Source organism: Zalophus californianus, chromosome 1, assembly GCF_009762305.2.
Source record: "Zalophus californianus isolate mZalCal1 chromosome 1, mZalCal1.pri.v2, whole genome shotgun sequence".
Classification (NCBI taxonomy): domain Eukaryota; kingdom Metazoa; phylum Chordata; class Mammalia; order Carnivora; family Otariidae; genus Zalophus; species Zalophus californianus.
Window position 1 is genome coordinate 159851531 of NC_045595.1, and position 72089 is coordinate 159923619.

The 72089-nt window shown below is 38.1% G+C and overlaps 1 long non-coding RNA gene across 1 annotated transcript; it reads left to right on the forward strand.

Moving 5' to 3' along the window:
* The first annotated feature begins 26152 nt into the window (after positions 1-26152).
* On the forward strand, positions 26153-58514 carry LOC113918177. The gene is made up of 3 exons (XR_003518462.1): positions 26153-26252; positions 28562-28691; positions 58201-58514. It is a non-coding gene; the product is annotated as an uncharacterized LOC113918177 (long non-coding RNA).
* Positions 58515-72089: the final 13575 nt, after the last annotated feature.

Sequence of the window (72089 nt, forward strand, 5' to 3'; positions counted from 1 at the left end):
CATTTGTCAAAACTCATCAAGTTATACACTTAAGAGTTATGCATTTCATTATACATAGATTTTACCTACCCCCCCATAAAAATACTGAACTCTAATTGGTAGGTTTCCTTTTTGTAGTGCTATGGTTTAACAATTCTGAAACTACTTTCTGTGAATTCTAGGATTAAACAAATGAGTAAGGACAGTGACAGTAATTATGGCAGTCAGTTAATGACAGATTTACAAATATTTAAGGGGATAAGATTTGAATTATACTATAGTTCTGGATTGGAACTGATGATATAGTCGGAATCCATAATTTTGAATAAATCCTTACTTATAATATTTATAAATTATATATATATTTTTTCTAGCACTGTCTGCTGCTGAAAGAACCTAGAAACAATGACACAACAGTAACAGTGAACACAACTAGTGTCCAAATATTGGTTGCTCCATACAATTCTGCATAAACAAGAACCAGGACTTTTCGGGAGAATGACTAACTCTGGGGCTGGGACATGAAGAGTACAAGAAGGACCTGGAACGTCTGTGTGCCAGGTAGTAAGGGAAGGCTTAAAGAATTGTGCAGCTATAATAAAAGAACACATGGCCCATCTTGAGAAGACCCACTAGTCAAACCTAGAGCAGTCTAAGTATTAGCATCAATAATGATAGCAATAGATTAAGCCCATTAAATAAGAGTACATGAGTTCATATTTACACCAATAAGTAATTAAATAAATAAAAGGGGAAGAAGAGAAAGCTCTTTCAAACTGGAGAATGGCAGTTAAAGAAGTTAGCAGTCATCCATGGATGTTAAGAGTAGCGAGGGAAAGTTTGATGAGGATTGGAATAATTATTTCCCCGCAAGTATTTTTTTGGTTGCAAAGAAAAAAATAATAACTTTTTGAGGAAGAAATCTGGCAGATATCATTTTATTTAAATCATCAAAATTGGGTGTTCAGTATTGCAATGAATTTCATGTGCCTCCTGACATGATATGCTAAGAAGAAATAATACCACTTCTCTTATTCCTGTGCAAGACACCCAACCTAAACTGAATTATGGAGAAACAACAAATAAATCAAATTGATTTGACAAAATTTGACAAAAATGACATATTTGACAAAAATAACTATTTTCAAAGTAGAAAGTTTGAAGAGCTTTCCCAGATTGAAGGAGACCAATAAGACGATAAATGCAGTGTGTGATCCTGAACTGGATTCTGGACTAGGAAAAATAAAGTAGTAAGGGATATTATTGAAACAATTGTTGAAAATTGAATGTGGATTATGGATTAGATGATAGTTATGTATGAATGTTAAATTTCTTGATTTTGATCATGGTACTGCGGCTGTGCAAGAGAATGTCCTAGTTCTTAGGAAATACGAACTGAAGTGTAGAGGGGCAGAGGGACATTATATCTCCAACCTACTCTGGAATGGTCCAGAATGATAGAGCAAATGGGGCAAAATACAAACCATTGGTGAAAACAGGCAAAGGGTGCACAGGAGTTCCTTATAACTTTTTTTGTATGTTTGATATCTAACCAAAATAAAAAAGGAACAAAAAGATTTGAAACAGCTGAATGCCCCCACGTCCATCTTGAACCCCCATGTAGGTTCAGGATTCCTGATTGGGAATCACTGGTCTGGCTCAAGTACGTACTCAGAGCCTCTTAACTTCCAACCATATCATGTTTCCTAATGGAAATTGGCAATATTCTTTTCTCAGGGAGATGTTGACATCAGTCATTTTTAAGACTCCCCTGGAATGTTGAGTAGAGTGTGGAGATTGTTCTTTCTGAGATGATGGAAACACTATGCATATATTAATAGGGACAGGTCCTCTTTCAAGTGCTTTACATGTTTCACCTCATCCTCACAACAATTTAGGAGTTGAGTTTTGCCATCACTATTTTAAACATGAGACAACTGTACCTTGTTCAAAGGGTAGGAAGCAGCCGAGGCATAATTTGAAATCTGATTTATTTAAAGACAAAAGCCAAGGCCTCCATCCAAAGGACACATTTGTCCCCTGACCTCAGGTTCCACCTTCTACACTGAGTTGTAATCAGTCATTTCTTTTCCCCTGGGGAGGGTGCCAGGGAGATGAGGATGGCTCTCACTTCCTAAATTTCTCTTTCCTTTGTCTCCAGAACCCAGGACATTGCTTTGCCCGGGACTGCTTAGTCAGTACATGTAGTGTAAATAATGTTTTTGAGCCCCTCAAAGGCAAAGATGCTGTGATATTTATATTTTTTGTATCACTCCTTCTACCCAGTTTTATGCTAGAAATAGAGTATCCTTAATCATGTCAATGGTAAGTAAGAGAGGTACTTTGGTGAAATGGATTTCACAGAGCAGGTGTAAAAGGAACCTTTCTATTATTTGTAGGTTCATTTTGCCTATTAAGGAAAATGCGGTGTTTACTTCACGTGTACTTATACATTCATTTTGAAGAAGGTTAACAGGCTTCTACTGAGGAGACACCATTGGGTCTGCTTTATTTCCATCACTTTGGCTGTATGTTTTATTTAGACCTCTTAGATGATTCTTCATCTGACTTCCTGTCATTCCTTCCTGCAGGCCTTAGTGTGGTGGACAGGGTACAGTGGACATTTCCACTCGTCTACACAGCACACACTGCTATGTTTATCACACAGTGGTGTCCTGCTGTTAAGACTCAGTGTTGATATTCTCCCTGCGAGTCAAGACCCTTAGCACATCTGTACACAATGTGCAGAAATGCAGAGATGTCAAAACCCAGGACACATGCAGCCCAACACTTGACAAGCTGAGTGTTATTAGCATTGGTAATAAGACTACCTGGGTCTGTCTACCGAGGTCCCTCAGCTTGGGATCATTTACATTCGCTGCACACCACATTCAAACCTGGCTCTTAAATGAGCCAGCTTCAGTGAATACAATGGAAACCCTGACAGTAAGCTGAAAAATTTGGGTAGAAACCATTCATCCTAATTAAGAGAACCTCTCAGACCTGCCTTCTGGCAATTAACACACTTCTGTGTGGTCCTATTATTTGAACTGACAACAGCAATCTTAGGTTCTACAGGCTCAGAGAGCCCTCTTTTCCTCTGAGCTCCACATTCCAGCTATCCTTTCTGTAAATAGATTCTCTTTGACTTGCAACAGCAAATACTTCGAACATTTGCATTTCACTTATTACTTGTGCTGCTACAGGCTGAGCATGACCCTGTCATAGAAACAAATCCAGCTGAAAACCGCCTAATGGCATTGGTTACATAACTATTAGACTTCCTTGAAATATACTTCTTAGGACCAAAAGAAAGAAATGGGATATTTGCACCAGGGGATTAGCTTGGTCTGGTCTCATTTTTCATTTATCTTAGCAAAACGGCTTTCTCTTTAAACCCAAATTATAAGAACCCAGCTCTTGTCCAGAGTAAGAAGTCAGTGGAAACAATGTCAAACTTTGTATTAGAAAGCATGGTGGGAATTTACAACAGTTTCTTATGGACTTTTTTTCCCTTGATAATTATCATTTTGACAGATGCAGATTGGGGTTTTTAGGAATGGCTGGCAACTAGATTTTTTTATGTGTGGGTGAAAAAAATCTCAAATTGAGTTTCAAGATCTCAACTGGTGCCCTTCCTTTGATCTGTCACATTGTGTTACCTTCCATCACATTTTTGCACAATTCCTCAAATTTAAAGGAGCAGGCTTTTCTTTTTCCAGGTCAGATACTAATTTAGAAATTTGGTGTGAAGTAATGATGAATAATGGATGAACCAGCTTTCTGAATTGGAGACCCAGATTCTGAGGATCTTGGGAAATCTTCAAAGCCAGCTGAAATGTGTGAACTTGATGTCAGGAAGGGACCCACCTGAAGGAACCATTAGCTTCTTCTCCACCTGCCTGGTCCTCTACTTGCTGCCAGCTGGAGTTTGTTTCTCTTGGTTTTGAGAACAAATTGTCACATGTGAAAATGGTGAAATACTTGGTTCTAAATTCTATTTTTATCTAGAAATCTTGCTTTCATTACCCGCTAATGCACAGAGCTCCTGGCATAGGTTTGGAAGGCTCAACATATTGCTTTCAGGAGTCTTTGGTTTGCTAATAATATCAACTGCAATCCATTTCTGCTTTCCATGCTTGCTGTTTAAGAAGTTTTCACTTTTTTTTTAAGAAAAATTTATCTACTTCTTTGATGAACAAGTGACACTGCATTGAGATTTTTTTTCCTTCAGAAGACTTGCAGTAGTAAAAGGGAGTTGAATAAATACTAAATATGCATCTGCAGAATAGGATTATTAAAGTTTGAGTTTTTAAAAAGATTGCCTGAAAAGATATTGGGTGTTTTAGAAATTCCCACCCAATCATAATGTCTTTCTGGTTTTCTGGTTTTCTAAATTTTCTGTAGCTATATTTCTTCTGGAAAAGGCATTCCATGGTAGCCTCTTGGATGTGATGGAGAAATAGAGATGAATGATGTACAATTAGAAGATTTGTAACTGGTTATATTACCCACAAAGGATAATGATCCGTGGCTCCAAGTCGTCCTTCCGTGGGGCTTCTAGTAGTTTTCTTAAGCCCTGTCCACTCCAGATTGTTATGTAGCAGGTTTAATAAACAAGGGAACTTACATACAAAGATTGTCTTGAGCAGCCACAAGATTAGTAGGTCTCCATATGTGCCTGCCAGAATCTTAAAAATTTACACAGAGGTCTTAGGAGATTCAGTCCAGATGGTGCCAACAACACATTGCTTTCTCGAGACTATGTCCTTGAAAACGGTGTATCTGTGGGAACGGTAGGCAGAACGTACATTCCAAGGACAGGGAAACTGGTGAAGAGCCCTCAGCTGCCTGGGTCCTGCTAGCGCACCGACCAGTGGTCATGTCCTCTCAATGACCTCCCCTCAACAGCTCTCTTGGGATATTATTGGGTTTTCACAATTGGTAGGACAAAAACAAACTAGGGTGCGATAAGCAGCAAGCAACATCATATAAAGGAAAGAGGGCAAGCTGCTATAGAAATTTAACCAGGAGATTAGAAGCTTCAAATTGAGCTGATGGGTGTATTTGTAGGAAATGGCAAATGGAAGAAGAATCAGGCTTTGTGAGGATAACTTCGGGGAGTTGAACTAGGAACAACAGGTAAAAATTATAGGGAGACAGACTTGTTCAGCTTTGAGCAAGAAAGGCGAAAGTGGCAAAAGATGCACAGGCTGCCTTGTTGAAAACATCCAAGCCAGAGGTAAATGATTGCTTTGAAGAAACCTTGTAGGGAGAATTCAGATGCACAGTTAGATTTGATAGCTGGTTGTAGCCCGTTTGTCCCTGAAATTCCTCATTGTCAAATTTATAATGAAGAGTGTGTCCAAGTGAACAAACCTAATTAATTTTGCACTTTGGTAAGAGATTACGTATCCATTATACATAAGAAAAAGTTATGACATAGAGGTGGTAGGATAGTAATCCCAGGGAGTCCTTGGCCTCAGAGACAATTACTGTTTTGGCTTAGAGACTTTCATGGGTACAGACTGGCATCTGAAGCAGGTAGTTTCTTGAGCTGTCTATGGTTATTTGTGTCCCAGGAATCTGTATTCTCTCCTTAAAATTATTGTTGGTCAGACTTTTTGTACAAAACATTAAGCTCAATTGACTGTGCATAATTTCACTTTATAACATGGAATGGACTTTTATGACCTTCTGATTCATGCTAAGAAGAGAGAAAAACATGATCTGTAATTGTTTGTCTTCTCCCCGTGGGTTGCTTCTCATTCCCTCTTATCTTGAATGGTTTGAAGGATGAGAGTTAAAACATACTATTTGATATTTAATAATATTATACATTATATCCATCAGAAAAAGGCCCTCATAACTCTAATATTAAGATTCTTTGACCTTATACCATGAGAGGAAAATAGTGATACAATTATTCCTACAGCATAGATAAACAATTTAAGTTAAAGTGATATACTTTTGGCTCCCTCACCTTGGTATGTACATATTAGAAGGTACAGCAGGATACAGCGTCAAGGTCAAAAAGGTCACAGAAATGTTTGTGGCAGTTAGTTCAAATTTACTGATCAACAAAATTACTTGGAAATGAAAAATTCTCTGGGAAAGTTTCTGATTGAGTAGCTTCGTAATGGGGCTGAGGAAGCTATTCTGGGGGTTCTTATCAGATGAAGAGAATGCTGTTCTAGATAATTTCAAATCACAGTTCAAGCTAAGTGAAAACTATAGATGGGCAGGAGCTGTAATAGGCAAACCTAGTATAAGAGTTAAAAAAGGTGTTGTTGTTTTTCAACAAAGATGTCACAGAACTGATATGATCATCTGTGCAAATGGTGCTACATAAAAACATTATGTTTAAGTCTGTATGTTTTTAAAGATTCATTTATTTATTTTAGAGGTGCGGGGGAGAGAGGGGCAGAGGGAGAGGGAGAGAGAATCCTAAGCAGGATCCATGCTCAGCTCAGAGCCTGACTCGGGGCTCAATCCCATGACCCTGAGATCATGACCTGAGCTGAAATCAAGAGTCAGACACTTAACCCACGGAGCCACCCAGGTGCTCCTATGTTTAAGTCTTTAAATCATGAATTAATGAATTGACTCTTGTGTTCTACCTCTGCCAGAATATTGCTTTCCATGTGCATTTTGGAAAGTCTTAGGCAAACTATTTGCCTTGCATGAATCCATCTTGTTACTTCAACACAAAACAAATTTTCTTTTTCTGAAGGAACAACCAGGCCACCAGTAGATGATGTAATGAGCAAAATGTGCCTTTTCCTTGCAGAAGAAAACAGAGCATCATCAGCTGCTCAACTGTGATGTGTGGGAAGAGAGTCAGTCAATACTTTCTCTGCTCTTACCAACTACTCCTCATATCCTTGTTCCTCTCTTTCCCCTAATTTTCATAGACTGGCCATTTGGTGCTACTCCATTGACTCAGCTCTATCCATATGGGCACAGTGATAACGTTCAAGTGTGCTTGAGGTGGCTGCTAGTCCTTTTCCCCTTTAGATAAAATTTGAAAAAAAAATCTGAAATTTGGAAGGATACATTACAAAACTACATTTTAATTAATGCAAATTATCTACCTGTCATTATTTTTCTCACCAAAATGTCCGTGAGCTTTATTAAGCAGACTTTGCCTTAAGTATCTTTTTATGCATAGGTGGGATTTCCAGGGCAAGTAGAAATGTTATAAACTCTGGATGACTGTGAACTTGCCATCAACAATTTTTAATTCTCATTGAGTCTCTGCTCTTCAGTCAATGAAGGAACTCAAGGATTACTGTAATTTCAAGGGTTGATAGTAGATGAGGGATCTAGACATGAATACTAAATTCCTCCTTTTCCCCTACTTTTAAGGAGGAAATATTCCAAAGAATAGGCTGAAGAAATTATGAGATTAAATAGGGTGGTTCCTATTGAGAAACGATACAAAGATGAACCACGGGGAATATTTCAGTTAACTTCCCTAGTATTTGAATTGAAGTTCATATCACTTAAGGAGGCATGCAGGGTCTAGGGGACTTCTCTGTGCTTTTCCTGGCTGTGACATTGCATGTATAAGGCTTTTATTATTTTTCTCTTATTATCTACATAGGTATTCCTTGTATTTGAGGACACAATCTGGCAATGTCCTTTAAGATTATTTGAAGGTCAAAAAGAGCTTGAATCCAGTTCTATGGTTCACAGTATTTTATGGAATTCTTCCACTTTTACTTTTATTTCTCACCATATAAAGATGTCTCTTGAATGGCTTTCAAGCTATGTAGTGTTCAGTCATATCAAACTGAATATTTCCCTGCAAAAATTTGGTAGCATTTTTTCAAGAAGTCTTGCTTAAAACATACAACAATCCCTCAAGTAATTTCATTACTTTCTAATAATGTCTGTGAAAAATTCTTTGTATTTGACTGTATTGTTTTTTAAAACATCTCATTGATATAGAAAGCTTTTGTATTATCCTCTTCCAGAAACTCTAATCTTTCAATTAATATTTATATTAACATTTAATATTAGTGTTTAATATTTAACATCCCTTTATACTTTACAAATCAAATAGATGGGATGCATGGAATATTATTAATATATTTTATGTGGAGGCAAGTTGAGTAAACAGTAGACACATATATGTACACATGCAATTTGGGTAACAAATCTTATAGATGGCAGACTGGAGAGGAGATGAAGTGATTGCCCAGTGTCATAGAGTCTGGAAACAGCTCGGCTGGCTGGCACGTCCAACACTGTCTCTGCTTTCATCGTTCTGTCTAGTGGAAACTCCTGCTATTGTTTTTCTTTTTAATATATTGTGTAGCTTATCTGCATTTCTCTTTTGTAACTTTCTGGCATTTGTTTCTCTTCTCACCTGCTTTCCAAGATACCTGTGGCTTATAGAGTGAAGCAAGCAATTTCTTCAAAACCTGCACTTAACTGTATTTAGTCAGTAATCACTAAATTGGTAATTTGCCCATGGGTTGTTGCAGGTTTGCAACGCAAAGATCAGCTTATTTAACTGATAGCTGCTGTCCTAATTAATGATGCCTAGTAAATCAGATGCAGATGTTTAAGAAAATTAGCTTAGGATACAAAAGAGCGTAAGTCAACAAACATTTTTTAGCTTATTAAGCCCACTGCACATTTACCAATTTGGATAATACTGGAAATTATGAATAAATTGTTAAATTTTCTGAAAAAAAATCCCCAAAACATTATAGAACATATAGTCTGGCATGCTAAAACATGCATATATTAAAATAAATGGGACTCATTTTCACGTGTGTGCAGTAAACTGAACTGTCAGAACTGTTTACTGAGTGGCTACCATGAGGGAGATAATGAGGGGTAATGAAAAGAAATGGGTTTTTCCTTCCAAATGTTCCAGATTGAATCTGAGCAAGCTCTGGAACTCTCCAAGGAAATCCACCCTTTTCTAGTTTTGTATGTATTTCTGAATGTAAACGCTCTCTTTATAAAATGATGTTAATAATACCTGCTTCACAGGGGATGAAATGAGATATAAGTAAACTTCCCATCACAAAGTCACTGATCAATCCCTTTTCTGCCACTACTCATTTGCTTTTCTCAGCACTGTTCTCAGATACAGCAGAGAGAAAAAACAGGCTACAGATCTGAATTATTAGTTGAAACGTACCTTTTTGACAAGCTACCCTTCCATTCTTCCTTTTTGTTTTTCTTCATTCATTCATTTATCCATCATATTATTATTAAGGTGTTTATCATGTGCCAGGTACTTTGATGAATGGAAGCAATGAGAAACCCAGGGCTTGAATCACTGGCTGAGATCCTAGAATTAGTTTGTCTGACTCAAGCCCATGCTGTATAGCAAGAAAGGCAAGAACCATACAAAGGAAACAACCATAAAATAATATGTCATTAAAATCCAAACTGTTACCCATAAATACTTGAGGAATCGCAGCAAACATTGACCAATCAGGCTGAAGATGCTGTATTGGGGGTAGGATAAGAGCCAGTGGGCTTTGAGGGATGGGAAACACAGATATTCCTGGGAGGAAAGACATGGAGGCAGGAAATCAGATGTTCTGATTTCTAATCTAATGGTGAAGTGGCCCAGGCTAATGCATGGAAGCTCATATCATAAAGCCTCCTGAAATAACTATAGGTTGAGGTGAAGTTCACTTAAGGGACCTTGGAAGTTAAGCAGGAAAGTTTTGTCACAATAATAATACCTAATATTTAGTGAAGACTAGTTAATATATTGTACACTGTGCACCAGGCATTGTTCTAAATGCTTTTACTATATTAACCCATTTAATCCTTGTCACAACACTATCCTATAAATATCATTATTATCACTGTTTTACAGAGGAAGAAAATGAAGCACAGATGGTTTGAATCATTTGCCAAAGGCCTTAAAGCTAAGATGTTGCAGAACTGGGGTTTGAATGCAGGCGGTCTGGCTCTAGAATCCCTGCTCTTACCACCTCTGTTAACTGTTTGATAAGGTGTGGCAGATTTCCATCAGGAGACTGACACAATCAAAGCTATAGATAGAAAAGTGTGTACTGGGGAAGAGCAGGAGTCAGGGACCCCAGGTGGCATTCCAGTATACGTTAATGGATCTATAGCCTAGGGCGGAGTCATTGGCATGGAGAAATTGAGAACTTAGTACATGTGAGCTATAAGGAAGAATATAATTCTAAGTTGCCTCAGGATACTACGGCTGACTGGTTCCAAGGAAGATGGTGCCATTGACAAAACAAGGAAAGTTAGGGCAGGGGGCAGTTTTCAGGAAAAAACACAATGCATTTGGCTTCATGCACACAGAATTTGATTTGTTTTTTTGAAATTCTGAGTCTAGCACTTGGAAAGAATAGAGAGATGGCTACGTGAGTTTGAGCGTCATCAGCAAAGAGGTGATAGTGAAAGTCACAAGAATAGATGCACTCTCCTAGGGAGAGACTGTGAAGAAGGAAGAGCAGATGGCAGAAGGAGTAGGTTAATTAGTAACACCGATTAATGGCTAACCAAGGGTTGCCAAGCAAACTACCTGCCAGATTTGTTTAAACAATATTTTTAAATTGCATTTACACCAGTGATTTGCTTAGCAAACCCCTGTCCTCCACATAGTTTGTAGGGAACGGGACAACTGTGAATCAGTTTCAACAATCAAGAGTTTTCAGAGGGCAAAATAAATGAAATTTGTACTAAGCACACCCCCTAAGCCCCCTTCCTGGCCATCACCTTTCTCTCCTAATTGAGTATGTTCTCCTAATCTTCCCAAAGGGACTATATCATTCTCATTAGCACTTTACCTCTCCTGAAGGCCTCTTTTGCTTTTTTTACCGAAAGGACGATTAGATGAGTTCAATGGCTCAGGATTTTACCTATCATGGATTTAATAGTCCTCGTTTATTGAAGAGCTCACATGTACTCTTTTTTTTTTCTTTCCCCCCTTAAAATATTTATAACAGTCTCTTATTCGTTCTGAATTTTAAAGCTCTGAGCTCTCCCTGGCAATATCAATCCACTTCCTGAATCACTTTGTTTACCACTATTTCTTCTTCATCCTCCAGTTTTATGATGAAAAAAATGTTTTTTGTATTGCCTTTGGAAATAGGAGATGTTTACACTCAGCACAAACTTTCCTTGTATGTTTTATATGTTATTTCATCCCAAGGTATAATTCTTTAAACTGTGCCTTGTTTCAACTGACATTTCTGAAGTAAGTGTATTCTACTAATCAAAGCTTAATCTGCTAAATGCCACCCAAAACTGTTGCCCTCAGATTACTTAAATGTTTTTTAAACTTTTTTTAGATATTTTTTAGATTACTTATATCTTGATTTGCTTCTCCTCCTCCTCCTCCTCCTTCTTCTTCTTTTTTTTTTTTTTTGTTGAATACTAAGTTCTTCCAAATGACCCTTTTTTGGTGACCCTCCACAAATCTTTGATGATGCTCAGTTAATATAACATGTGGCTCAGTAATTTTATTAATAAATAATAAAATAACCTAACACATTGCTATGGTTTTGAACCTAATTACTGAGCAGTAAACTCTATATTCTCATTCTTCTTTTCTACCTCACAGACTGACTTTTAAAATCCTTTTGGTAGAGCTTTAGCCAAACATCTGCCTCTTCATAATCTAATTGCTTATAGGTTCCATGGCATTCATTTCCCTTTTCATCAATTCCAGATGGCGAGTGTTCCATTTTGCCAACTTTTCATGAAGAGCTGCCTTAATTTCCCTTCGGACCTCAGATCACAGGGCTGGAAGCGCTGACAAGGCCATTCTAAAGGAACGGTACTGTCATTAGCACTCCTTTGCCTGCTGCAAATCTCTGCAGACCATGAAAAGACAGATTAGGACTGAGCTTGGATATCTAGCACATTAGGCTTTGAAATTTCATGGTGGATTGCAGTTAATGGTTAGAGTACCGTGTTTTATGGCCACATTTCCCAACACATATTCCTAAATGCTATAATATATTAAAAGGTTACAAATTTAAAAAGGTATTCCATAGTCAAATATGTAAAACTCTGGGTTAATCAGTGTTGAGAAGGAGTCTTTTCTCTCTGACTTCTCTGAGCCCTCAAATATATGTGTTGTGAACGTCCAAGGAGATATTGTATCTTTTGCATTCCCAACTTCTTCCCCTTTCTTGCATATAATAAGACCATTTCATCAAACTACATTTTAGGAAATGCAAGTCTAGTTAAAGATTCCAATATAAACATTTTGATGGGTTTTTTTTTATTAGCTTTTCTTGATCCCAATATCATACTTAAACTTTGAATATTTTGTTCCATACCTATTTTAATTTCCACATTTCCCAGTGAAACTGTAGACAACCAGTTTAAATTTTATCTTTGTAAACTATTTTTAAATTTATTTAATATTTAGAGCAACATGGGACTTTCTTAAAGTTATATAGTTTTTTTCCCATTATAAGAAATTACTGTGCTCAGTATTCAAAAATTATTTTTACTGAGATTGTCACTAAATGCATTTATTTTGGAAACATTTATGAAGTGCATATACTCAGTCATAGGATGAACAACCTTTCCAGTCTACTGGGGTCTGAGGCAGTTCCTAAAACATACGACTTTTGTTACTAAAACTGGGGAACTTCCAGACGAACTGGCACTAACATGTCACCCTTAAGAGGGATTTAGCAAGAGACAAGTTTCTTGCTTTATGGAGCTCAGTGGAGATTGGGAGTGACAGACAATAAACAATTAAACAGATTAGAAAGTAGCATATTACGTGAAAAAAAAACCTAGATGGATATTATTATAGAGTCAGTGGGGCTAGGACGAAGGCTGACCTTGAACCTACCTTTAGAAAGGTGAAATGAAGGAAAGGGTCTCTGGGAAGGTGACAAGTTTACTGAGACCAAAATGGATGAGATGAAAGCAGCCATTAAAAAACCAAAGAAAACAGAAAAATCAAACATACAAACCACATAGGGAGGACATTCTCAGTAAAGGAATCTGAATGTATCAATATCCTGAGGCAGGAACAAGCTTATTGTAGCCAAGAATAGAAGGGTTAAAGGAAGTTCTGTCAGAGAGATAGGCGGAGGCCAGGTCAAGTAAGCTTAAGTTGTGGTATGAGATTATGATTTTATTTTAGGACAAAGGAAGCAACTGGAGGATTTTAATAATGACATATGTTTTAAATTTAAAGAAGATCAGTGGGGTGCCTGGGTGGCTCATTCGGTGAAGTGTCTGACTTCGGCTCAGGTCATGGTCTAGGGGTCCTGGGATTAAACCCCGTGTCTGGTTCCCCATCCAGCAGAGAGTCTGCCTATCCCTCTGCCACTCCACTTCTCCCCTCTCCCTGCTTGAGCTCTCTGTCTCTCAATTAAATAAATAAAATCTTAAAAAAAAAAATCATTCTGGTGAATGAGTGGAAAATAGACTATAAAGGAAGAAGAGGCTATTATAGAAGTCCAGGTGATAGATGGTGTCATAGAGAAAGGTAGTAACTATGGAGGAAACTATATTTTGGAAATATAATTGACAGGAATTGTTTATGGATGTTATCTGGGTTTTAGGTAAAATGGAAGGCTGGAGGTATCATTTATTGACATGGAGAATATCAGAATAAGTACAGCTTTAGTAAGCAGAGTATTTGTGGACCCAGTTTTCTGATTTGGAAATGAGAAGTTGAATTGCAGGGCAGCAATCAAATGAAAATGGGAGAATGATACAGAAGTCTGACTTTATTGGAGAGGTTGGACATAGTGCAATATAATTGTAATCCATCAGCATATAGATCGTATTTACTGTGATGGGACTACCTATGTAGAGAGCTTAAAAAGAGAAGAAAAGTGAAAAAAGGACCCAGGACTGAGCCTCTTGGTTTTCCAACATTTAGATGTTATCTTAATTCTTACGAAAAAATGACTCCCTCAGTCTGGGCTGAAAATAAGGATTAGCCAAGGTCTATTTGGGACCAGCCTGGAGAGAATACATTCAAATCCCTGGTGACCAGCTTTGGTTTTTAAACAGAATAATCTGAAGAATGGAAGCGGTGACCCATCAAGCTAGAGTAGCTAGATGAAAATCCCACCCCACCCCCACCCCCAAGATCATCCTATTTCCTCTGCCCACATTTGATGGTTACATTTTGGAAAAATAGAACTGGTCCCAAGAATATAATGGATCCAAAAGAGCACCTATGGAGTCATAAAGCACAACATAACTAAGTGTGGAGAAGTCTACTCTAATTATTGATGTGTATATGTTTGACATGTTCCAAATATGATGCATTAAAAATAAGTACAATTAAAAATATCTGTATTATTTCTTGAAGTATATATGAAACAGGGAAAGAGACATGCTTTAAAAAGGCACAGGTTCTGTATCCAATATTGGCAAGTAGGAGTCGGGGGAGGGCTTTCATGGAAGGGACCTTCGGGGTCTATCACAACTATTACTGTTCTCTTGGCAGAGAGAGGTAATTCATCAGAATGTTATAGGCTGATGAAAAATTCCTTAAAGCCATGTAATTTCCTGTGTTTTAGTTTTGTATTCACTAATAGCTTTGGAAATTTATTTCGTTTTCTCAAGTAGTTTTTCCCAGTGGGAAGAGAAAGCATCATTTTGCAGTATATCTCTCATAGAAAATTAATAAGGAAATGGAAATTCTTGTAGAAATGAGTCTTTGGGGCTCAGGAAACATGAGAAAATTTTCTCGGGACTGTGTAATCCTATGAGCCAAAGGTCCAGGTTGTGAATCTGAGTGAAGCGAAGGAGCCATCGGTGAATGCGGAACTCAGCCAATGAGGCTGTCTGAAAGGGCTCAGGTGCCCCACAGCTGCCTTCACCTGGCAGGCTCAGGTGAAGTCTCTTCCTTACCGGCATCTGCTTCAAAGAATGTTTGGAGGATTTGCCTCCTAAACCTCTTTTCTCTTTCTGCGATGTGTTATGCATTTTTTATTCTGGCCATTTCCCTTTTCTTGAATTTTAGACCTGCCCTTGCTACTACAGACACACTCTCCCCTACCTTCTCATAGGCACTGAAACTGTGGCTACCCAGAGCAGCTCAGCTGCACTCTAGAGCTGGCTCTGTCTTCCCGCTTGTCTTCCTCAGATGTCTTGAAGCTGAGCATAGGACTCCAGAAGTGTAGCCCCAAGAGAGGTCCTGAGACAGTCTCGGATTGTGTAGGCAATATTTCTTGTAAATCTGGGAAGGGTGCAAACAGTAGCTGAGGGGGCAAACTGGTCGACTTGATGAGGTTTCGAGGGAAGGATGACTGTGCAGGTGTCTATCGGATGGAAAAGTGGGTGATCCTGCAGCTGCTGGTGTAAGGGCATAGCAATGGCAGAGGAGACAATGTGATGATAAATCTTCCAGAGAATTCCAGAGTGGAGAGATGGCTGCCAGGGGCCAGACAACTCTCCTGCCCAGAGAGCTTAATGCTATGAAGTCCAGGGAAGGAGATGAAACTCCATGGAAGAGAGTAAAGAAGGAAACCACGAGATGATGGGGACTTCACTCCAAACTAACCAAGATTACCTTTTACTACCTAACAGAGTGAGGTCTCAAGATAGAAGCTAAATTCATTTGTAGAAAAATAATGTTACCTCCTTTTGGTCCCTCCTGAATTTATGGTCTGAAATATACATACCCACTCAACATCTTTGCAATAAACAACTGAGTAAGTAAACATCTTCTCATCTTTCCTGGGAAAAAGTAAACATCTTTTCCCAGTAAACAGCTGAGCTCCAAGGTACTCTGCAAACAGGACATACCTGTACATTAGACAGCAATCCCTGAGGAGGACAAGGCCAGAATTTCTGCCATGGTTATACATCTCAAGTGTGTGGCATGGAATGCCCCCATAGAGGGTGTATTTGCTGAATAATGAAGGAGTGATCGAATGTTCTTTAGCTCCAAAGGAATCCTCTGGCATGGTAAAATGAAACTTATAACCACATAAAGGAGAACATTTGAGACAATGATAAATGAAACTAGTTATCACCATTTTCCTTCTGGCCAAAGTAGCCAAGACTCTGGAGTATTGTAAGCACCAGCTCAAGAAGTAATAAAATGCCCTTCAACATTTCTGAGTCCTAATTGTCTCACATACATCTCAGTGATAGTTTTACATCTCTTTCACTCCTCTCTAGCTACCCAGTTGTGAATGATAATGTAATAATAATAACTAACACTTATGATAAGTACAAATTTGCTCAGCTCAGTTCTTTATGTATTTTATCTCATTTAAGAGGCACAACATTTCTATGAGGTAGTAATTACTCTTATTCCCATTTCTCAGATGAGGAAAATGAGGCTGAGAGAGGGTAAGTCACTCAGACACAAAACCCGGGCTTGCTTTTAGCCATTATGTTGTATTGTCTCCAGATTGTGGAACTATATTTGGAAGCCATTTTTTTTTTTAGATTTTATTTATTTATTTGAGAGAGAGAGAGAATGAGAGATAGAGAGCATGAGAGGGAAGAGGGTCAGAGGGAGAAGCAGACTCCCTGCTGAGCAGGGAGCCCGATGTGGGACTCGATCCCGGGACTCCAGGATCATGACCTGAGCTGAAGGCAGTCGCTTAACCAACTGAGCCACCCAGGCCCCCGGAAGCCATTTGTTTTTAATTTGTGATTTTTGATATGAAGTACTTAATATTCTAAAAATACTTGTGATATCCACCTGCTTCAGCAGTTGCTACCACCCTCTCTTTTCCAACCTACCAATATGGTGGAGAGGAGAAGAGTAGTTCCACCAAGGAACTAACTTTAAACCAGAGAACTGATTGAAGCCATTGGGGGCACAAAGAAAAGCTGATGCCAAGAGAGGTCACTGAAATCCATCTCTGATTGTCCTCTTCCAGTGATTGCCAAGCTGGGTCTCTCTGACCATATCTGGGCCGCAAAGTGCTAAAGAAAGCATTCCATTCCTGTAGAACCCCTTGGGTCACACTAGTTGCTTAGGGAAAGTATTGAACAAACATGTCTCTTATTTCTTGCCTTTAGCTTTTGGTACAGTTGGGGTGGCTGCTCCAGTGGGGGCACCTGTCTCCCTTTCATACTTACCACACCTGGTTTCAGTGCTATTAGACACTGAGTTTCTGGTTTGCAGAAATGGACACAATATCATTTCAGCATACTACTTCATGTAATATTTATATCATATTTTCCTCCCTAGCTCAAAATAGGACTTTAAAATTGCCTACTGCATTGTTTTCCAACTTTACCTTGTGAAATTATCTACCACTTTCCCTACAGTATATAACCTCTAGCATAGCTAGATGCACTGTAGCTAGATATGAGTTTGTTGGGCTTACATTTCTGAAAACCTGCCCCTTCTAAAATAGTATGTTTTTTCTCTATTCCAGGTCCAGTATGCTGAAATGGCCACTTTCCTTCTGAATCATCTCTTCCCTAACTATTCTGAGGGGATACTGGCATGTTCTCAGGGTGGGGACTTTATTGCTAGAATGAAAGCCCTTTTCTGAATATGAGGCTGATGCTTTATAACTTAGTGGTTGACAGTTGCAGCTAGGCTTCAGGTTACCCCATCTATTATAGGACTCTGCTTCCAATGCTCAGTGCTTGGTGTGTATATTAGGGATGATTATCCTTTCCAACCTGCCCCAGCCCCTTCTTAAAAACATCTCCTGCTTACTCTATAGCTGCAGACTGACCAGGAGTTAGCAAATTATAGCCTGTGAAAGACGTCTGGCTCAAAACTTATTTTTGTAAATAAAGTTTTATTGGAACACAGCCATACCTCCTCATTTATGCATTGCCTATGGCTGCTTTCGTGTTATAACATCAGAGGTGAGTTGTTTTGATAGAGAACACTTGGTTCCCAAAGCCTAAAATATTTACTATATGGCCCTTCACAGAAAAAAACTTTGCCAACTCTTAATGTAACTATTGCCATGACCCTCATCATGCACTACTATCATAATCCAGTGGCCAATACTCACTGGACCACCAGAACCAATCTGGAAGCTTGTCTCCTCTAATCGGATTCTCTCCCCAGGAATTTATGATGACATTAGTCAGGTGGTTAATTTGTAAGCAGAGTTAAGAAGCAGGTCCTTGTCAGGATTGAAGAATGAAGCCAATCTGTAGAGAGAAAGAGAGATGTTAGATCTTGTTTCCCTAAGAAAACAAGCATGTTGGGAATAACAGCTGTGTTGGCTCCTTCTGACTTTCCTGTTCTTGGTCCTACTCTCTCAAAGGCCCAGCTACATATTTTGACCTTGGATTTCAGGAGAATAACATTGTATGTTTCTAATAAATTTCCCTTTTCCCTTAAGCTCATTTTGTGACCAAGTCAGTGAGTTTAGGCTTTAGGTATGCTTAGGATTTTCATTCAACATCCTTTCTTTTATAAAGTTTGCTTCATCTTCCCTTGGCTGTACAATTCTCCTCTCGAATGGTTAAGCCCAGGGATAGCCTATGTGACAACAACATGAATTAGACTGGCCGTTGATTCCTGTCCGGGGGAAGGGAGAGTACTGGTGGAAGAATAGGGTTAAGAGATGACTGCCTTGTGATCATTTGAGCATTTAACAATGAAAAACATTTCACTCTCTTTACTCTATGCTGTTATGACAGTACAGTTGGAAAAACATTTTTTATTCATTTTACAATAACATGGACTTGCTTTTCCAACCTAATGTTTTTGGCCTTGCTAATCATGTGATGATTTTTTAGTAGTATTTGATTTTTTCAAATATATTCCCAAAAACACAGAGAAGAGGAAAAATCTCTGAACTTTGGAGGACTCCTCCAAAGGTCTAATCAGCATGGGAAACAGCTGAGAGTTGACAATGATACTTTGGTTAAAGCAGGTAGACATGGAGTCCTGTTGCCAGGCTTTTCTTTTCTTTTAGCATTGATTTGATTCATAATTTACTTTGAAATTTGGGCCTCATTCACTATTTCAAAAATAAGCAACTTGCAAACAACCAACCAATAAGGTCATTGAGAGGCACAGTCATCAAAATTTCTCTATTAGGTTTATTTATTCTTTAAAAACCAAGGGCTAAAACTATGGAAAGAGCCAAGATGTCCATCAACAGATGAATTGATAAAGAAGATGTGGTATATATATACAACAGAATATTATGCAGCCATCAAAATGCATGAAATCTTGCCATTTGCAATGACATGGATGAAACTGGAGGGTATTATGATGAGCGAAATAAGTCAATCAGAGAAAGACATGTATCATATGATCTCACTGATATGAGGAATTCTTAATCTCAGGAAACAAACTGAGGGTTGCTGGAGTGGTGGGGGGCGGGAGGGATGGGGTGGCTGGGTGATAGACATTGGGGAGGCTATGTGCTATGGTGAGCGCTGTGAATTGTTTTTTTTTTTTTTTAAAGATTTTATTTATTTATTTAAGAGAGAGAATGAGAGATAGAGAGCACGAGAGGGAAGAGGGTCAGAGGGAGAAGCAGACTCCCTGCCGAGCAGGGAGCCCGATGTGGGACTCGATCCCGGGACTCCAGGATCATGACCTGAGCCGAAGGCAGTCGCTCAACCAACTGAGCCACCCAGGCGCCCGAGCGCTGTGAATTGTATACGACTGTTGAATCACAGAGCTGTACCTCTGAAACAAATAATACATTGTGTGTTAAAAAAAAAAAAAAGAAGAAGAAGATAGTAGGAAGGGAAAAATGAAGGGGGGGAAATTGGAGGGGGAGATGAACCACGAGAGACTATGGACTCTGAGAAACAAACTGAGGGTTCTAGAGGGGAGAGGGGTGGGGGAATGGGTTAGCCTGGTGATGGGTATTAAAGAGGGCACGTGTTGAATGGAGGACTGGGTGTTATACGCAAACAATGAATCATGGAACACTACATCAAAAACTAATGATGTAATGTATGGTGATTAGCATAACATAATAAAATAAAAATAAATATATAAATAATAAAAAATAAAAACCAAGGGCTATAATCTTTTGTTCTTAGATAGAGGTGACATCTGATGAAGATATGGCTTGAGAAGAAAATGATAGAGTTTAAGGGACATAGCACTTACTGATCTCTGGGCACTTTCACACTTTTGTAGAATTTATAGAACTTAAAATTTTTCTTCTCTCTGATAGTATGTGGAACTGTCCTCCTAGAATGCTTTGAATACAATTAATGGTTTACTTAAAAGGTTTTAAGCAATATCTCATGGGTTGTTGGAAACATTAAACTTAACTTCAGGGAAGAAACTCTGGCTATACCAAGAATCATGACGGTTTTTGAACTTTAGGCCAATGGAATACTTTATAATGCAATAGTCTATTGACTAAAAACAAAACAAAACAAAACAAAAAACCATACAATTCTTGTGTCCACATTATTTAAATTTTTCAAGAACCCTGAAATTTATTCCCTGTTACTTCATATATACCTGATAGATTGTAAGATGTATTTGTTGTTGTTGTTGTTTGGATTTGTCTTTACTCAGTAACTTTAGGTAATATTTCCAAAGGTATTTATATACCTTGTATTTATCTGCTGAATTTATTTTATTTCTTTAACAAACACGTAGTGCCTTCTGTGTGCTAGGCACAGTACTTAAAATAAAAAAAAACGGCGCATTTAATCCTCACAGCCATATGAGGTAAGTGCTATTATCTCTGTGTATAGTTGAAGAAACTGAGGCATAGACTGATTAGAATAGCTTGCCCAAGGTCACATAGTCAGTGAAATGGAGAATTCAGGATTTGAACCCAAATCATCTCTTATGTGTTAACTACTTGCATTAACTTCATTTTAGAAAAAGATACAGATATTACTCCTAGGAAATTACCTCTCACAGTACTTGTCCTGTAGAGTCAGAATCAGTCTCTCTTGAAACATGTGTCAAGGAATATACACATGTGAGTCAGTGAGCTCTCTTGGTCAGAGGTACAGCCATCAGCTACTTTTAACCACACCACTCTGTCCAGGGCAGAGCAAAAGAAGAAACTGGGCAACAGAATCAGGGACTTGCCAAGGTCAATGCCAATTTTGAACACTGTGTAATGTCAGCCCTCTTCTCTTTGGAGGCTAGATTTAGGTTAGGACAAAATGATCACATGAGCAGTCCTCTATTCTAGACTACTTTTCTGGGCCTGATAAGGAGATTTACTTCAATCAGTCTTGCATTACCACACTAGCTTCAAATTGTCATATGAGTTAAAGGCAAATGTTCCCAATGTCTTGAGGGAAAAGTTCGTTTTGGAGGATTTTCTTTCCTGGCCAATTTCCTCTCATTTCATTTATTTATTTGATTTTTACCATTATAAATTTAAGAGGAGGTTATTTGACTTAAGTCTGAGTTGAGCAGACTTATTTCCTATTTTCCTTTTCCCAAGGAAAAAAAATGCAGACATCAGAATAATCTCAATGTTCTTTTTTTCTCTTTTTCTCCCTCCTTCTTTCATCCCTCTTTCCCTTTCTTTCTCCTTTCCTCTTTCTCTCTGTTTCTTCATCTCAGGAAATAGACCCACTCAGTCCCCACTGTGGCAGGAACTCCTTTCAACATCAGGGATAACAAGGAGGTTTAGGTCATAATTCCCACTCTAAGGAGCTCAAAGTCTCATGGGAGCGACAGATGTCAAAACACAGACCTGGAAATCAATGAAATGAGCACCATAAAGGGGATAGGCCCAGAGCCTGGTATGTCAGAGACAAGTTCCTTAAAACTATGCCAGGGGTCCTCACTAAAGAAATGAGTTAGGTATAGAAAACACTGGTAGGCCAAGAGGAGGGTTGAGAGGAAAGCCATCACCAATGCTGAATTCCAAAGAAAAACACACAAGTGGAGGGGAACAGTAATCGTCTCAAGATCCTAAAATGATCAAAAGAAACAAGTATGAGTAAGTGAAAAAAAAATGTGTGGGAGATCCATTTTAATCTTACTTGACTGAGTCTTGCTACCACAGAATCCTTTCAAAAGGAGTGAGAGTGACAAGGCTTCCACAGAGAACTTCTGTCTGCCCTGCTGATGCTGGGCTGCCTGGGACACCAAAGGAACTCAGAGAAGATAGTGATTTATTCTGCCTGTGGAGACTGAAGAAATGCTGCTAAAAAGATAGGGTTTTTGTGAGGATCCACTCACTGAATATATATAAAACCTGTAGCAAAGGGACGCCTGGGTGGCTCAGTCGGTTAAGCGACTGCCTTCGGCTCAGGTCATGATCCCAGGGTCGTGGGATCGAGCCCCACATCGGGCTCCCTGCTCGGCGGGAAGCCTGCTTCTCCCTCTCATGCTCCCCCTGCTTGTGTTCCCTCTCTCGCTGTCTCTCTCTCTCTGTCAAATAAATAAATAAAATCTTTAAAAAAACAAAAACAAAAACACGTAGCATGGTGGCTGGAACGTGGTACACACTCTCCATGTGGTAGCATTCATTTGTTTATTTAGGGAGGGGGAGGGGGAGGTGCTTCGTATTTTTGGTCAAGAGGTTAAAAGAAAGTGAGGTAGGGGTTGATGGTGGACGTTCATTCTGCCTCATAAAGCAAGTCTGTCTGCAGCAGGAATGAATGAGACCAGCACCAGGGAGCAACAGAATGGAAATAGCTGTTCACCCATATATTAATGAGTCTATTTCTCTATTGATATTTGCCTATTGTTGGACCAACAAATTCCCTGACTAGTTTGGGTTGGAGCCTGTCACTCGCTGACAGAGGCTTGAATGAATCAGTGTTTATTGGAGGGCACTTACGGCTAAATGGGATTAGTTAGGGATGGCTAATTGAATTTGGGTTTCATCCTCTAAGTAATGCTATATTGTTAAAGTTTTCCAACATGGAATGACACAGACATGTGATCAAAAGACAACTCTGGTCACTGGATGTAGAATACAGTGATATTCAGGCTTTTTCATATCCGTAGTTCCATCTGTGCTTATTTCAAAATTATGTTATGAAGCTGTATTTGGTGGACTGTTACTATAATAAAGAGAGTTCCTTCCCACATGACTCTCTACAGAGATAACTACACTGATTCTGAGTTTGATCCTCTTTAAAAGTAACAATGATGAACTTGTGAGCATCGAGGGGTAAGATTTGACTCAAGAAGGAATTGCCTTTTACTTGCAAGCGTTGAGCATTCTCATGAGAAACACTGAACATTTACACGATGTCATGCCACTGAGCTGAGCTGCTTTGGAAGGATTTGAGGGGCTTCGGGTTCTACTTTATTATGGCAATATACTTCTAACCTAACTTTAGTTTCTCCTCTGTTTTAATTACTCTTCCAGATGGAGCCTCCGAAAATAGTACTCTGAGTATATCACTTCCCCAACTGAGAAGTTTCAGTGGTTCTCTTATCTGTTGAATAAAATACAAAATTTTCAGCATGACTTTGAGGTTACAGTCTGGTTCCTATTACAGTTGGTTAGCAAGTATTTTATTGAGTGCCTACTGCGTGCCAGGAACAGGCTAGAACATTTCCAACAGAAATGTAATGAGTCAATACATAATTTAAAATTCTTTAGTAGCAGCATTAAAAAAAGTAAAAATAAATAGGTAGACTTAATTTAAATAATACATTGCTTTAATCAAACATATATAAAATGTCAAAATGTAATTAATATTAAGTGTTAATAAGATATTTTACCTTTTTTTAATACATTTCAGGAATCCAGTATCTATTTTATACTTACATCACATCTTCATTCAGATAGTAAATTTTCATTGAAAATCCTAAACTGGTATTTAGATTTCATAAGATATATGGTTGGAAAAGTAGACCCACACATCTAAGTTTCTCTAAACATACTTAGACTTTTTCCATAACTGAATTGAGTATCAGTCTTTAGATTTAAATTTTCATTAATTGAAATGAAATAAGATTTAATATGCAGTTGCTTAGTCTTTCTAGCCACATTTCAGGAGCCACCTGTGTCTCATAGCTGCTGTATTAAATAGCACAGTTCTAGAAACATAGGCCCTATGTTCGCGGGGTTTACATCAACTCACCTTTCCAGCTCTTTCTTCTGCTTCTTCCCTACATGTCAAGCGGATTATACCCTCTCTCCCGACTTTTGTTCATACTGTTCCAGGTAAACTTGTTTCATCCTTCAAAAGGTGCACTTCTCACCTGTTGAAGTTCTGGCTACCTTCACAGCTTAGCTCCAAAGTCAACCAGGGAAATCCTTCTTGGTCATCTAAACAAGAAGTGTTCTGCCTTCTCCGAACATTTTCAGCGCTTGGTTACACCTTTGTTTGACACTGATCACATGCTACCCTGTGGACTTGGGAGTCAATAAACCCAGGTTTGGTACCTGGTCTACCACTCACTTCCTTACCTTTTTGAAACCTCCATTTTATCCTTTGTAAAATGAGGTTGTTAGGATGAGATAATGCTGAAAGAGTGCTTACTTAGCTCAGCACTCAATCTATAGTAGTAGTGGTCGTATATGGTCCTTATTTCCTTAAGTATAATGATTTACAAATAATATTATTAGTAGTAATAATGATAATCATAACAATGATAATAGGTTTGTGTTAGGTGCTATTCAATTGCATTACCTGTCATATTCAACTCCCCCCCCAATTATTGTTGGCATGAAGTATTGTTATACTTGTTTTATAGATGAAGGAACTAAAGCAGACAGGAATTAACTGACTCACCTAATGTCACACAGTCAGGAAGAAATGCAGTTAGATTTAAATAATAGAAATAATGGAATATAGTTTGAATTGATTTCATTAATGTTTTATCTCGTAGTTTGGGAGGTGATATAGAAGAGTTGGCAAAGGATCTGGAATCAGACAGATCTGAGTCTGAATGCTATCATTGATCAGGGGTTAGGGAACCCCCTTAACCCCCTGAACCTCCAGTTCCTGCTCTGTAGAATGGGCACCTCCACCAAGAAGTACATAATGTAGACACTAAGTACAAAGTATTTGGCTGTTAAATTCAAGTTTCACCTTTGAAATTCCTAGCTTTGCAACAGTTAGCAAGTTACTTAGTTGCTATGCATCAATTTCCTCATCTGAAAAATGGGAAAAATAATAATACTAAACTCATAGATTTGTTCTAAAGATTAAATGATGCAATCCATATGAACACTCACAATTACATCTAGACATAACAAGCACTCAGTATGTATCAGTTATTACTGTTACTTTTCCAAGGCAGGGCCTAGCGTAGATAGAGCACTAAACAAATTTAGTTAATTCTCTGTTTCTTTTCCCCTATCTTTCCTCCTTGTATTTATATCCTTATATTTGTATCCTTTTAAGAATAGAGTACTAAATCTTGTATATGCTGTGTACTCAATAGATATTTAACTGAATGAATGGGATGTCTTAACCAGCATTTTTTATTTGTATTTTACACAAGTATGTCAATATTATTTTCAGAAAGTGTAAAATAATTGCATGTGAACTAGAGATCGTAAACTGTTACTAGTACATAATATTTTATATTTCCCTTGGGCCTGCAGTGATTTTAGTTATGTTTGAGGCATTTGGAATTTCATGTGCATAAAACTTCCTGTTATTCAGTCAATATAGTCCTCTGTCCAATTCTGATAATCTCAAATTAGAATATCTTTCAAATTCAACCACAGTACAAGACTGTATTGAAAATGAATTCATAAGGGAGGCAAATATTGTCATAAGCAGCGATAAAAGGACTTGAATAATGTAAAATGTTACAGCAGAAACTGTAGAGTTATAATGAATATTATATACATTGTGTTTTATTTCTAGGTCTTAGGTATGACCTTCCTCCTGTCCTGAATCTTTTTTATTGTGCTCCCAATTTCACTTAGCAATTGTTATGGTCTATTCAATCTCTGAGCAAAATCATTCACCTCATTTTTAAGAACCTAGATTTCTCCCTCTGTTTCTCTTCAGACTTTTATTTTGACTCAGCCTTTCCTAAATTAAAATTATGTACATTATGGTGTGTGTCTTGTTCTTATATACTGGTATGACAGAAGTTGTAAAAAACTCAGTAATCACTTTTTGACCATAAACTAAGTGTATATAGCCCTCTCCAAGGCACTGTGGATCAAGAAGAGGACAGTCCTTGACATTTTGGAACCCAGAGCCTAGTAGTGATGGTGATCTCAGTGCATATACAAATCTAAAACAAAGCAGGTGACAGTATGTTCATCATAATAGAATCAACAAGTCATTTGGAATGTGGGGAGGGCAAGAACGGTTCCATTGGCAATGAGTAAGTAAGAAGGCAGACTTCACAGTGGAATTGAGCCGTGTCTTGCTTCGCTGGTAAGACTTCCACCTGAGAGGCAGGCTGAGGGAGTGTCTTTAACAAAGACACATAAAAAGGGAAGAAAACAGTAAGTAGACAATCAGATGAGGTCAATGGGTGAGGTCAGGTCACAGGTTGGGAAGAAAATCAGAATCCAGTTGTGGAGAACTGTCAGGCTCTACACCATGGTTTATTTTGATAATTTGAGATGTTTTGAAATAAAAGTCAATGTTTTAGAAACATTGAAAGTTTTTAGTTTATTTCATCATGATTTACCAATTCTTAATCAAACCTATTATTTGGTCCTGCATGTCACTTAATGAAGATATTCATACATATTTTTAAAACTGAAAATAATTTGAAACCTGTGCAGCTTTAAGGCTTTTCTTTTCTTTTCTTTTGTTCTCTTCTCTTCTCTTCTCTTCTCTTCTCTTCTCTTCTCTTCTCTTCTCTTCTCTTCTTTCCTTCCTTCCTTTTGGTTGATATGTGAATTAAAGCTCTGCTCAGGAATGTATTTTAATAACATGATTCCACATAGTAAATCAAGTGATTATTTTGAAAATCTATCTTTCCCACTATTTAGTATGTTACAGGGTTTCTTTTTTCATTGAGAATGCACAAATGTTTCTGTACTATGCTAAGTGATTGTATTTGTCTTCTACTGCTGTGTAACAAGTTATTACAAACTGAGCAGCTAAAAACACCATTTAATACTTCACAGATATGTAGGTTAGAAGTCCAGGTACAGGACAGCTGGGGGCTCTGCTCAAGGTCCTTCTGTGCCAGGCAGAAGTCAAGGTGTCAGCCTGACTGCATTCTCATCTGGATCTCAGAATCCTCTCAAATCTTTTCAGGTTATTAGCTGAATACAATTCCTTGTGGTTGTAAGAATGATGTTCCCATTTTCTTGCTGATTGTCTGCAATGGGCCACTCTCATCTTCCAGAGGTCACCCTCAGTTCCTAGCCACATGGCAGGAACAGTCTCTTCTCACAATGACAGCACACTTCTTCCTACTCCCCAGGGAAAACCATCGAGTTTACAAACTTTTAGATTTTTACCTGTGCATATGCATGTCTAAAAATATGTATAAAAATAAAATCATACAATTCATTAGGAACATTTTGCATGCCAATAAACACGGGTTGAATTATTTTAATGACTATATAGTATCCCCATGATATAGCTGCACTGATTTATTTAATTCATTACTTTGCTTTAATTTTCATCATTACAAATAAAGCTGGAATCCCCATATATATTGTAAACATCCTTGTGCATTCTGGCAGGATAGAGTTTAAGCTCCTTAAATACCAAACCAGCCACTGCCGGTAGGCACCACTGACAGTTATGGTAACCGTCACATTTAAGACAATCTCTATGTTAGTGTTGAGACAGGTTGCAATAAAACCCATAATACTTCTATACGGTTGTTCACATTATTAGTAAAATCCACCGTTTGGAACAGTGCCTGAAAGGATACAGTGTAATGTTAATGGTCCCACACCTCTAGCATGTGTGTGATTCTAATTTTTTAATTTTATGTGTCAACTTGACTAGATTATAGAGAACCCAGATATTTGGGCAAATGTTTTTTCTAGGTATGTTTGTGAGGGTGTTTCTGGATGCAATTAACGTTTGAATCAGTAGACTGAATAAAGCAGAATTTTCTCCCTAATGTGGGTGGACCTCATGCAATCCGTTGAAGGCCTAAATAGAACAAAAAGGCTGAGTGAAAGGGAATTCCTCCTGTGGGCTTGCCTGCCTGCCTGCCTTTGAGCTGAGACATTAGCTTTTTCCGACCTTCAAACTTGAACTGAAACATAGTCTCTTTCTGGGTCTAGAGGCTGCTGGCCTTCAGACTGCAACTACATTAGGTCTCCAACTTGTGACTACAGACCTTGGAACTTGTCTGCTTCCACAATCATGTGAGTCAATTCCCTATTCTCTTTGTCTCTCTCTCTCTCTCTCTCTCTCTGTCTCTCTCTTTCTCTGTCTTTCGCTGTCTCTCTCTCTCTCTCCTTTTCTCCTTCTTTCTCTCTCTCACCCTGTATTCCTCGCCCCACCCCCGGCCTCTCTCCACCCTTTTGGTCTCTGCAGGACCTTAGTACTATGCGCTTTACTTGTGGGTGGAGTAAGTTCATGTGTTGGAGTGTTCACACCTGCCAACGTTTAGTTTCACAGGCAGACAGAAACACAGTATACCACAACCAGGGGACCTTCGGTTTTCTCATTTAAAGAGGGGGTGGAGATCTCTTGTTGTAGTATCTGAAGAGCATGGAGTCTCAGTTTCCTCATCTGTACAAAAAGGGTTTAGTCGTAAGGTTTAAATGAGATACTTTCATTGACCATGGTGCAGGTTAAGTGCTTCATAAAATGTTTGTTTTTCTTTTCTTAGAATCTTAAAAAGTGGGCAGATGGATTATTTCATATGTCCTCAGAAGCTGGGCATCAAGATTCCTTCATTAGAGGCCATGTCCGCTGTATGCCAACAATTCTTGAGAGTGAGTTTACACTGCCTACTGTTGGTGAGTAATTTTGTAACAATATCCCATTCTCAAACACATGGGGTGGTCCTGACTAACTGCCATGGAAATAAAGAATGACTAGGTCTTCAATAAAAAGAGAGTTTTATTGCTGTAAATATGATCTGGCTTAACCCCACCCTGAATCCCTGCAGCGCATAAGTACAGGAATACCAAAGATACATGAAAGCTAACCCTAAAGTGGGGAGTCCCCGGCACTTAGGTATGATGTAGGAGCATAGGTCAGATCATTCATGCATTTCTATTTAAATGCATGTGTATTATCAGACTCTCTTCCCCCCAAATAAATTGAATGGTGAAAGTCTTTACCACCCGTTCAGTGCAGAAAAGAAAATGACTCTCTATTTGATTGAATTAAAAATTAATTAGCTATATCTTAAAAAATGGAATACAGAATTCTTGTTAAGAGATTTAAAAACATTTGAGTATATTTAGAATTCTATTTGTTAACTTAAAATCCTGCAAAAATCTCATCTCCAGATGCTCTGCATCTCTAGAATTTTAATTTGATTTTGATTTTAATATTGTTTCACTTACATTGGTCCTTACCTTTTAACTATTAACACTTGTTAGAAATGTCAAGTATACTTGCTGCAGTTATAATGCTTTTCTTTAGAATGATCCATTTTAATTGTGTAATTGCCAGATAAATGATTTTGTGTTTGTTGACATGTATTCAGTGATTGGTTGTTCATGAAATGTTGATATTTGCTTCACTTGTTTACTCCTTCAATCATAAACCAGGCATTTCTTCCTTTCTTTGGAAGCTGGAAATATGATACGAACATTGAGTAGTACATTAAAAAGGCCTTCATTCTTTTTCATCCCTCTTTGGGTTGTTGGAGTCTAAATTTGTCTTGCTTTTGTCCTGCACAGACTCCTAATAATAAAGTGTCTTCACTTATCTGTTGTAGCCGCCAAGGTCTGCTAACAAGAAGAAAGCATTGGTTAACTAAAAGAACATGGCTTTGATTTAAAGAAAATTCTGGATTCAAAATCCAAACTCTACTTCTTCGTGGCTATATTACTTTGGGCAATCATTTACCCTGTTAAACCATGTGTTCCTTCAACTATAAAATGGACTGTAATTGCTACTGTGCAGATTTTTGATGAGTATAAAAATAGTTATCTATCTATCTTTCTATCTCTTTCATCTATCAAAGCATGGCACCTGATTGTGTATAAATACTTTATCAAACTATGAACAAGTTGCCAAAGGCTTTGACTAATATCAGTGATTTTTTAGTATCTAAGAAGAGTCCGATCTAAAGGAGGATCTATTGCCCAAATGTTGTTTGAGAAGTAAGACTAAGAGATACAGAAGTAGCTAAAGTCCTCAGTGTTCCATTTTTGCCAAGAATGACTTCCATGTCCAGCCGAGGCATGGTCTCTTCCAGGTAGTCCCCTGCCTCATCTTCTCTCTACCACAGACAACCATCTTGAATACTTAAGGCTGTTCTTGACCTCCATGCTCTCAGCAACATCCTAAATTAAATTTTAAGGAGCTGCCGGCAGGATGTTCTTTGCTAATCTCTAGTCCTATCAAGTAACATAGGTAAAAGCCTATTTTCTTTAAAGTAGCTATTGATATGATTGTATTTAGGTCTGCTATCTTGCTATTTATATTTTGACATTTCTTTTTTGCTTCTTCTGTTTCTCCTTTCTTGTATTCTTTTATGTTAAAAAATTATTTTAGTATACTATTTTAATTCCTCTCCAGGTTTGTTCCTATGTATATTTTCATTATCTGTTAGTGGTTTCTGTAGGGATTATAATCTGCATTTTTAACTCATTATAATCTTCCAAGATTTAACACTGAAGGTTCTGTTTCTGGGTAAGATGGCATAAATATGTTAAAATTCTTCTTCCACTGAAAGCAGCTATGAAAACCTGAGGGAAAAGATGGGTAGCTTTCCTTGAACAGAACTCTGAAAAGTAAATATTAGCATGTCAATCGGGAAAGAATACCAGATTCTGAAGTACTACTGAGCTGGCAGAGAGTCTGCCATTTTTCCTCTCCAGTATCTCCCAGCCTGAACTCAGCAGCAGTCTGAAACCCTGACATGAGCACTGTGGGACATAAAGGGAAGGATCTTGGAGAAATTCTCCGGTTCTGGCTTGAGGAATAGAAAATGGAAATGTTAAAGCTCTAGAAAGAGATGGGGGAAATTGCCAGGTCTTGTCCATTTGGGCTTCTATAACAAAAATACCAAAGACTGGGCAGCTTATAAACAGAAGAAATTTATTTCTCACAGTACTGGAGGCTGGGAAGTCCAAGGTCAAAGCACCAGCACATTCGGTGTCTGGTGAAGGCCCTCTTCCAGGTTGCAGACCACTGACTTCTCTCTGTGTCCTCAGTGGAGGAAGAGGTAAGGGAGCTCTCTGGTGTCTCTTTTATAAGGGCACTGATCCCATTCATGAGGCTCTGCCCTCATGACCTACTCACTTCTCCAAGGTTCCTATACCATTCTCGAAATCTTCTAATACCTCGTCTTTAAAGTTAGGATTTCAACATATGAATTTTGAGGTGATACAAACATTTGGGTCATAGTGCCCATTTTTCCCCCTCTCCCTTTACTCTGTTCTCGAATTCCCAGAACCAGACTCTTGGGCAGTGAGGGCAGGGACATGCTAGGAGAAGCAACCTTCTTCTCCTTTTGGTAGAACTCTGGCTCCATGAGGACATGGCTGAAGCCTGTTGGTTTTTTACCTTCCTGTTTCTGTGGCCTCCCTCCACGTGGGACAGGATGTATGTTCCCAATTATGGATGTGGGAAGTCTCTGGTCAGGGGATGGAAAAGAGGAGCCATAGGAAATCAGAAACCACTGGAGAATGAGCAGAAAAGGAGAAGCATGAGAAGATGTACCCCTGGGCTTCTCCTTGACCTGCATTTGTAGGAGCCTGATCATTATAAGCACACCAATGGCTTTGAGAACAAAGCTATAGACATACAGTTATTTCTCAAATATAGTGCTCTTATTTGAGAAATAAGATACAGAGCACCACTGGGTAGCTAACATGTAGGGCAAATACCAATAGTAATACAAATGGGGTTGCTAGATTTAGCAAATACAAATACAGTTGAATTTGAATTTCAGATAAACCAAAAATATATGTTTTTTTAGTACATGTATATCTCATGCAATATTTGGCAGTCTGTACTTCATCTGGCAGCCCTAACTGCACAGACATTGATAATTGAACTGACTTTGGAACTATAGGCCATGAGGAACTTGTAGAATGAAACTAACCAAGTCAAGTGTCTGCTAAAACAAAAATACCAGTATTTCCCACAGGGTTTAAACAAGATTTGGATTTTCATAAGGGAATATTCAAAACATCCAAAATACAATAAAAAAAAAATCATTCTGCATGCAAAGACCACAAAAAACATCTCAACTTTCACGGGGAAAGATGACTAACAGAGGCCAATGGCAAGACAGGAATTACCTGACAAAGACTTTAAAGCAGCTATCATGAAATTTTGGAAGAGTAACTACAAATATTCTTGAAGAAATAAGTTAAAATTAAAAGAATTGACAAGGAAATACACAATATAAAGAAGAACCAAATGGAAATTTTGACTGAAAAATACAAAAACATAAAAATTTTGGAACATCAGGAACAAAGGAAGAGAAACAATTACCAAATATAGTGGGGAAATCTTCTCTTGAGTTCTTTAAAATACATTTGGCAGTTGAGAGCAAAAAGAATAATATTGTCTGATGGGGTTTTCAATGTATATGAATACAATATACATGACAACTATAACACAAAGAAGGGAGAATAATAGGACCTGTATAATGGTAAGATTTCTATATTACAATTGAAATGGCAAAATAGGACACTAAATAAAGTCAAAAGTTAAGTATGTGTTTTTCAGTTACTAGAACAATTGCTAAAAAAATACAAAGACAGTCAAAATTATAATAGACAAGTTAAAATGGAATACTAAAAGCATTAAATTACTTGCAGTGAAGTATTATATATATCTATAACATAGGTATAGTTTTATGCCAACAATACAGCGTTATAATTTTTACTTTTAAGTATCATATGTCTTTTAAAGAAATTTGGAGAAGAAAAGAAATACATACATATGTATAGACATATGTATGTGTAGTCTTTTGTATTTACCCACGGAAGAGGCTAAGATCCTATGGTTTGCACCAAACCAGAAAAGTGAAATCGAGGAGCTTCTTAGAGGAGGTGATAAACTAAAGAAAGAATGATGATGTACTTGGTGAAGCTCCCATTAGTTTAGTATGAATGGGGCAAATGTATTGAGTCAGGAGTGATGAGAGGTAAGGCAAGAGAGGTGGACAGAAGCCAGAAAATGAAAGAACTTGGTGGGATTTTCCTTTCTCTTTCCTCTGGTAAGCTTTTCATCCAAGGTTGCCATGAAGAGTTTCCCTCATGTTATAACCTGTGCAATTAACATAGTGCGTGGCATATGAGCAAATACTGATTGAATGAATAACTGAAATGAGTGTTCTGAATGAGGGTACTTCTCCCATTCTGACTTTGTACTCATCTCCTCACCATGATGCTTTATAACTTTTTTCCTTTTTTCACAATCCCTTCTTCCCTATATCCTTAGTCAATGACCTGTAAGGTATATAGTCTTGGCTTCTACGCCAGTGGGGAGAGGTCTCCCTGTGTGGCAAGGCATGCATGCTCTTGGGAACAATGTATGGGGTTACCATTTTTTAGAGATCCTGTTAAGACTTGATAACTTTCTTTTGGGGATAAGGTTGATAATGGTTGATACTCCTATTTTCCTTATAAAGGAGCTAAGCTCAAATGCTCCTCCTGCCTGCCCCCAACTACACACACACACACACACACACACACACACACACACACACACACACACACACTTTATTAAACCAGCTTTCTTTAAACTTCAGAGTAGCTGATCTGGAAGAGAGAAAGACAGAAAAAGAGAATCTAGGAAAACAGGAGTCAGAGAGAGAACAGTTTTAAACAAAGTTATAAAACAATGTTTTCCCAAACCTTTCTCCTAGCATGGTTGACTGCTACATACAAGTTCTACAAAACTCCTTCAAATCTTGGCTGGTACTTATCAGGCTGCAGTACTTTTCAGGAATGCTAATTGTGCAGAGCAGAAGGCATTGTACTCTGCCGGGGTCTAGTTAATTATCAGTGACTAGCATTAAAAGTATTAATTTGATTTGAAAAGTCTCAAATTAGTTTGGGATACGATTTCCTCCAACACTGAGAATATCTTGTTTGAATAGTTCCTGAATTTTTAAATTAATTAATTAATTTATCATTAAAATTTCATTTGTAAAGTCATCTTCTTTTCTTTTGTTTTTTTTAAAGATTTTATGTATTTATTTGAGAGAGAGAGAGAGAGCATGCAAGTGGGGAGAGGAGCAGAGGGTTAGAGGGAGAGGGAGGGAGGCAGAGGGAGAGAAATCTCAAGTAGACTTCACACTGAGCACAGAGCCTGACGCGGGGCTTGATCTCACAACCCTGAGCTGAAACCTAGAGTTGGATGCTTAACCGACTGAGCCACCCAGGTGCCCCCCTAAAGTCATTTTATTTTCTAAGGTAAGATCTTGATTTTAGACTTTTCTCCTGTCTTTAGTCTCAAGAACCCTAAATAAGTAAATCTTATACAATAAAAAACCCAGTTTTGAAGACTGTTATAAAGTCTAGTTATAGAGTAATGTGGTCCAGGTCATTTAGAAATTGGGTATCTTCAACTGGGAATGCATGGCTCATTTTTACTTCTACCACCTGTTATAGAGTAGCAAAACCAAAGAAACAGAAAAACACCAAGGCAATTTCCTTTAAATTGTAAGATTAAAAAATAATTGAGGAAACTTACCCAAAAATCAGTTCCCTTAAATGTGGTTTATTGCAATTTTAATTTTTTATGGTTACATTTTAACTTTTATCTCATAAATTAAATATTAACAGTTATGCCTAAGCTGGAATATATTTTATCCACTTATGAAAATGCATTGACTAACACTAATTAAATTTGCTTAATCAAGCTTAACAATGCTGCATGCTGTTACCCAAAAGTGAGTACCACACACATTTCCCAAAGTGCTCAAGCTAGAACACCACAGACTTTTTCTATTGGGGTATCCAAGGGTACAGCCATCTGTTATTTACTCTAATTTTTAATAAAAGTTATTATTCATCTTTATTTCTAATCATTTATGTTGCAAACAAAACACACTTTATGATTATTATTATCATTTTAACTCCACTATAGCCAAGGAGACACAAAGGAAAATGGTTTGCATTCAACAGTGCAGCATTAATGTTTGCAAATGGTTTAGCTTCAGAGGCAGGAAGACATAGGTATTATGCAGGTAATACCTAACATCAAATTATACACAGTAACATTTAATCACATTGCCCTAATACCTTCAGCACAATGAGCTTTTCCCCAGTGAAATAGGAAAATGTGATCACCCTTAATGCCCTGAAGTACAAGACAGTGGCTGTATCATTCTTTATCATGTATTGCTTTTGTTTATAGCTAATCACATTTAGACTATTTTAACCCGGGCCCTAAAGATATACAATAAATCATACCTGATAGAGCAAGACTAAAACCTGTTGATGGGATTGCCTTCAAGCCGCACTGAGCACAGAAAAAAAAAAAAAAAAAAAGCCCATGGATTGAGATAGGTGGGGTCCACTTCAGAATGAAAAGAAGTGAAGAAAGTTCTGTGAAGAGAAATTGTACGTTAGGGACACTTAGTGGGATATCGTGGTGCCTCCAATGATTCTCTCTAATACCTTGGTAATGGGGCAACTGACTCCAGGGTCACATTTTGAGATGGTACCCAGGAAGGTTCACAATGCCAGCAAAGAGGGATATGATATATGCCGGTCGAGTAGTAAGGGGTCAGAAGGAAAGATAATAATAAAGCCTAACATTTACTGACTGTTCACCGTGTGTAAGATGCTGGGTTAGGCACCTGATGTGTGTCATCTTATCTTCCCATTGACCCTCTGAGGTAACCGCTTTCATACAAATGTTTTAGATAAAGGCACAGGCTAAGAGGAGTTACAACATCTCCACAGTCCCACGGAAGTGAGATTCACAGCCTGCAAGTCTGAGGCTGTGTTCTTACTCACTTTGGTATTCAAGTGAGCTAACTAGGAGAATAAGTGATCAACCAACGTTTTCCAAACTTAGTGTAGGGAAGTGGCACGTTTCACAGAAGGTACTTAATGACTGCCCTTCTGGAAGGTACTAAAGGTTGAGCTTGGTAATAAGAGTCCACAGCAGGTGTGATACAGAGATCATGGCAAAGTTAGGGAATGACGCAGATTTCCAAAAATGAAGAAATGTCGCAATAACTTCAATCGGTCTCGCCAAGGCCGTGGGACCAGGGACACCCCAGTTTCAGGGGCAGCATTTATTCTGGAAGGAATGGGTGTCCCAAATGTTCATGGGAAGAAGTTGTTGGTTGAGGTAGTGCCTTCTCTTGCAAGTGCTGGGGGTTAGCGGGGCTGATGCTCTAAATCTCCTGAGGCCTGAGATGTAAAACATTCCCCAGAGGCACCCTAGCATGGAGAGCATGAGACAAGCCAGAGTGACACACAGTCCAGTAGCCCAGGCGCTCCAAAGGAAAAAAGTGTCGGGTGGACCACAGCCATTTCCTCGTTTCTTAGTCAATAGGAACGCTCTGGGCCTTTTTTATAGGGATTCATCTATGCAGAGAATTTGGAACACGTGTCAGAACATGTAATCCCACTCGATATCATCTGCAGCCATCTCAGGAGAGACTTGAATTAAAGATACCTTCTGGGGCCCCTGGGTGGCTCAGATGGTTAAGCGTCTGCCTTCGGCTCAGGTCATGATCTCCAGGTCCTGGGATGGAGCCCCATGTCTGGCTCCCTCTCCCTCTGTCTCTCACCCTGCTTGTGTTCTCTCTCTCTCTGTCTCTCTCTCAAATGAATAAATTAAAAAAAAAAAAAAGAATTATCTTCAAGATAGTTAAAAAAAAAAAGGTACCTTCTAAGCTTGTTCCATATCGAAACTGAAACTAGAGAAACTTCTCTGACTGGTGGAGTCAGATTTTGATACCTCAAATGATAAAGGCCGTATAAGTTGCTCTCCTTTATACATGCTGTTTTACTGAATCTCATTTCTGTTGGAATATGCTCAAGCAATGACTGAGCAGAGTAAGGTCGGGGGAGGAAGATGGCGAGAGGAGGGACCACCTCCTGTGCTTTTCCTTTAGCGTGCTGGCATTGGATAAGAGATACCAAAATGTGTATAACTGTTTCCCTGCCCTTGAGGAGCTGATAATTAGCCAGGCGATAGGAGGTGAATAGGTTGTAAAATAAAACAAGTGTAGCATAAAGATATCAATTATTCCCAGAACTTACTAACAGAAACTTTTAGGTCTTGCTTTTCAAAAAATCACTTCCCTGGTGTTTGAGCTTTCTGGAAAACAGAGAGCTGCCAAGTAGGCCATTCTTAGCACAGCTGTGCCCATGTTTAGAAACATTCATTATTGTTTCCCTTGTTCTGCACTGAACCCAAAACAAAATAATCCTCTTAAGAAAAAGGGAGCCTCTGGGTTCTCGGTTTCCCTCTCAAAGGGTGGAGCATATAGAGGGATCTGGCGTTGGAGAATAGTCCCCACCCTCTGCCTTCTTCTAGCGGACCTGCTGGAAGCTTCCCCTCTGCTATCCGTTTCGTTGAAGTCCTAGAATGGAGTTTGGGAAAACGCTTTCCTCCTTTCAGCTCAACAGAGCGTGATGGCTGAGGGCTCTTGGGCTCAGAGCCAGCCTCTTTGTACTTGAATTCAGGCTCCATCATTTCTTACCTGTGTCATGCTGGGAAGTAAGCTCTCTGGGCTTCAGTGCATTGGACCACCAAATAAGAACGTTTGTTTCTCCTCCTAGGCTTGCTGTAAGCACGAAATGAGATAATGTATACAAACCAACTAGCAAAATTCATGTAAATATTCCATAAAGATTATCTGCCAGAGTTTTCATTATGATTGCAGGATATATGGCTAATTAATATGAGAACTGATAAGCCAAAATGTACATAGGCCTGAAGCTGCAATTCTGAGGATTTTCTAGGATTCTTCCTGGCATCAGCATAGTACCCTGTGGATCTAATCCCAGACAAGTTTTTTCCCCAATGAACTCAATATTAAATGATGCTGGTTTGTAGGTGGGACATATTAATTTTGTCCTGTATTTACTTACACGGTTCACAGGACATTAATAGTAAAAAAAAAGTCTTGACTTTTCATGCACAGCAGATACAGACCAAACCCAGTTAAAATAAGAAAAAAGAGACTTCAATATTTTCTCTTTAAAAGGTAGCTGCTAGAATTTAAAAAGCTCGTTCTTACTAACTATGCATACCTAAAACCATAAGGACATGTAAAAATACAAACTTTTTTTCCACAATCCCAGCCCTCAGTTCTTTAAAAAAATAATTTGTGCCCAGAGAATCAGCATTACCAGAAGGCAATATTTATAGAAGTGGCGAGTCAGCCAGCCCAGCTGTCATTAACACTTATCATATCATCTGAGCATAACTCTCCTTAGAGCACCTGGCAGCGAGGAGAATTATAATCACATAAATACAATGAACTATATATTTTAAAGTGTGTGTATGCCTGCATGTATTTGAGCCCTTTGATGTTGTTTGACACAAACTGTAGTTCAAAACTCCGACTTCTGAGGACCCATGCAACTAAGCTTGGTGTGGGTTAAAACTAAGTTACATAGGATGAACAATCGTGCAAATGGCATTTTACCAGAGTCCACTTTTTATCAGATGGTGCCTTTTATCAGGTTATGGCTGAAGGCAGGATGGAAGCCATTACAAACAGCGAGCTGTGGCCAAAGCAAGGACTGCCCAGCTTTGCCTCAATGTTGTGCTCTGGAAACTTCCAATCCAGCTTTCTCTCTGATTCCAGGAGGCCCCTGACGCTATTACCACAAAATTCACATCCGTATTCTAGCTTATTCCTTTGTTCTTGCCTTTTCTGACCCCGTGATTGACATTATCTTGATCACACTCCATTGGTGTTGGAGGCCTTTCACTCTTGACCTATTGGCATTTGCTCTTTTTACAACCATGGGCCCCTCTGAGTCGCCTACCAGAAATGTGCAAAGTCTCTGCTGGAGCCTGAGGCCTACAACATTTTTCTTGGTTTCCTACTCATCCACCTCCATTCGGATTGGTTCTGAGCTACATATACTTTTTGGTAGTTGCCCTGTCCTGAGAAGAAATAGGGATATAAAACTGGAGTAGCACAGAAGGATTATTTGAGTGAGACTGGACAAGCTAATTCACATAAAATCCCTAACCCAGAGCCAGGCAGCAGGAAAGATTTTGGCCAAGAGGACATAGTAGGTTTTAGAACAGTGTATTTGGTTGTTTTCTGCTGTAATGGCAGAGTAGGTTTGCAAAATGGCAAATGTGTATGACGGCTCCTGACTTAGGTTTGGTCCAATGCAAAAACTGTTGCTTAATTGTTGTTGAAGAACATTAAGCCACACCATGTAGTTTGCTTTCACTTCATTTTCCTGTGAAACCAGTTCTCATTTGTCCTTACAGACTTTCACATATTTGCTTTTCTCTCACTGAAGCCTAGCCGGAAAGAGTGGGATTTATTTGCCTCCTTTTGTGGACTGAATGTTTGTGTCCCCATGAGCCCCAAATTCATATGTTGAAGTCCTACTAACCCCCAATGTGATGGCATTAGGACTTGGGGCCTTTGAGGATGGAACCAAAGACAGCCATCTGCCAACCAGGAAGCCAGCCCTCACCAGACACTGGATCTGCCGGTATCTTCATCTTGGACCTTCCAGCTTCTAGAACCTTGAGAAATAAATGTTTGTTCTTCAAGCCACCCAGGTTTCTGGTATTCTGTTATAGCAGCCCGAAATGATTAAAATACTCATTTTGATTCTAAAGCATGTTTCTCAAATTTGAATATGCATATGAGCACCTTGGGTCTTGTTAAAATGCAGATTCTGATTCAGCAGGTCATGGGGGTGAGGCCTGCATCTCTAACAAGCCCTCCTCCCCTATCTACAAGGCACTGCTGATGTGTGGATTGCACTTTGAGTAGCAAAGTTCTCGAAGATTCTAAACCATTCTGGTATATGGCAAGTGGGGCAAATGATATATACAATATCCCTGCTATGTTGGGAAATTGAACAAATAGGCAAATGTCTTTGAGCATTACTTTAGGAAGGGGGACTAGTAGGGTTCAAAGAGTACTTTGTAATTGAAAAAACAGAGTGAATATTCTGTCTTATTTCTTTGGAGTCAAGCCTTAAATATTTTTGAGAAATGGCTCTACAGTATATTCTAACTTCAGATGAAGCCAGATGTCATTTCTTTAAGCATCATTTTAGGATTTAGATGATGGCCCAGATTAATATTATTCATATTGACTTTGGGGAAAGAAACAGGATGAGCCCATTGACAGTGAGACCCTCCTGGTGTCACAGGATTAAATTATGTATACAATTCAGAAATTCTAACTTATTAACTGAAATGGAGACTGGTAAACGGCTTTTTACAGGTAGTTCTGAACAGAAGAATAACCAGGTTGCACATGGGCCCTGCAAAACAACTAAAGATGATTTCCAGCGGGTTCGATATGGTGTAATATGCTTTGCCAAGCATTTCCTTCACTGACTCAAAGCACAAAGATTTCCAGAGAATGCTTAATTCTGTTCCTCTGGTCCCTTCCGACTTATCCCATCAAAAATATCTGTTTGCAGTAGCTGTATCCTGGAATATTAAGATTTGAACCGACATCCACTTTTTGCTAAATATAAACCCACATTCAAATACAATGATTGTTAGTATTTTCTTCATATGAAGAATGAGATGTTTAAAAAAGGCCAGGCGTTTCTTTTAAGTATGTTTGCTCTAGTCATCCTTGAAAATGGAGTCTGTCAGTCCCTCCAAATGTTTGAAATTTCCTCTCTGGGGATGGAGGTGTGGGGTAGAGGAGCTAATCCTTCCTGAGTAATCCTTCCTGAGTGCTGAAGTACCTTCGCTTGTCCGATTTGCCTCTTCTGCTTTTGCCATTCGGCCCCTCTGTCTCTCCAGGGTCAGCAAACAGGCTGTCCAAATCTGCAGGTATTTGGAGATCTGACAGCCCAGACATGGAAATCTATGACAAGCACTTAGCATAGGGGATGATTTTGGGCTTCTGCTGACCATAGCAAGTTTCCTTGTGTGATTCTGATGCAAATGCATGCTCTGTACATATAGAAAGAGACAGGAGTATGCTAGGAAATCTGCTAGTGATGCAGAAAAATGGAGAGAGATTAAGAGGCCAACTATATCATCCCTTTCCTTATCTCAAGATAAGGCGGGGATGCCTCTGTCAGGCAGAGGAGATCACAGAGATGGATATATTTGTCTTTTGATCTCAGAGAACAAAACCCATGTTTCTGTTTTTTCCACAGCTTCTGGCATAAGGAGAAGAATCTATCTGTGTGTTGGGGGATGGGATGGGCCCTGTATAGCTGATGTTCTTTTATTTCTTGCCTTCCAACTGGGAACAGTAATTTCTTCTTGGTTTGTTAAATTATCATATAAAATAATGTATGTGAAAAATGGGCACTTAATACATTTATTGAAATGGCATGTATTCCTCCTTAATGAGTAATTAAATTTCATATCATATTTACAGGGCGGGCCTTTACAATTGAGGAAAGGGAGTAAAAGATTACCACCACTACTTTTCCCAAAGATGACCATGACCGTAACGGTCAGAGAAGATCCTATTATGTCGTAATGCAAGAGGACACCATTTCTATTTACTTGGCTACTCTGCCCAGATCCTGCATTGACAATGATTTTTGCCTGAGTCTATTCCTGTGCACTAAAAAGTGTTCTGAGCTTTGAGATGAAATGCTCTGTCACTCAGCCCACTGGGAGGGCAGGTGAATTGGGGCAATTTGAGGTAAGGCAAGAAAAATTATTGTCTTTTCCATCACAAAATGAGGGATAAGAACTTTTCACATGTGGATAATGGAAAACCTAAATTTAGTGGTCAAAAAGGCCAAATAGTGTTCTTGACTCAAATTTTCATTTATTATGTTTGTTCACTCATTCATCATTCCATTTCCAAAATGTATTTATTAAATGACACTGACAATTTTTGTGTCAGGTATTGTGCTAGAAATACAGAGAAAAATGAGACATAAGTGTTACTAACTAAATGAGCTCATATTCTGGTAGGAGAGAAGACAGTCTTATTAAGAAATAATGATACATGGGGTGCCTGGGTGGCTCAGTTGGTTAAGCATCTGCTTTCGGTTCAGGTCATGATCCCAGGATTCTGGGATCGAGTCCCTCATCGGGCTCCTTGATCAGCGGGGAGTCTGCTTCTCCCTCTGCCTTTTACCCCTGCTCCTGATCTCTCTCTCTCGCAAATAAATAAATAAATCTTTGGAAAAAAAATAATGATACATTACTGTATTACATGTGTAGTGTGTAGATGCAGCTATAAGGTATATAGTGGAAGAGAACAGAAAATGATTCTTTTCCTGCCTGTGGATTGGGGGATGGAAAGTGGTCAGGAAGAAGGTGACAGAGGCCATGATGTGTGATATGGGTCTTGAAGAATGGGTAAGGATGTGAATTTAAAAACTTAAAATTATTTGTATCCTGTTAATCAGCAATTTTACTTCTTATATACTTAGGATAATTTCTTAAGGAAATAACCAGGCATATACATGTTATTACAACAATGGATAAAAACAAAAATGCAATTTTCAACAATAGAGCATTGAGTAAATAAATTATAGTGCATCCACACTGGGAAATTAATATAGCTGTTAAAAATCATGTTGTAGAAGATAGGAGAAAAAATTATCATTACACTGTTGAATGAAAAACAGTTACTTTTAAGTTTGTACACGTTATTTCCAAGTGTGTGTGTATTTGTGTGTGTGTGTGTGTGTGTGTATATATATATATACACATATATATATAAACATACATATGTATGTATATAAACATGCATATGATGAGAAGAAACACATACTCCAGAATGCTAGCTCTCATTATCTTCATTTGTATTCTCAGATTTGTTGAGATTTAATTGACATGTAGCATTGTATAAATTAATGTGTATAGTGTGTTGACTTGAGACACTTACATGTTGTGAATTGTGAAATGATAGCCCTAGGAGCGTTGGTTAATACCTCCATTACCTCACATAATTATCATTTCTTCTTTGTGGCGAGAATATTTAAGATTTACTCCCTTAGCAACGTTCAAGAATACAATGCATTATTGTGAACTCTACTCCCCATGCTGTAATCAGATTCCCAGAACTTATTCATCTTATTACTGGAAGTCTGTACCCTTTGACCAGCACCTCCCTGTTCCCCCACCCTCAGCCCCTGGCAACCACCACTTTGCTCCGTTTCAGGGAGTTCGGCTTTTTTTAGATGTTGCATATAAATGAGATCATGCAGTATTTGTTTTTCTCTGTCTGACTTAGGTATTCAATAATCCTTTAAAAATCAATAAATTTTTTTCATCATCCACCTTCCTCCAAGGGCAAAATTCCTTGAGGAATTTGATTGTGCTCTTTATTTTCGGTAAAAGAATAATAACCTGATCTCTAGTAAGGATAAAAACACAGCAAGCTACCCTTTCCAGATAGGAAATTCAAATTGTTATCAAAGGTATGGCGAGAGAAGCGGCGAAGGACACATAAGCCAGTTGTTTCTCTAAATTTTCTCTGCTCTTTCCTTGGATCCAGACAGCCTCCAGATCCAGGGGACAAAATGCTCTCCTCTTGGACCATTGCTTTCACCAAATCGGGCAGCAGTGTTCTCTTTTGGGTTCACTGAGTAAGGCTCCAAGAAAACATGAGACCTGTTAAATTTCCTAAAGCAGTATTTTGAGAGGGTTGTGTCTCTCAAAAGCCTACATGAGAAATCTCTTTTCTAGAAAAAAAGTATTAGAAAAATGTGCTGCTTCCCTAGGGACTGCTTTCATTTCACCAATAAAAACTGTATAAGTTACTCCTTTTTTTTTTTTTTTTTTTTTTTGCTTAGGCTAGTAAGAAGCTTAGGGCCAAATTTGTGGGGGTTTTGTTGTTGTTATTTGTATTTTGGGGTTTTTTTGAGTAGCTATTTACATCTCCTGGTGGAAGTCTGGGATTGTGAAGCATAGCAGCCTTCATCAGTTCTTTCTGGATCTCTGGAGCACTGGCTGGGGAGCCAGGTAGCAGCACGCAAGCTTACAGGGAGGAGAGCTGGGGCTCACCGTTTACTCTCCGAGTAGGAAGAGTGGAAGGGAGGTTACGCACCTCTGTATTTGCTAGTCATGACCTAGGTATTCTGTTTAGTTACCCTATCTTCACTTTCAACTCTATTGAATTTCCCTTGGCTCCAGTGTTTAAATTTCTTTTTTTAGCATCATAATCCAAGTAACTTTGTATCAATTTCTCCAGGCAGTTGGGGCCATGAGGTATTTCAGGGTGAGTGAATCAACTTTCCCCAAACTAGATAACATTTGAAACAAGAGCAAGCGGTCTTTCCATAAAATAATATTAAGAAGTTTAATTAATGAAAATACTCCACTGTGATACTCTTTATTATAGAGGGAGAATAAACAAATACTCTAATAGTATATATAATATATACTATAATCTGTAAGTGGTATATATTATATATGTATATTATTTGAAATATACCAAATGCAGAAGACATTAATTGTACCTAGGGGTCTTTAGTCTGTAAAATCTATTCAAATCATCGCTTCATAATCGGTAACTCTTAATTTCTTTTCCTGAATGGCATGGAGTTCTTTATCTTACCTCTTCCCTCCCTCCCTCAATTTCCCCAGGACTCATGAGTATGGGCTGACTTTTAAAATTTTTTTTTTTTTTTTGAGAGAGAGAGAGAGTGCAAACGGGGGGTGGGGAGGGTGGCATAGAGGGAGAAAGAGAGAGAGAGAGAATCTAAAGCAGGCTCCACATCCAGCACAGAGCCCAGGGCAGGGCTCAATCTCACCACCCTGAGATCGTGACCTGAGCCAAAATCTAGAATCAGACAATTAACCCACTGAGCTATCCAGGCACTATGGGCTGGCTTTTAGTGGAATTATTTCTCAGCTTTGTCTGGGTCAAACTAGTCTCCTCCCCACTGTGTATTTATGGCATGCCAGGCCCTGTTCTATGTGCCAGGAATTTAGTAGTGAAAGCAGATGTCCATCGCCCCTGCTCTCTCAGGGCTTCCAACCCAGATCCTGCTTCTTTGAGCCAGATCTCTTGACATTTGTCTTTGGGAAGCCATGATGGTGAGTAGCTCTTCCTGTTGAATAGGGGATCATATGAGACAACCACTTTCCTTAATGGCACTGTGTTGAGAGGGCATCAATTCTCACCTTTCTTGTCTCTCATCCTTCCTGCTGTCTGTTCTGACTTGGAGGAAGAATTGCTTCTTACATTCTGATCAATGACTAGCATGTCTGCTCAAAGAACACTCTCTCTTCCTCCCCACTTATACCCATGCATTTAATGCATTTGTAGTAAGCAGTTCCATTTTTTCTTTATAATGAGACAGTTGACAGATAATTGATATTCTAATGAAATCTTGGCATCAGAGGGGTATGTGTTTTCTATTGATACATAACATAGGCCTATTAAATACATGGAGATTTGCAAGGCTCCTGGAAACTGATGATTTATTTAGCATAAACCTCCAAGGTTTAAATCGATTCTCTTCTCTTGTCTTTGCTTTTCCTTTCCCCTCATCTTCTGTCTGTACTCTTTCTTTTTCTTTCCCTTTCAGTACTTTCTGACACTAAGCAATGTTCACATCAATGGATTAGATTTACATTTCCCTCAGCCACTGCCTGATTTGTCCTTAAAGAGAAACAAAGGTGGTTGCCCTACATGATGATGATAACTCTTGCTTGAAATTTTATAGTCAGAATTAATTAATGCTGTTGATGGCTAGAGGCATTTCTTCTCCTGTGGCAATTATGCTGAACTTGGTCAATGTGGCAGCTGGTTGGATGAAGCGAGGAGGCTATAAAAAAAAAAAAAAGAAAGAAAAAGAAAAACCCAAAAAACTGGACTCATCAAAAATATTTTCAAGCCTAAATTTAATAAAAAAGATACCTTAACTTCTCATACTTCTCATTAAACTTTGATATGCTATTCCCTCAGGCTTGGAGATTTGCTCTATTCTAAATCTCTGCTGAAACAACTTCTGAAGTATGTTTGACTCAACTGGGGATTATTGCTCGAGAGGGGCATCTGGTCTATACTGTCTTTAGGAGAGTTGGCTCCTAAAACATCACCTTTCTTCCTGACTGAAATGTGTAAGAAAAACACAGCAAAACATGTAACTGCCTGTGCATTTCTGAGACCTTCCCAAGCCTGCCCAGGTGAGTCCCATCTGCTGTGGGACATCAAACTCTGTCCCACTCCAAAAGAACCAGAAAGAGAGCTGACAAAAGAAATAGCAGATCTAAGCTTGGCTGGTTAGCATCCTTAGCTGAAGTCCACATCAGCTATTTAAAATACCACCAGGAGACTCTCCAGACTGGCTCTAGGAAACTCTGCTAGAGTGCTTTAGGAAACTTCCCAGTTTATTACTGCTTCATACAAGCAAAGCTGGCCATGGGCAGGGGACAGCGGGGCATGTCCGGTGCACAGGGGTTCTCTCGGTTACTAATTATCCAAGACCAGAGCAGCGGTTGACTAACTCATTCAACTTCCTGCAGTCCAAAGTTCCACTCTGTTTCCTGTGACATTTGAAGGAAATATCTGAGTTTTCCCCTTCCTTTCTCTTCGAGTCCTTCACAGCTGGGAACATCAGTGAAGTTTTCAGCTGAAGGTGTAAGTTTCTCTTGTTGTAAGAGCAAAGTAAGATTCAACAGAGTGTGAGGTGACTCTAAGGTTAACGTGCCAATTTTGGCAGCTATCGGTTCCCACTAACAGCTCTGGCTCAGTACACCCTCTACCCTAATTTTCCATAGCTGTCATAGCCACAAAGATGGAAAAGACCTTGAAAGACTACTTGGCTCAGGTTCGTGCCTTCAGCAAAGTCATGGTCCCTCTCTGCCAGGTCCCCAGGAGCGCCATCTTGAGGAGCAGCGTCTGAAGGGTGGATTTTCAGTAGCAGCACAGTTGGCTGAATAACGATACAAAGGGAATCACATTTATCTTTGGAGCTTTTCACTTCCCGCCCCAGACCCTTTTCCATCTTCTCATCCCTCCTTCCCCAATCCCTTAGTCCTTTGATGTCCTTTGAATGATCAGAGCAGGTCATTTGACTGTCTACCCAGACTCTCACTGTCTTCTTTCTATCCCTGGAGCTCTAATTTTTGAATGTTGGTGTGCATCAGAATCACCTGGAGTGGTTATTAAAGAAATTCAGGATGAGGGTTACTTCTGGGGAAGATTTGGGGGGTGGGAGCTATAAAAAAATCAGTTGAAAATGGGGAAAAAAACCATGCACAAACACTTTGCTAAAGAGGATATATAAATACAAGTAAGCACATGAAAAGGTGTTCAACATCATTAGCCATTAGAGAAATGCAAATTAAAGTCACAGATAGTACTACATACTGACCAGAATGGCTAAAACAAAAAAATAGTAACATTGAATGCTGGGAAGGATGTAGAGAAACTCAATTACTCATACATTGTTGGTAGAAGAGTTAAATACTATAGTCTCTCTAGAAAATAGTTTGGCAGTTTCCTTCCAAACTAAAAACGGGCCTACCACAAGACCTAACAATTATATCGTGGACATTTATCCTAGAGAAATGAAGACTTTCACACAGAAACTTGTATACAAATATCCCTAGCTTCTTTTTTCATAGTATTTCACACTTGAAGGTACCCAAATGCCCTTCAACGGGTCAGTGGTTAAAAAAACTAGTATGTCCATATCATGGGATACGATTCAATAATGAAAAGGCACACATTATTCATACACACAATAACTTAGATGGTCCTCAAGAAAATTCTGCTGAATGAAAGAGGCTAATTTCAAAAGAATAAATACTTCATGATTCCATTTATGTATTATTTGTGAAGTAGCATAATTACAGAAATGAAGAACAGACTTATGATGCATAGTGGTTGAGAACTGGGGGAAGAAGGGATGCGTAGGTCTGTGAGGGAGTAACATGAGGGGTCTTGTGATGCTACATTTGAATATCTTGATTTAGATGGTGGTTTTGAAAGGCAACACGTTTGATAAAATTGTATAGAGCTATATACACACATAAACACAAATACCCATACAATGCACGTGCCACTGGTGAAAATGAATAAGCTCTATAGATTGTATCAATGCCAGTTTTTTGGATTAGATATTGAGCTATAGTTGTATAAGGTATTAATATTGGGATAGGCTGGAGAGGGGTGTAGAGCATTGCTCTGTACTTTTCTTTGCAAACTCTTGTTTGCAAAGAATTGTTGAGAGGGTCATCTTTGAATGCTAATTACCAGACATCTCCAGCAAGTCATCTAAGATCATACAACAGCCACTTGGCCTGCAGACTTGTGAGTTAAATAAATGCTTACCCTGAATGCTGCTGAGACTTAGTGATTGTTAGACAGCATTAATATGGTCATGATATAGGTAGGATCTGTTTTTATTTTAGTTTTGTGTCCAATTAAATTAAACACTCAAAGAAGACAAAGGCGACAACTTACGTTTATCTGCATTCGCCATGATTTTTGATAGTGTGGTCAGAATATAGTGATCCTCAAGAAATATGAATTGCTTTCTGAATATTGATAATTACCAAGTTCAAGATAATTTTGATAAAAATATTCCCCAATCCATCATCTCCTATGACATCAGTATGTTGGAAATTTTTAATCATGAGAAAGCAATGGATCTTGCTCTTGAGGCTTTGGAACATTTCATGTTCGAGATATATTAATAATATGATAATTTTGTTCTGGAACTAATGCCATCGTCTTTTCTGATGAATTGGTATGCTCTGTGAACATTTTTCAAAAAATGCAAATATATAAACCATCATGTTTCCATTTCTCTCTTGGCAGTCATGATACTCAGAGCCAAATTTAATGTTCAGTAATATCAAATTTCATATTATTTTTATCCAAAAGCCTCGCTTCCCACTTATGCTGTATATTTTTAGTCAGTCAACAATTTCATTGGTAACTTAGTAATTTAAAGTTTTCATGAGTCAATTACAAGAATGTTAGAACATACAACGCTTCATTTCCTGTTACATTTTTCTGCAAAGTTCCTCATTTTAAGTAAATTTGATTGAAGTACAACATATATACAAAAAATGTACAAATCATAAGTATACATCTTAATATACACAAAAAGAGCGTATCAATTCAATGCTACTCTCCTCAGGAAATAGCATTGCTATCCTAGCAGAAATTCCTTTCTGTTCCCCTTACTCTCCGAAAGAAACTCCTCAAAAGTCCTCCCTAATTCTTCTCACAGTTAGGCTAGCATGTTTTTGACCTTTCTATAAATAGACTCATACAATATGTACTTCTTTTTTACTGTCTTATTTTTTTTTAAGATTTTATTTATTTATTTGAGAGAGAGTGAGAAAGTGTGCGAGTGAGAAGCAGAAGGAGAAGCAGGCTCTCGGCTGAGCAGGGAGCCCAACGTGGGGCTCGATCCCAGGAACCCAGGATCATGACCTGAGCTGAAGGCAGATGCTCAACCAACTGAGCCACCCAGGTGCCCCTTGACTGTTTTATTTTAATCAAACTCTGTGTGTGAGATTCATCTGAGTGGTTGTGCACAGCAGCATTTCATTTATTTTCATTATTGTATAGAATTCCTTAAGTAGATATGCCACTGTTTTGTATTATTCTACTTTTGATGGACATTAGTAACACTGCACAGTTTAGTGTTACTATGAATAGCAGTAACAGGAGCATTAATGGACATGCCTTTGGTAAACATATTTATGAATTGCCATGGGATGTATACCCAGGAGTGCAATGCCAAGGTCAAAGAGCATGTCTAGGTTCAGCATTCATAGTTATCACCAAGCAGTTTTCCTAATTTACACTCCCAGAAGCAGGATGTGTGTTCACCACAGTCTACCACATTCTGGCTGACCCTTGGTATTATGAGTCTATTTAATCTTAGTCATTCTTGTTGGTGTGAAGTGGGATCTCACTGGGTTATAACTGGTATTTTCCAGATGAAGCTGAAAAACTTTCATACACCTAATGGCCATGTGGATATTTTTTTTCGTGGAGTGCCTCTATGTACACTGTTGGTGCTCTGCCCAGAAGCCCATGGTCCCGGTCTATGCATTTCTCCCCCAGCTTTTGGGCACAGTTGCTTCTAATGGTCGTACCTGAGACTGATTCTCTTCAGGGGAGCATCTTTGGGCTCCTGGAGTTTGCTTATTCAGGGCGCTGGTTTATATTTTTCTTTAACATCTTTAGCAGATTTTAGAACCTAGGTTATGCTTCACTAATAAAAAGAGTTAGTAAGTGTTTCCACTTTTTCAAACTCTGGAAGAGTTTGTGTAAGGTTGTTGTTTCTAGTTTATGAAAAGGCATACTGAAAGAGTACTTTCTTTTCACCTTGAATTACAATTTTTCCTACTTCCACATACAACCAATGATCATAATTCTGAAATTGGGGTCTCTGTCTCGAAGGGGATCTCTAGAAGTTATGCAAAAGCCACAGTATGAACACATCATATGCTCCAGGACATCCATTTACATGAAGACATAAATTTACTTGTATTACTTGCATTATTGAGTAGGAAACAAAATTTGTGCACATTTTTAAGATAAAACTTGCTATCACTTCTGGCTACATCTCTAGTCCTCTCTGGATTGTTGCCTACTCTCTTTTACATTAAGGGGACTTTGGGGTGGGAATTTGGAGGAACAATGAAATAATGTGTCTTTCATATTGACAGGAGGGTGTCATGATACAGCAGAAAAAATGTGTCTTTTCTAATCAAAAGAGATGTGGGTTCAAATCTCAAGTCTGTCCCTTTCTGGCTGTATTACCTTAAGCCAATCCTTTATTTGTTTTAAGTTTCAATAACTGTAAATTGGATATAGCACAGGATGATTATATTGCAATACAAATACAGTGACTAGATATAAATGTTACTTCCTATTATTTTACTAAAGCTTTGCAAAAAACAGTGGGCATCTGGGTGTGGAGCCTGTGTCAAGGATGAAAATGCTACTTGGGGAAGGGAGACCAGAAGAAATAGAACTGGAACCTCTGGTTGGGGTGGAAGTCACTGGGACAAGTGTAGAGATCTGGATAAAAGCGAGTCATGAACTCTGGGTTCAAGGCTTCTTGTAGTTGCTGAGCACTCTCTTATATGTGTATTGACCTGTCAGGCCTCAACTTTTGGTGTAGGTGAAGGAATGTTCCAGGTCACATTAATTCATACCATCTTTGAACCTCAGCAGCACTTAGTTGCACTAACTAATCACCTGCTTACAGGATAATCTTGTTTCCAAATATAATCTTGTTTCCCCAAGGAGACCGTAAATTCCCCTGGGAGGAAGACCTTCCCCTGGCATCTAGCACAGTATAGTCACATACCCAGTAGAGATTCAGATGATCTTGACAGTTATGGAATGTTTGAAAATACTAAACAAATCGCAACTTGATATAAAGACTTGTTTTTCCTACTGTGAATGAACAGGTCCTTCATTCATTGGCCAATGATTTATTCAAAGGAAACGTGCAGCCTTTACAACAAGATCTATCTGGAATATTATTATTTTTTCTTTTTTAAAAAGATTTTATTTATTTATTTAAGAGAAAGAGAGTGGACACAAGCAGGGGAGGGGCAGGAGGAGAAGGAGAAGCAGACTCCCCGCCAAGCAGGGAGCCCGATTCAGGGCTCGATCCCAGGACCCTGGGAGCATGACCTGAGTCGAAGGCAGACGCTTAACCGACTGAGCCTCCCAGGTGCCCCTTATCATTTTTTCTTTATTGGTGTGAATGAACAGTGTCTCTCAAGTTTAGGAACTTGTCTGCATGTTGCCCTCTCTCCCCCACCAAATACATCGATACCCTTGCAGGGAGCTTCTGCTTGTTACAGATACATGAGAAGATCTTGTCACCAAATCTGGGCTAGAAGTAAGTCATCTGGTAGCTGTTGTAGTAGATTTTTTATTTTTTTTTTTTTAATGAAAATATCCTGAGAAAGTTTCTGTTTTGCTCCTTGTGAACAAAGTGTTTGATCTGGTCTCTCATCATTAGCAGAAAGTAATTATTGTGAAACGTTCTTCTTGCATCTCATCTAAGCAGGGCTGGCCAATGGGTAGGCCTGCTTCTTATGACAAAATATTTCCTTTTCTGGCTGCCACAATTTCCAAAATTCTGAAAGTCCTTGGGGGTAATGATGTGTGTTTTGAAATGTTCCCTGTTCTACTTCAGTGAAGTTATCTGAATGAGGAAAACATCAATGTATTCACATCTTGTATATTAATTTATCAATTTGAGTTGATTTTGGAAACCAGGGGTTTAGTTTGCTTAGGGATTAGGACAATGATCCAATAAGTTTTATATGGAGTTTCAGAATCAGGAAAGGCCAAAATCAAGGACCCTGGGATCTGGGCATTTTGAGACAGAAAGGAAAACATACCTAAAAGGTATATAAGCAAAGAAGCTTAACAGTTCATCTCCTTGACCATTTTCCCCCAGGTTTAAAAATATCTTTAGTACCCACATTTACCTAAGAGTGTTTAAATCTAGAACTCAGAGGAGGAGGTCTGCACATTGCTACAGCAGGAATCACCAGTGAAAATGTCCATAGGCAGCAGTCACGGGGCATGAAAGTATGGATTGGATTTGGTGAGGCCAGTGGTGAACTGGAGACTACAGACCCAATAAAATATTTCTCCATAGACCAAATTTGACTGGTGACCCAACCAGTTCCCAACTGTCTGTTTTCAATAATTATTGCTTCACTTGGATGGATACAGTTAGAATAGCAACAGATTTTTTTTTTTTTCTTTTTCCTGAGCTGAAGGAAACTTCACAGGGCATCCTACTATTTAAAAGTCAATATTCGCAAAATTGGAGGCTAGATTAGGAAGCAGTAAATGGCTTCTTTTGTTGGTTTACTGCTTAAGCCAACCTAAGGCTCTTTTATTAAGATCCTTCCACAAAGCCAGATATCTCAAACATGGTTTTAATCAGACCGCAAGATAAGAGCATAAGATGCTATAGTAAAGAAGAGATAATATTGTTTTAAGAACCAGTATGTTTGGAAGTATTAGGTGTACCTAGACTTTTTAAGAAGGCTACTTGACACCGTCTGATATTTCATGTTCCATGAGGCTGCATTTGAATCAGGTGTGGAAATACCTTTGCTTTGCTTTCTTGGAGGCATATCCAGCCTTGTCAATCTCTTTTTCTTTTTTTTCCTTCAAGCAATCTGCAGCAGATACATGGACATCTGAGCTGTAAATGTTTAGTAGCATAATCCAAAGCCTAGCAGAGATTTTCGAAGGAAAACTGTTTTACTGTACTACTTTGCTCAGGGATTCTTCATGCATTTCCCCCACTATGCCCCCAAACCCCAATCCATTTGTCCCCAGAACAGAGACAATGGCATGTAATCTCTTTTAATTCCACTGCATTCTCCCTTTCTTTTTTTCCCTTTTATCAAAGAGTAGTTTTTCCAAGATCTTACTTTAATATCACTGCTAAATCAGTTGCAAACTGTCCACAAATCTTTTCTTGCAGTGGAAGTTTGCATGGGCATTGCAGTGGTTAATATTGCCAATAAAGAGCCACTTAAGGATGTTTTTGAAAGAGTAATCATAGTGAGTCCCTTGTGTTTGTTGTTTTTGATGTTTCAAGTTCTTATGTATAAATATGGAAGACTTCACCACAATTTTTTTATTGATGTGGTAACATCATACTTTAGTAAGTAAAGCCACAAGTGTGAGCTGTGTTGTTGAATTAAACCACCAGTTTAAGAGCATCATGAACTAGGAGTCAATGCAAAATGCCTGGATTGAATTTTTGACCTTGTGTTTTAATTTTCCTATATATGAATTTCTCCCTCCAAGTTTCACTTTTGGTTCCAATCATTAGTAAATTCCAAAAAGTGTTTCTTCAAAACTGAAGACATCTGAACAACAAATAATCTGATTTTTTTTTCCTACCAAGCTGGGAAGATGGAATTTTTTCGTGTATGTGTGGTGCTATTTTATATGGAAGGCTGTGGTCCCATTTGGTGCAGTAATTTTCCATGAAATCTCATGGCTCTGCCAAATATGAAAGTGTGGTGGCATTAAATATCTTTAGATCCTAAGTTAACTTAGTATTGAGACTTACAATTCTGGCACTTCAAAACCCCAGATGGGCTACAGAGTCTCAAAAAGTTTAACATTTTCTGACCTTCTGTGGTTGAAAGAGAATTGGACTGGAAGCCAAAATACGTGGGTTCTAATCTTGGCTCTGTTACTAACCAGCTGTGTAATTTTGGACAAGTTAATTTTCTTCTGTGATCCAGGCTCTATCCCATTACAAAATGAAGCAGTTAGGTTAAATTATTTCATAGGTCCCTACCCATCTAACCCTATGTTATGCAGGTGATCTCTGGAGTCAAAGACTAAATATATCACTTGCTAGCCAAATCTGGGAGGGTAAATGAATTTCTCTGTTCCTCAGTTTTATTAATGGTAAAATGGGTATAATAATAGTATTAGATAAGGAATAAATGAGCTGTATATACAGCTTACTACATAGTGTTCAATAAAGGGTAGATATTATTATTGTGGGTCTGGGTCTGGCAAATTGAACACTGAATTTGAATCAAATCACTTGTGTTTGAGGCCTGCATTCTCCATTGAGCAGGTGAGCTTATCAGAAGTCACTTAAGTTTTAGAGAAATAACTACACTCTTCCAACCTCTTCCACTTAAAATTAAGATAAATTAATAGCAAACCAAAAGAAATCTGAATCTTTAAGAGTCCATGTGCCATATAAAGAAATAGTGATAGCACTCTCTTTATGTTCTTAAACACATTTCTTTGTCAGGGTTTTAGCATAGTGGAATTATGTTTCATTGCAGAGAGGCTTTGTGGGGGTAGTTGGAAGCACAAATTGATCCGTAGATCTTGAAAGTTTTATACTAAATGCAGTGGCACATCTAACTTCAAACTAAAATTAGCTCTGTCTTTATTAAAAATTAGAAATCTATGAAGTTTTTTCTAATGAAACAACCCGAGCATGCACTTAATGTAAATGTTATAGACATTACCTAGAACTCTCAGGAAGTGGTCTTGGGTGCTCAGTGTCTACTTCAATGGTAATGGTTTCGGTGACTTTCTGTTGAATGTACAGAGTGAATAGCCAAGAATTTGCTGAAAACATCTAGTTATGTCATCACGTAAATACAAATAATATGGAAAATTTTATACTGTAAAATTATAGTCCCCTACTCTGTCCTCCGGTCTCAGCTCCATGCCCTTGAAGCAATTACCTCCTACCATTTCTCTACTCAGTTCCTCTGGTGGTTGTCTCTGTAACTCTATTAACCATGCTGCCAAAACTACTGCTCAATATACTAACTTTAGAAATTATTTTTAGATGTCCTTCCTATTATGTGAAATATAAATGTTCTCATTTACCCATCTCTGGCTCCGACTTATTGCTAAATGTATATTTTACGATTCTCTGTTCCTTCACTTCAACTTCTATCCACATCATTTAAATATTTATTTCTGATTACATCAATCATACAGAATACTTTGATCTTCACCCTGGAACGTGAGGACATAGTTCCTTTGCCTATTCTCAACACTTTTACCTAGAAACTTCCAATGACCTACTCACAGTCAAGCTTGATGACTCCTGCAATTTGTCTCTTGATTGACCTTAAAACTTGAAAAAGGAAAAGTGTGCTTATATCAAAATGTGAAGTAAAAATTGTTCACCATATACCCAAGTCATTTACAAGGATTGCATATCTTTTTCTACAGTTCCAGTGTCACAACCTCTGTGACTCACAAAATATACTGGTCTTGGTATCAATTTCAGGGTTTTTTTTGGGGGGGGGGTTATATATTTCACCAATCACCCACTCATGCTGTGTTATAGTTTTCTTTTTATTTGGACCATGCCTTTCTTATAGAGTTATGTTTCTTTTCCTGGAGTTCTGATTGCTTTATTTTAGTCCTTTTCAGTCTTTGCCCTTGTAGAATTTTTCAAAGTATTTGGGATGAATATTAAAAGCCTGCTATTCTCTTGGTCAGAGGTATGGTGACTATCTTTCACATCGTTATGTTTCTATGGCAGTATGATAAACTGGTTTCTTAATGCTCTGTTAAGTAGATGGCTGAGTAAGGCCAGGGGCCCAGGACCAAAAATAGGAAACAAGAGCAGTACTTGAATCCTGAGCTCCCTTTGCATCTTGTTGCCAAGACAACTGAATACTGTCTTACTTGCTGTGGCATCACCAGCTCTGAGCCACTTACTTCTGAGAGGTCAGAGGTGAAAATAAATCCCAGGAGACATCATTGTGAAAACTTTGGTCCTAAAGCTATTATGACAATAACAAGATGCTTAGAAGGCTTGCTGTTAGTTCATAATATAGGCACAATGGTATTTTTGTCTCTTAGGACTTCTGAACTCTAAGTGCCTTGGCCATAACTGTGGGCACATATTTATCTCTGATCTCTGAGTTCTTTGGTTCATCTTGAATCTTTCTACAATGCCTAATCAAATGATCTCTGAGAAGAATGTGGTGATGGATTAGAAGAAGATCACAGCTGGCTGAGGCATAATTGCCACCTGAATGCAAGGGACATTTAAACCTATTAAAGTTGCCAGGTTGTATGTGGTTCAGACTGATATGTAGTGGTAGTAGGTGGGTGGGGTTGTGGATGGGCTTCAGTATATTCTAAAACTTTTTACACCTGAGTCAGGATCTTATTGAAATGACCACAGATTAAAAGATTTCATAGGGTTTTTTTGCTCAAATACTCCCAGTTTGTTCAATGGAGGTGTGAACAGGTAAGTTCAGACACTCCTACGCACTTTCTGAGGGAAAGTTCTTGTCTGACAATGTCTTTTTCACCAGATGGGAGGCTTTGGAGGGAACATACATGGAGTAGTGTGAGAGAAAGGCAAAGCACACCCAACACTGAACTACAAGGCTGACATTGTAAGCATGACTGATACCAGAGCCAGATCATGTTAACATCCAATCCCTGCACATAATCCCCTTTGCCAGATTTTTAAATATAGGATGTTAAACAGTTTCAGTGGAATTCTATCAAGCTAAGAGAGAAGATCAATAACTACTCAAGTCCCTGGAAGTAAAATGACTCTCAATCTATGCAGGTTGTGTGGATTACTAGAAGGAAATGTAAACATGGGTCCTGATCTCACCTAGGTCAGGATAGAAAGTTTTCAAGCTGTACTTTGCAATGGCCATGACCTTGTTATTGTCAATTCCACTATTCACCCACACATGGCTCAATTCCATGTAAAAATGTGTTCTACTTAAAAAAAAAAAAAAGTTAAATGGAATGAAGTTAGGCAGTCAAATGCCCTAGAGTCCGTTAGCATGGAAGCAATAGGACAGACTAGAATTTTCATATGAAGGTGAAATAAATTAACAATGTTTTCTGGGCAATAGGTAATATTATTCATTCTGATTTAGCCTAGAGGATTCAGAAATTCTTTTCTTTTTGCATATTTGTGGGACTTCCTTGTGGAAAGGGGACTTGATTTATTACGTGTAGCTTTAGGGAGCAAAAGTCAGACCAATGGGTAGCTGTTAGAAATCTCAGAGGCAAACTGTTGTCCCATTTTTAGCAAATGTACAAGATCAAGGACAGCTTTGTATGAAATAATTTACTTTCTGGTTTTACCTTATTTTCTCTTTCATTTTCTCTAATTTTTTCACTTGCTTAATTTAAATTTTATTTTATCCTATTTAATTACATTTTCCTAAGTAATGTACATTTTCCTAAGTAATGAGAGATCATGAAATAAATAAACACATAAATAGCCAGTGAATGAAACCTGCAGTGTAGCAGATTTTCTTTCAGTATTAGGGGAAAGAAAAACACAACAGAACATAGTGGTTGTGTGGCAGATGCTGTTAGGTGCCACACAATATACCCATGACCACAATGAGACAGGTACTGGGATTATACCCTTTGGGATTATTCAAAGATTTAGCAATCTCTTTTATGCTGATGTGAAGTTTTAAAGAATGTCCTATTCTCTAGAAATTCTTGGTATAATGAGAAGGAAGAAAAATCTTTTGGAGTATAAAAAGAGTGGAAAAAAAGATATACGATCAAGATTCCTTCTTGGACATATCATTACTAATTTGTGTAGCTTCTGCTAAAAATGGAAGGATAAGACCGACTTTTTCAGTTGCTTCTAAACTGCCTGGATAACAATCACAAATGATTATGCTTAGAATTTTGAAGACAGCTGTTTTATAGAGAACGTGTTTTACATCAGCTCATTTCTGTTGCAGGCAGAAAATTGAGGCAGAAAAATTTGAAGGACTTGACCACAGTGATCGTCACTCTGCAACCAAGATGGGAAATAGATTTTCAGCTTCCTGTCATTCAGGGTAATTTGCCATTCACCAGACACGAACTAAGGTGTGGCCAAGTTCTAGCTGGATGCATATCTGAAGTGATAATTTTGATCAGCATTTTATAAAACAAGCCAAATTCAAGTACTGTCTACAATTGCTGCTAATGGAAGATACGTAATGTCATTTCAAACTGGCATTCAGTGGACACATAGTCCACAAATAGCCACGAGATTTGGTTTAAAAATAAATCAAGTCCAAGCCCTACCTTCGATTTAATCTCTCTATAATCCTAATAGTATTTTTCTGATACTCCTTTTGCAGATATAGAACTTTTGCAGGTATAGAACTATCTGTCATCCCATCAGGTTTTCCTTTTTCTCCATTAGTTTTGAGTTAATACCCAGTATAAGAAGCTCATGGCCCCAATTTATTGAGAGAGAATTCAGTGAAAAGCAGCTGCTGTTATCTGAGGGAGGGATGTGCTGCATAGGACAGAGACCAACCACGGGTATGGGTACTTGCATCCATGTGGTTTGGAGAGGAATCAGGGGGATGCTGTAGGAGAATCTGGGCCAAGATATAAAGGATCAAGCAATGGAGGGGTGCCTGGCTAGCTCAGTCAGTAAAGAATGCTACTCCTGATCTCAGAGTTGTGAGTTCAAGTCCCATGTTGGGTGTAGAGCTTACTTAAATAAAATAAAATAAAATAAAATAAAATAAAATAAAATAAAATAAAATAAAATAAAATAAAATAAAATAATAAAATAAAATAAAATAAAATAAAATAAAATAAATAAAATAAAATAAAATAAAATAAAATAAAATAAAATAAAATAAATAAAATAAAATGAAATAAAATAAAATAAAATAAAAAAGGATCAAGCAATAGAAAAGAAAAAAAAGGGAAAAATGGAGAGAATGAAGTTTGAGAGAGTTTAAACAATTGGATATAAAAAAAAATTTTTTGAAAATTTGAATATTCCATCACTTCCCCCAAATAGAATTATAAGAATTTAATTACAATTTAAAATGCATTTATATTATCATTTTAAAATTAGAAAATAGGTAGTGCTTAAGAATAATGATACAAATTTTTAAACTATCCGCTTTCCTCAAAATTTCATATGTTGTGAGGAACAACCTTTCAACACAAATTATGACTACTCAATTTTTTATCTAGTTTTAATTTTTCAGTTTTTAAGATTTGTTTAGTTTTATTCTTTTAAGAGTTGTTTTAGGTTTACAATAAAATTGAGAGGCATGTGCAGATATTTCCCAGATATTAAACATGTATCACCTCTTCCATTATCCTCATCTCCCACCAGAACGGTACATTTTTACCAAGGAAGAACCTACCCTGACACATCATAATCACCTAAAGTCTGTTGCTAACCTTAAGGTTCACTCTTAGTGTTGTAGATTCTATGGGTTTGGACAAATGCGTAATGACATATATCCATCATTATAGTCTCAGAATATTTTCACTGCCTGAGAAATTCTCCGCCTTGCCTATTTATCTCTCCTCCCACTTCTATCCTTGGCAGCCACTGATCTTTTTACTGTTCCCATAGTTTTTGCTTTTTCCAGAATGTCGTATGGTTGGAAGCATGCAGTATGTAGCCTTTTAAGATTGGCTTCTTTCACTTGGTGCATTTAAAGGTCCTCTGCATCTTTTCATGGCTTAATAGTTTATTTCTTTTTAGAGCTGAATAGTAATGCATTGTTTGAATATACCACTGTTTATCCATTCACCCACTGAAGGGCATCTTGGTTGCTTCCAAGTTTTGGTAGCTATGAATAAAGCTCTATAAATATCTATGTGCAGGTTTTTTTGTGAACATAAGTTTTCAACTCCTTTGGGTAAATACCGAGGAGCACGACTGATGGATCATATGGTAAAAGTATGTTTAGTTGTATAAAAAAACCACTAAACTGTCTGCCAAAGTGGCTGTATTATTTTGTTCCTACCAGCAATGAATAAGAGTTTCTATTTCTATTGCTCCACATCTTTGACAGCATTTAGTGTTGTCAGTGTTCTGGATTTTGGCCATTCTAGTAAGTATGTAGTGGTATCTCATTGTTATTTTAATCTGTATTTCCCTGATTACATATTTTTGTGGGAGCATCTTCTTATAAATAAGAAGATGCTTTTTTTTGTCACCCTTATATGTTCTTGGTGATGTGTCTCTTAAGATCTTTGGCCTATTTTTTAATCAGGTTGTTTGTTTTCTTATTGTTGAGTTTTAAGAGTTCTTCGTATATTTTGGGTAACCGTCCTTTATCAAATGTGTCTTTTGCAAATATTTTCTCCCAGTCTATGGCTTGTCTTCTCATTCTCTTGATATTGCCTTTTACAGGACAGAGGTTTTTAATATAATGAAGTCCAATTTATCATTTCTTTCATAGATCACGTGTTTAGTGTTATACCTAAAAAGTCATCACCATACTGAAGGTCAGCTATATTTTCTTATGTTATCTTCTAGGAGTTTAATAATTTTGCATTTTAAAACTAGGCCTGTGATACATTTTAAGTTAATTTTTTTGTAAAAGGTATAAAGTGTATGTTTACATTCATCTATTTGCTCAGTTGTCCTCCTGCTGAAGAGACTCTCTTTGATCCATTGTATTGCCTTTTCTCCTTTGTGAAAGATCAGTTGACTGTATATATGTGTGTCTATTTCTGGGTTCACTATTCTGTTCCACTGATCAACTCATCTATTATGTTTTCTAATACCGCACTATCTTGATTATTGGAGCTTTATTGTAAGCCTTGAAGTTGAGTAGTGTCAGTCCTCCAACTTTGTTCTCCTTCCATATTGTTTTGGCTATTCTGGGTCTTTTGCTTCTCCTTATAAACTTCAGAAGCAGTTTGTTTATATCCATAAAATAACCTGCTGGGATTTTGAGTCGGTCTATATTGAGTCTATAGATCAAATTGGAAAGAACTGACATCTTGACAATATTGAGTCTTCAATGTCCATGAACATGGAATGTCTCTCTATTTGTTCTTTGATTTCTTTCATCAGAGTTTCATGGTTTTCCTCATACAGATCTTGTATTTATTTTGTTATATTTATACCTAAGTATTTCATTTGGGGGGGTGCTAATATAAATGGTATTGTGTTTTTAATTTTAATTCCACTTGTTCATTGTTGGAATATAGGAAAACCACTGATTTGTACACTAACTTTGTATCCTAAAACCTTGCTATAATCATTTATTAGTTCCAGGATTTTTTTGGTCAATTCTTTTGAACTTTCTACATAGACAATCTTGTCATATATGAACAAAGACAGTTTTATGTTCCATCCCAATCTGTATACTTTTTTTTCTTGCCTTAATGTATTAGCAAGAATTTCCAGCACAATGTTGCAAAGGAGTGGTAAGAGGATACATCCTTGCCTTGTTCCTGATCTTAGTGAGAAAGCTTTGAGTTTCTTACCATTACATATCATGTTAGCTGCAAGGTTTTTGTAGATAGTCTATATCATGTTGAGAAAGTTCTCTATTCATAGTTTACTCAGAGTTTTTATCATGATGGGTACTAGATTTTGTCAAGTAGTTTTTCTGTATTTATTTATATCATCGTGTGACCTTTCTTTCTTTCTTTCTTTCTTTTGGTCTATTGATGTAATGGGTTACATTGTTTTTTTTTTTTTTTTTCAAAAGTTTAATCAGCCTTACATACCTGAGATAAGTCCTACTTGGCTGTGGTGTATTATTAGATTTGATTTGCTAATGTTTTTTTGAAGATTTTTTCCATGTATGTTCATGAAAGATTTTGGTTGGTAGTTTTTTTCTGTTCTCGTTTACTATTTCATAGTAAACTATGACTAGAGGAGAATTTTCTTAACTTGATATAAACTACCTTTGTCTGGTGTTGGTATTAGGGCAAGGTTAGCATCATAGAAAGAGTTAGGCTTCCATCCTCTGAAAAAGATTGTAGAAAGTTGGTGTAATTTCTTCCTTAAAGATACACAGTTTTTAAAAATGTATTGACTCCCCCCATACTTATTTGATCATGAGAATTGTCAGGAGCATGTGTTAAAAATTTAGTTTTCCAGAATGTACTCTATCTACTGAGTCAGATTCTCCAGGGAAGTTACTTGGTAATCTGAAATTTTTTATTTTAAAAAATCTGATATTAAAGGTGATTTTTCAGATCTGACAAATTTGGAAAACAGTGCATTAGGGAATGTTACTTAAGAGCCAAAGTCATGGGCATAAGTTCTGTCTATGGAGGGAAATTACTTTGAGTGGATGCCTTGGCCCAAGGTGACCCTCTCACTTCACTGGTCCCCCAGCATAAACTACTGGTCATAACAGGTTTATCCCCAAATTCATAGAACATTAATGAAAACCAAATCTGTTCCAAAATACACTTTCTATTGGTTCTCATTGTTTTCAGAAGAACTGCATTAAAATGACTATCATTGTTACTACAGTCACTCTTTATAGTCCCTCTTTAGCTAGAAAGAGAAAGTTAAATTAACTTTACAAGCCTCATGAAAGACTTTATTTTAAGCCTCCACACATGGCTAATTAACAGCATATGGTGTATGGAGTCCAGTGACTGCAGCCACAATAGATAATTTATATAAGAATGAAAAGGAGAGTCACTTTGAGGCCAATTTCATTTCAATACTCCTCTGCTAAGAACAGAGGAGTAATTGAGGCTATCAACTGTGAGTACCTTCATTTGTTTTTGTATCTTTTTCCAAATTATAGCAAAAAGACTCTACCACCTGCAAAATTTCAAATTTTCTTTTTTTTAAACTAGGAATATGAGTGTTATAAATGATATTGCTGCTGTCATGAAAATAGTATGGGGTCTATAAAGTAAAAACTACACCTTATTCAAATTCTTCCTTGTGCTTTCATTTGCTGTGTGATTTGGGGCTTTTTATGTAATTTATCAGAACGCCAGTCTACTCGTGATTATAATTGTGGTACTAAAATCTCTCTATATGGGGAATAAATATGATAAACCACGTGCTGTGGATTGGATTGTCCCCCAGTTTTTATTCTCTTCTACCATGTGGTCTTGCAATCTATAGGGGTAAGTGACATATACTTCCTACCCCTTGATCTGGGCTTAATCATGTGGATCATTTTGGTGGATGGAATAGGGCAGATGTGGCAGTGTGCCAGTGTCAAGCTAAGGCCGTAAGAGATCTTAGAGTTTACTCTTTCACTCCTGTGACCTGTCATAAAAAGAACCAATGCCCTGGGAAGGTATTGTCCCTCAGCCTAGGATGATTCAGAATGAATATATGTGGGGAAGTCTTAAAAAAATCCAAACTACCTTCAGTCAGGGATGGCCCAGCCAACTTGCACAGGCATTGGTAAGAAAAGTAAATACTTGTAAGTCACTGAGTTTGGGGTAGTTTGATATGAAAGGTTATTGTAGTAGCAAAAGCTACTTTGTTATATAATACCTCTGATGTAGTAGGCTCACAAAAGTATTAGATCTTCCCTTAAATATTTCATTTAGTATTGTTTGAATTTAAAATATAAAATATATAGGGAAGGTCTAAGCAGGTATAATCAATAAATGTGTATCTAGTATTATTGGAATGCTGGTGGACAATACATGAAAGTACATACGAATGCACAGGTATTAGGAGCATGGAGGAAGTGGGTGGGTTTATTGGGGCTTAAAAAGGAGAATTTGGCATAGAATTGATTAAGGGGACTATAGAGACAAATAAAAAAAGACAAAAGACAAATAAAAAAATTTAAAGGAGGTAAAAGAAGCAATTCTTTGAAGACTAGAAAATAAAATTCGGTTTGGAAAATGGTCCATCCAGATTTACTTACTTTGCTAAGGTACCAAGGCAGCATAAAGAATTAAAAGACAGAAGTTTATAAGCTCCCTGGGAAGGTAAGACCCACAGCCACATAAGCTAACACAGTAATGGTGTAGCACCTAATAAACACAGTAGCACATGAGAAATTATGTCCGCAGTACCTAGCCAGGGTCAAGCACAAAGTAAATGCTCAGTACATTGTGGTTGCTTTTCCACCGGCTTGACCCAGAAATGTTGATGGTTTCTCCCCAGTCAGGGACAAAGTTCTTTTTCCCAACTGACTGCGGTTCATTAAAGGTAGGGCCAATATCTTCCTAATCTCTGTGTCCTCAGCACTCCAAACATGCATAGAAAGCACCCCTTTTCTTCAGAATAGAAGCTGAAAGGAAAGAAGTAAAAGTCTAAAATACCTCCTGAATTAATCAGTGGCAATATTTACAGTGTAAGAAAGAAAATTCACTCTCTTAAATGACCACTAAGGGTGATTTTTGCTTTCCTATAGCTTTGTTTTTGACACCTGCAACCAACCTGCTGGAAATTTCTGGTTCCTGATACTGTGCTCCACCTTCCTGTCAAATTAAAAGAAAAAAATATCCATTCATTATGGGTAAAAGTCCTTTAAGTAAATACAGGATTTATTTGCTTGATTGATACACTTATTTTACCTAGACATAAAAGGAATCAATGAGTCTAGTATTCTTCAGTCTTATGCAGTTTTAAAATAGAAGACAAAGACCTCAGGCTTTGCCTTATGTAGGTCTTATAAGATACCTGACAGAACATTGATCATGATTTGCACTAAGACCTTTAGAGGAAGAGCTTATGAGGAAGAATAAGGCACCATCCCTCCTCTCAAAGAGATTACAGTCTAGGAAGAGGGATTGGAAAGATACACAAAGACCAAAACACAGGAAATTGAGGTAAAGGCTATAAATGGCTTGCCAAGAGAGACCACATTTTACATTCAAAGAAGGTCCCAGAGAAACCATGTACCTGCAGTCCAATAAAGACAAAGAAATAAAGGAGTTTACCTAAAATTAGTGCTTAGCTTATCACTCAGAAACTGGGCCAGAGTGAAGTGTGAAAATTCAATCTTGAATATGTACTTTCTTAATGGGGGTTCTGAGAGTCTGCACAGTAAATACAGAAGAGCATTCTCTGCATGCTTTAGCAGCCAGTGGATATTAACCTGGCGTGTTAATGAGTTCTTCAGAAGAGCATATCTGCAGTACTAGAGTTTAAAAGGCAGCCATCCCAACTGCCTCTCTCCTGGAGCGGAGTCCCAGGAATCTGGAGGGCTTGCATTTGATCAGGTGGTGGGAGAAGAGTACAAGGGTTTTTGAAACTGTGGGTCTGTCAGCCTGGAGGCTGCTTGTTTGTAAGGAATGAACACTGCCTGCGTCTATGCTGTGATTAGATGGAAATGAAGATGTCTTAATGTTAAATACATTAAACACTTGCCCTGACTCCCTTTCAAATATCATTCATCTTCCTAAATTCAAATTGCTTATCTTTATCTTCTTACTTTAGGATTTTTCACATTGGAGAATGACAAATAAAAACATATTTGAAGAACTATACCTATCATAGGCAAATAGATATTAAACTTAGGACAGAACAGATTTGTTATATATGTCAAAACTCATTTATTTGTCATATCCACAAAGAACAGAATAAGGAAATAGGAAAATAAGAGATCAAGGCAAAAAAAAAATTTCATAACCACATACAAGGCTGTGACTTTTCCTTCACTAAATTTAGTCTTCCAGCGGTTCCTTTCTTCATTGGTCTGACTTTGGTATAGAGGTGGCCTTAATGATAGTTAACTGGTTTCTTTAGAAACTAAAACAAAAAGAACAATCTCCCTCCAACTGCATTTAAACAATGTATGCTGATCCCAGCTGATAGAGGTTCACCAGATTTTACAAACCAGCTGTTAATCATAATTTCATTACTTAAAAAGAAATTACATAGAGTTAAAATTAAATAAATTATACCAAAAACAGAGGTAATAAATTCTCAAGCCACATTACTTTCTAATTATTTTACTGACATCTTTAGGTCATCTACACCTTTGAGGGTGGAAATGTTATCTGACCATGTGCTACTGCACACATCTTTCCAACCCTGAATTAATGATGTCACGTTGGTACCTGGAGGCCAGGTGCAGTGAGAGTATTTATCCTATAGAAATCAGCAAATGCTATGATAAAGGTTTGACTTATTGTTCCGTTAATTGTAAAGGTTTGATTTATTGTTCTGTCAATTGTCTAGACTTGAGAAAGGGAGGAAGAACATGTTAATAATGAAGACTAAAGTTAAAAGTATGTCATGTCTGGTGCTGAGGCTGAAAGAGGTTTCAATTTAATGGTTCGCATTTGTACAAAAGTGAGAATTGGCTTAATCACACATCACAAAGCACATCTAATGACAATAAGGTTATTGAGAAAACAATTCCCGGATTGGGATGGAATTCCATTTGTCCAATCATGGTTGAATTGCACTATAAGTTGGCTATGGATAAAAATTGGTGAAGATCGATGAAAGCATTCTGTGAGAACCAATTGGCTACATGGCGTTTGTAATAAATAGTATTTCATATGTTCTTATTTTTTGTAAATTGTGCGCTACACATCTTTTATATCATTAAAACGCAGAGTAAAATTATGTGCATGTATATGCACACATTTCTACTTCCTGAGAGCTGCTCATTAAACATTTACCAGCATACCAACTGCAAAAGATTACATGAAAGAAAAATAAAATTTCCTCCCACTCAAAATTTTGTATATTTGAATAAAAATACTTCTTAACCAAGTCATTATTAAGCTGGGGAATTCTTTGGCTTTTTTGATATTGGGAAAAATAAGGCATAAGGGAAGGGGGAAAAGAATCAGCAGATTAGAAACAGTATTTAAAACTGAGGGTTGCTGGAGTGGTGGGGGGTGGCAGGGATGGGGTGGCTGGGTAATAGACATTGGGGAGGGTATGTGCTATGGTGAGCACTGTGAATTGTGCAAGACTGTTGAATCACAGACCTGTACCTCTGAAACAACGCAATATATGTTTAGAAAAAAAAAAGAAGAAGATAGCAGGAGGGGAAGAATGAAGGGGAGTAAATCGGAGGGGGAGAAGAACCATGAGAGACGATGGACTCTGAAAAACAAACAGGGTTCTAGAGGGGAGGGGGTGGGGGGATGGGTTAGCCTGGTGATGGGTATTAAAGAGGGCACGTTCTGCGTGGAGCACTGGGTGTTATACGCAAACAATGAATCATGGAACACTACATCCAAAACTAATGATGTAATGTATGGTGATTAACATAACAATAAAAATTTAAAGAAAAAAAAAGAAACCGTATTTAAAAAACACTGAACCAGTGACCCCTCAAGGTGGTGTTTGGTTCTTAACTGACACTGGCAGTTCACGTGTGAGGGGATTATAAATTAGATTCAGTACAAGTTTTTTTTTTTCACCCCCAAGTACTTATTGTCTTTTTCATGAAACATGACTTTATTTTAAAGATTTTGAATTTTGAAACCCCCCCCCCCCGGAGTTTGAGTCAAAGCTTTTAGGCTTAGGATGGCATTTAGAAGGATAAAGGGTCTCCCTTTCATCCACTGGAAGGATATGGGGAAATCTGACATTTGTGTTTCAGAGAAAAATATAATTTTCGCCAAAGCCAAAACACGGTGTTAAGCCATAGACTAATTCTTTTAGGCAAGGCAATCAATATAGAACTAAAGTAACAATGTTATTTCTTTATTAATTATTGATAAGAGTAAGGTCCAATATCTGGTCTATATCTGACATTGAACAAGAACTCTGATTGACCAGTCAACATAAACATGCCTATTGAATTTGGGAGGCTATTCCTGATAATTAATGGTATTTGGGTGCTAGGGCAACGAGAGCAAAACTTATTTTTGCATTAACTTATCCACTGTATCGATCATCCATTGCTAGATAATAAATATTCTCAAAATGTAGTGGCTTAGAACAATGTTTTATTATGCTTCACAAGTCTGTAGCCTGCTACTGTTGTCTGGCATCTCTCATGCTTTTTGTTCATTTGAGGGGTCAGCTGGGCTAGAGTTGGAGGGCCTACTGTATCTTCATCTGTGTCTGAGAAGGCTGAAGTCTGGGGCCATTCTATCGCAGAATCTTTCATTATTTTGTAGTCCAGCCTGAGCTAGTTTTCATACTGCTGTGTTTAGTCTCAGGACTGAAGGTGGAAGCTTCCAGGCTGTTGGCGGCATAGGCTTGGAATCAGCAGGGCATGACTTCTGCCACATTTTATTGGTCAAAGAAGCCATAAATCCAGTATGGCTACAAGGGAAGAGGAAAGAGGAGCCTCCTCTTGATGGGAAGAGGTGCAAGGTTGTATAGCAAAGGTTCACAGGAAAGATTACGGTCACTCTCTGTAAGCAGTCAACCTCAGTCACATCCCCTGGAAAATCTGTAGAGGTTGCTTGATAATATTATTTTATGTGTGAATTTCCATTCTTAGTTGTATCTTAATGATTAAAGCAGCCATCCTACAAATGTTGCCTGAGAGTACATTAAATAATATAATTTTCCATCATAAAAATATAAGGCATATTAAGGATGAATTATTCTGGCTAACAGACAAGATGAAGACCCAGTGGTCACCATGATAATGTGTGAAATGCACATCTGCATTTATTTCAAGTCTCTGGCACTGCTGATCTTGTAAGGCCAGCTCTCAGTGATTCTGAAGCTGAGTGTTCAACAGACTAGAATGTCTTTTCTGCCCGAACCACTCAGATGTTTCTACATTGGGAATGTGCCTACCATTACTTCCTTTTCTAAAAGCCAAATTCCCTGACCTTCTAAATAAGAGGAAAGTAAAATGCAGTGTCACTGCATTGGCTTGCACATATTTTGAATATTTTCTTAAGAAAATAAAAAAAGCAAAAGAGAAGTTTGGAGGTTGGTGGAGTTTTGAGGCATGTGATTGTGGTTAGAGTTGGCATGGAAGTGATGGTCTCCCCCCCGCCTCCAACCACAGTAATAAATTCCTTTTCCTGATACTCCTTAAATCCTGAGTCCTGGATCACACTCCTATAGTCCATGAAGATCAAGACCACTGAGGCAGAGGCTGTGTGGTTGTTAAAAGGGAGAGGGAAGAAAACTGGCTTCTTTTCTGGGAAAAGAGGGAGAGAAGGGGAGAATTAGAAAAGTGAGAATCGGCTTCAGCCGTTGTGTCTTCTTAACTCTAAACTGAGGTGTGAAGGACATTTTAACACAGAAGTTTTGATGTTGCAGTTCGTGTGATTGTATGCAGGAGGATGTTGTTTCAGGACTCCAGAACATAGGTATTTGGACCAGGCAGACCTGCCCTGTAGGACTGGTTCTACCAGCTGTGGGTATGGGGCAAGTTATCTATGTTTTTTTGGTCTAGAGATAATAAATAAAAATAATATTTACCTCAAAGCGTTATTTGAGGTTGAAGTGAGATACCGTTAGCAATTTGTAGAGCAACTTGCTCCATTGAACTCTAAAGAGCTGGAAGCTGCAGTTATTATTAAGTGTAATTAGATATTAAAATTAAAAAATAATTTTTTAGAAATAAAAAGGCCAAAGATAGCCCCAAATGAAACTATTAAAATGGACTTATGAGACATTAGAGAGCATTATATTTATGTATGTTTTTCAAATTTGTATTCCTTTTGAGTATAAATGTATAATTTTTCAATTTGTATTACTTAGTAGAATTAGGGTAACAAAAAGGAAAATATATAATTATTGTACCTACTTCAAATTCTGAATATCTCAATTAACTACCTTGAAATGCAATTTTTGTATTGGAGAGTCCTCTGCTATAAAGGGCATGCACAGGGTGGGGTGAGAGTACACATAGCTTTTCACTTGATTTTAGATGCGATTCATTTCTTAGCAAGAGATTTGTTCACTTCCTATTCTCATATTTGAAATACTCTTTCTTTAATTGTCTCCTGTAGGATCCTCTTGCTGGTGCTTTTTCTTAAAGCATAAAGAGTTTTTTTCTATAACCCTCCCACCTCAACTCACTAAATGTTAGCTTGGTAGCACAGGAGCTTTCTAAGTGCTAATAAAATTCGTGAATTTTCTTCTCTTGTGGCCCTATAACTTTCACAAAGTACATTTCTGACCGGAAAGTTTCTCTCTCCAAGATCTCTTTTATTCGTATTTGTATTTCCTGGTCACTTTACCCCTTGTAAAATGACATCACCACAACAGAGAATGAAATCACAGCCTCTTAGAAGGTATCTTTTTCAGAGGTGGTTCATAAAAAATAGTAGAAGTAGGTTTGGGCCTAAAGTGGGGTTTGAGTCAACCTGGTTGTTCTGTCTAAAGTTATGGACCAGTTCCTTAGCCCTACCCCCAATCTCTGGGCATCTATTTTTATGAGTCAAAATGCATGCAAGAGAGGAATTTGCTAGGAGGAAATGTAGGGTTAATGTTCCTTGGGGAGAAATAGTGAGGTGAGGAAGCAATGTGGTGCCTGGCCAAGGAAGGTCAGCTGCTTCTTGTTTAGAAGTGTCTACAGCAGAAGCTGAGACCATATTATCATGAAGGAATGTTTAGTTTTTGGGCAGGCATATGCTTGGAATTTATGTCCAAAGGTCCACACAGAGTTGAGGACCTTGGTATTCCCCTCAGTTCTGTGCTGAAATATGTGTGATTGTTTTAGCCATGTAGCACTATGTAACAAACCACCCCAAAGTAGTGGCTTAAAGCAATGACGGCACTTCTCTTGCTCACTTTTTTTGGCAATTTGGGCAGAGTTTGGCAGGAATAACTCATTGCTGCTCAACTACCTGTCAGCTGGAGCATGTCCAAAGCTGGGAGTTGGAATGGCCTAAAGGTCTCTCTTTTCACACATCTAGCAATTGATTAGTGTTGTAGACTGGCAGCTTAGCTAGAGCTGCTGGTGGAAACACATGGCCTCTCCATGTGGCTTGTGCTTCCTCACAACATGGTGGCTGGGTTCCAAGTGCCCAGATCCTAAAGAGTCAAGAGCCAGGAGAAAGTTATGTCCTTTCCATGATCTAGTCTTCGAAGTCACAGCCCATCACTTCTGCCTTACTCTATTGTTTGAAGCATCCATAAGCCATCCAGGTTCAAGGAGAGGGAAAAGAGAATCTACTTCTTGATGAGGGAGTGGCAAAATCATGGAAGAGCACGTGGGACCAGAAGTTATGCTGTGACCAGTTTTGGAAAATGCAGTCTTTCCTAAAGACTCATGGGGTTGCAGGAGCTCGCTAGGGTTAAACAGTTTTTGAAGAGCTGAGGAGACAGACATTAGGCATGTAGGTTTCTCCTGAAGCATCCAGGCACCAGTCCTGGTGGTGAAGTGTGCTCTTTTCCTGGCTCTTAGGCAGAAGATATCACAGGAGAGCCACATAAGAAAACAGGAAAGGAATGATGCTAGTCTTATATCAAGCTCCCCAAGAAACCCTGACAATTTTGAGGCAGTTATGAGAGTGAGGATTATTAGCCATGGAAATTCGTGTATCAGTGCTAACGTGAATTCTATTGGGCCACAGGCTGATAAGGCCTAGAGCAGTGCAGGCTAATGAGAGTATCCAACAATCACTGAGTAACTTTCCTGCAGTATGGTTTTACACCAAGGATTTTGTTTCTCAATATCATGGAATTATTTCTCTTTTCTCTGAATCCATCTTTAAAGTGACTTCTTCAAATTAAAATCAGAAAGTATTGAATCCTTTTAAAATCAACAAGGGATTGTCTTTGTTACCATAATTTCACAGAAATTCATGAGTAATCTGTTAAATTTCTTACCTGGACAGCTGGTTTATGTTACAACTGCATTCTTATCTTATCTCTTGTCTGTTCACGTAGACATTAGATATTCTTTTAACCAGTTCATGTCTCAAAATAGATTTCAGAGAAGTTTGATTTAATTTATGCTGGTATGACTATTGGTATAAGTTGGCTTAACAGTGTTTTCATTTTTGCTGAAACCCTGAAATGCTAAATCCATGT